This window comes from Arachis hypogaea, chromosome 12 (genome assembly GCF_003086295.3).
Source record: "Arachis hypogaea cultivar Tifrunner chromosome 12, arahy.Tifrunner.gnm2.J5K5, whole genome shotgun sequence".
NCBI classification, from domain to species: domain Eukaryota; kingdom Viridiplantae; phylum Streptophyta; class Magnoliopsida; order Fabales; family Fabaceae; genus Arachis; species Arachis hypogaea.
The window spans coordinates 76085883-76157971 of record NC_092047.1 but is presented as its reverse complement, the minus strand read 5'-3'; the positions used below and the strand labels follow the sequence as shown (position 1 = coordinate 76157971).

General features: G+C 36.8%; 2 protein-coding genes and 1 non-coding gene across 6 annotated transcripts; 1 reads left to right on the top strand and 2 right to left on the bottom strand.

Moving 5' to 3' along the window:
• Positions 1-1238: 1238 nt before the first annotated feature.
• On the bottom strand, positions 1239-1346 carry LOC112731233 (small nucleolar RNA R71). The gene has a single exon (XR_003167022.1). It is a non-coding gene; the product is annotated as a small nucleolar RNA R71 (small nucleolar RNA).
• A 55076-nt stretch (positions 1347-56422) lies between these two features.
• Positions 56423-69952, bottom strand: LOC112727546 (calcium-transporting ATPase 4, plasma membrane-type). 4 transcript variants are annotated; one of them, XM_025777340.3, is made up of 7 exons: positions 69480-69952; positions 60763-60826; positions 58732-60674; positions 58503-58661; positions 58155-58326; positions 57751-58049; positions 56423-56916 (listed from the first exon to the last, which is right to left on the bottom strand). In XM_025777340.3, the coding sequence occupies exons 1-7, from the start codon at positions 69654-69656 to the stop codon at positions 56611-56613; spliced, it is 3120 nt and encodes a 1039-aa protein (XP_025633125.1). In that variant the 5' UTR covers positions 69657-69952; the 3' UTR covers positions 56423-56610. The 4 variants fall into 4 exon arrangements, with proteins under 4 accessions (XP_025633125.1, XP_072065501.1, XP_072065500.1 ...); XM_072209400.1 differs by lacking the exon at positions 69480-69952 and adding an exon at positions 61375-61658; XM_072209399.1 differs by lacking the exon at positions 69480-69952 and adding an exon at positions 61200-61606.
• A 1070-nt stretch (positions 69953-71022) lies between these two features.
• On the top strand, positions 71023-71565 carry LOC112730140 (uncharacterized). The gene has a single exon (XM_025780244.1). It carries the CDS (start codon positions 71023-71025, stop codon positions 71563-71565), a length of 543 nt encoding a protein of 180 aa, XP_025636029.1.
• Positions 71566-72089: the final 524 nt, after the last annotated feature.

The window sequence follows — 72089 nt, the reverse complement described above, 5'->3', positions numbered from 1 at the left end:
CACATGATTTTCGAAAATAACATCATCAATTAATGTTTTGATTTAAAAATTTCAAGTTTGTTACTTACTTGTTAAGAAAGATTCAAACTTTAAGTTCTAGAATCATATCTTGTGATTTCTTGTGAATCAAGTCATTAATTGAGATTTTAAAAATCAAATCTTTTTCAAAACCAATTTCAATCATATCTTTTCAAAAATATCTTCTTATCTTATCTTTTTCAAAAATATGATTTCAAAATATCTTTTCTAACTTCCTAACTTCTTATCTTTTCAAAATTGAGTTTCAAAATTTGTTTCAACTAACTAACTAACTTTTTGTTTGTTTTCTATCTTTTTCAAAACCACCTAACTAACTCTCCCTCTAATTTTCGAAAATATCTTTCCTCTTTTTCAAAAATTCTTTTTAACTAACTAATTATTTTAATTTTTGATTTTCGAAAATTACTAACTTTTTTCAAAAACTATTTTCAAAAATCACTAACTCTTTTTCAAAAATTATTTTCGAAAATCCTCTCCCTCTCTCATCTTATTCTAATTATATATTCATCTACTAACATCTCTCCCTCACCCACCAAAAATCCGAACCATCTCTCTCTGAGTTCAGATTTTCTTCTTCTTTTCTTCTACTAACACAAGGACTTCTATACTGTGGTATAAAGGATCCATATTATTATTATTATTTTCTGTGCCCTCTTCTTTTTCATATGAGCAGGAGCAAGGACAAGAACATTCTTGTTGAAGCAGATCCAGAACCTGAAAGGACTCTGAAGAGAAAATTAAGAGAAGCTAAATTACAACAATCCAGAGATAACCTTTCAGAAATTTTCGAACAGGAAGAGGAGATGGCAGCCGAAAATAATAATAGTGCAAGGAGAATGCTTGGTGACTTTACTGCACCTAATTCCAATTTACATGGAAGAAGCATCTCCATTCCTGCCATTGGAGCAAATAACTTTGAGCTGAAACCTCAGCTAGTTTCTCTGATGCAGCAGAACTGCAAATTTCATGGACTTCCATCTGAAGATCCTTTTCAGTTCTTAACTGAATTCTTGCAGATCTGTGATACTGTTAAGACTAATGGAGTAGATCCTGAAGTCTACAGGCTCATGCTTTTCCCTTTTGCTGTAAGAGACAGAGCTAGAATATGGTTGGACTCTCAACCCAAAGACATCCTGAACTCTTGGGATAAGCTGGTCACGGCTTTCTTAGCCAAGTTCTTTCCTCCTCAAAAGCTGAGCAAGCTTAGAGTGGATGTTCAAACCTTCAAACAAAAAGATGGTGAATCCCTCTATGAAGCTTGGGAAAGATACAAATAGCTGACCAAAAAGTGTCCTTCTGACATGCTTTCAGAATGGACCATCCTGGATATATTCTATGATGGTTTATCTGAGGTATCAAAGATGTCATTGGATACTTCTGCAGGTGGATCCATTCACCTAAAGAAAACGCCTGCAGAAGCTCAAGAACTCATTGACATGGTTGCTAATAACCAGTTCATGTACACTTCTGAGAGGAATCCTGTAAGTAATGGGACGCCTATGAAGAAGGGAGTTCTTGAAGTTGATACTCTGAATGCCATATTGGCTCAGAACAAAATATTGACTCAGCAAGTCAATATGATTTCTCAGAGTCTGAATGGAGTGCAAGTTGCATCCAACAGTACTCAAGAGGCTTCTTATGAAGAAGAAGCTTATGATCCTGAGAACCCTACAATAGCAGAGGTAAATTATATGGGTAAACCTTATGGAAACACATATAATCCATCATGAAGAAATCACCCAAATCTCTCATGGAAGGATAAAAGCCTCAACAAGGCTTTAATAATGGTGGAAGAAACAGGTTTAGCAATAGCAAGCCTTTTTCATCATCCACTCAGTAACAGACAGAGAACTCTGAACAAAATACTTTTAATTTAGCAAACTTAGTCTCTGATTTATCCAAGGCCACTGCAAGTTTCATGAATGAAACAAGGTCTTCCATTAGAAATTTGGAAGCACAAGTGGGCCAGCTGAGTAAAAGGATCACTGAAATCCCTCCTAGTACTCTCCCAAGCAATACAGAAGAGAATCCAAAAGGAGAGTGCAAGGCCATTGACATAAGCACCATGGCCGAACCTGTAAGGGAAGGAGAGGACGTGAATCCCAAGGAGGAAGACTTCCTGGGACGTCCAGTGATCAATAAGGAGCTTCCCTCTGAGGAACCAAAGGACTCTGAGGCTCATCCAGAGACCATAGAGATTCCATTGAACCTCCTTATGCCATTCATGAGCTCTGATGAGTATTCCTCTTCTGAAGAGAATGAGGATGTTACTGAAGAGCAAGCTGCCAAGTTTCTTGGTGCAATCATGAAGCTGAATGCCAAATTATTTGGTATTGAGACTTGGAAAGATGAACCTCCCTTATTCACCAATGAACTAAGTGATCTGGATCAACTGACATTGCCTCAGAAGAGACAGGATCCTGGAAAGTTCATAATACCTTGTACCATAGGCACCATGATCTTTAAGGCTCTGTATGACCTTGGTTCAGGAATAAACCTCATGCCCCTCTCTGTAATAGAGAAACTGGGAATCTATGGGGTGCAGGCTGCTAAAATCTCATTAGAGATGGCAGACAATTCAAGAAAACAGGCTTATGGACAAGTAGAGGACGTGTTAGTAAAGGTTAAAGGCCTTTACATCCCTGCTGATTTCATAGTCCTGGATACTGGAAAGGAAGAGGATGAATCCATCATCCTAGGAAGACCTTTCCTAGCCACAGCAAGAGCTGTGATTGATGTGGACAGAGGAGAATTAATCCTTCAATTGAATGAGGACAACCTTGTGTTTACAACTCAAGGATCTCTCTCTGCATCCATGGAGAGGAAGCATAAAAAGCTTCTCTCAAAGCAGAGTCAAACAAAGCCCCCACAGTCAAACTCTAAGTTTGGTGTTGAACTCCCATATCCAAACTCTAAGTTTGGTGTTGGAGAGTCTCAACAATGCTCTGAACATCTGTGAGGCTCCATGAGAGCCCACTGTCAAGCTATTGACATTAAAGAAGCGCTTGTTGGGAGGCAACCCAATTTTTATTTATCTAACTATATTTTTCTTAGTTATATGTCTTTATAGGTTCATGATCATATGGAGCCAAAAAATAAATATAAAAATTGAAAACGGAATCAAAAACAGCAGAAGAAAAATCACACCCTGGAGGAAGCATCTGCCTGGCGTTCAACGCCAGAACAGAGCATGGTTCTGGCGCTGAACGCCCAAAATGGGTAGTATCTGGGCGCTCAACGCCCAAAATGGGCATCATCTGGGCGCTGAACGCCAGAATTGCACCCTGGAGAGGAGCTGGCACTGAACGCCCAGAACAAGCATGGTTCTGGCGTTCAACGCCAGAAATGGGCAACAAATGGGCGTTGAACGCCCAAAATGGGCACCAACCTGGCGCTGAACGCCCAGAGTTGTGTGCAAGGGCATTTTTCATGCCTAAATTTGGTGCGAGGTTGTAAATCCTTGAACACCTCAGGATCTGTGGACCCCACAGGATCATCTCAGGATCTGTGGACCTCACAGGATCCCTACCCACCTCACCCTTTCTTTATCCATTCATGATCATCCCTTCTGTTTTCCATCCACCACTCACATCCATACACACATCCCTCCATCTCCTCCATATTTTCTTCTTCTTCTTCTTCATCTAATTCTTTCTTTTCTTGCTTGAGGGCGAGCAACATTCTAAGTTTGGTGTGGTAAAAGCATAGCTTTTTTGTTTTTCCATAACCATTAATGGCACCTAAGGCCAGAGAAAACCTCAAGAAAGAGGAAAAGGAAGGCAATTGCTTCCACCTTTGAGCCATGGGAGATGGAAAGATTCATCTCAAAGGTCTATAGCTCAGTAGTAGAACATGTGGCTGCAAATCAAGAGATCCCTGAGATACCTCAGGGGATGCATCTTCCTCCACAAAACTATTGGGAGCAAATCAACACCTCCCTAGGAGAATTGAGTTCCAACATGGGACAACTAAGGGTGGAACACTAAGAGCACTCCATCATCCTTCATGAAATAAGAGAAGATCAAAAAGCAATGAGGGAGGAGCAACAAAGACAAGGAAGAGACATTGAAGAGCTCAAGGACATCATTGGTTTCTCAAGAAGGAAACACCACCATCACTAAGGTGGATTCCTTCCTTGTTCTTATTTCTTCTGTTTTTCGTTTTCTATGTTATGTGCTTATCTATGTTTGTGTCTTCATTACATGATCATTAGTAGTTAGTAACTTTGTCTTAAAGTTATGAATGTCCTATGAATCCATCACCTCTCTTAAATAAAAAATGTTTTAATTCAAAAGAACAAGAAGTACATGAGTTTCAAATTTATTCTTGAACTTAGTTTAATTATATTGATGTGGTGACCATGCTTCTTGTTTTCTGAATGTATGCTTGAACAGTGCATATGTCTTTTGAAGTTGTTGTTCATGAATGTTAAATATGTTGGCTCTTGAAAGAATGATGACTAGGAGACATGTTATTTGATAGTCTGAAAAATCATAAAAATGATTCTTGAAGCAAGAAAAAGCAGCAAAGAACAAAGCTTGCAGAAAAAAAAATATAGGCGAAAAAAAATAGAAAGAAAAAGAAAAAGCAAGCAGAAAAAGCCAAAAGCTCTTAAAACCAAGAGGCAAGAGCAAAAAGCCAATAACCCTTAAAACCAAAAGGCAAGGGCAAATAAAAAGGATCCCAAGGCTTTGAGCATCAGTGGATAGGAGGGCCTAAGGGAATAAAATCCTGGTCTAAGCGGCTAAACCAAGCTGTCCCTAACCATGTGCTTGTGGCGTGAAGGTGTCAAGTGAAAACTTGAGACTGAGCGGTTAAAGTCAAGGTCCAAAGCAAAAAAAAAAAAAGAGTGTACTTAAGAACCCTGGACACCTCTAATTGGGGACTTTAGCAAAGCTGAGTCACAATCTGAAAAGGTTCACCCAATTATGTGTCTGTGGCATTTATGTATCCGGTGGTAATACTGGAAAACAAAGTGCTTAGGGCCACGGCCAAGACTCATAAAATAGCTGTGTTCAAGAATCATCATACTGAACTAGGAGAATCAATAACACTATCTGAACTCTAAGTTCCTATAGATGCCAATCATTCTGAACCTCAATGGATAAAGTGAGATTCCAAAACTATTCAAGAGGCAAAAAGCTATAAGTCCCGCTCATTTGATTGGAGCTATGTTTCATTGATAGTTTTGAATTTATAGTATATTCTCTTCTTTTTACCCTATTTGATTTTCAGTTTCTTGGGGACAAGCAACAATTTAAGTTTGGTGTTGTGATGAGCGGATAATTTATACGCTTTTTGGCATTGTTTTTAGTATATTTTTAGTAGGATCTAGTTATTTTTAGGGACATTTTCATTAGTTTTTATGTTAAATTCACATTTCTGGACTTTACTATGAGTTTGTGTGTTTTTCTGTGATTTCAGGTATTTTCTGACTGAAATTGAGGGACTTGAGCAAAAATCAGATTCAGAGGTTGAAGAAGGACTGCTGATGCTGTTGGATTCTGACCTCCCTGCACTCAAAGTGGATTTTCTGGAGCTACAGAATTCGAAATGGCGCGCTTACAATTGCGTTGGAAAGTAGACATCCAGGGCTTTCCAGCAATATATAATAGTCCATAATTTGGCCAAGAATAGACGACGCAAACTGGCATTCAACGCCAGCTCTCTGCCCAATTCTGGCGTCCAGCACCAGAAAAGGATCCAAAACCAGAGTTGAACGCCCAAACTGGCACAAATGCTGGCGTTCAACTCCAAGAAGGACCTCTACACGTGCAAAACTCAAGCTCAGCCCAAGCACACACCAAGTGGGCCCCGGAAGTGGATTTATGCATCAATTACTTATTTCTGTAAACCCTAGTGACTAGTTTATTATAAATAGGACCTTTTACTATTGTATTAGACATCTTTGGACGCTTGGTTCTTAGATCAGAGGGGCTGGCCATTCGGCCATGCCTGGACTTTTCACTTATGTATTTTTAATGGTAGAGTTTCTACACTCCATAGATTAAGGTGTGGAGCTCTGCTGTTCCTCAAAGATTAATGCAAAGTACTACTGTTTTCTATTCAATTCATCTTATTTCGCTTCTAAGATATTCATTTGCACTTCAACCTGAATGTGATGAACGTGACAATCATCATCATTACCCATGAACGCGTGCCTGACAACCACTTCCGTTCTACTTTCGATTGAATGAGTGTCTCTTAGATCTCTTAACCAGAATCTTCGTGGTATAAGCTAGATTGATGGCGGCATTCAAGAGAATCCGGAAAGTCTAAACCTTGTCTGTGGTATTCCGAGTAGGATTCAATGATTGAATGACTGTGACGAGCTTCAAACTCGCGATTGCTGGGCGTAGTGACAGACGCAAAAGGATAGTAAATCCTATTCCAGCATGATCGAGAACTGACAGATGAATAGCCATGCCGTGACAGGGTGTGTTGACCATATTCACTGAGAGGATAGGATGTAACCATTGACAAGGGTGATGCCTCCAGACGATTAGCCGTGCCGTGACAGGGCATTTGGATCATTTTCCCGAGAGAAGACCGAAAGTAGCCATTGACAATGGGATGCATTACATAAAGCCAGCCATGGAAAGGAGTAAGACTGATTGGATGAAGATAGCAGGAAAGCAGAGGTTCAGAGGAACGAAAGCATCTCTATTCGCTTATCTGAAATTCTCACCAATGATTTACATAAGTAATTCTATCCTTATTTTATTAATTATTTTCGAAAACCCCATTACTATTTCATATCTGCCTGACTGAGATTTACAAGGTGACCATAGCTTGCTTCATACCAACAATCTCCGTGGGATTCGACCCTTACTCACGTAAGGTATTACTTGGACGACCCAGTGCACTTGCTGGTTAGTTGTGCGAAGTTGTGAACCATGGTATTGGCATCATGTTTTTGGCGCCATTACCAGGGAAAGAAAGAGCAATGAATTTTACATAATTAAAGTGTAATCACAATTTCTGCGCACCAAAGACCATTTCTGAAGACTTCAAAGTTCAAATTGGATGCTTTCTCAAGAACTTACTCCTTTGAGATAGATGGAAGAGCAGTAAGTTTCAACTTGGATGAAGCCATGAAGCATCCTCCGGAAGATCATTCTTTCTTCCAGTGCGACATCATTGATGAAATTATAGTTGCAGTTCACCATGAAGAAATAGAAGAGATACACATGGAGCAAGGTGCAAGTGTGGGGAAGCCCTCTGAACAAGATGAAAACACCTTGCCACCATCACTAGCTCCAGATGATCAAGTGCCTAGCCATGAGCAGAAAAAGGAGTTGAAGCCCCTTCTACCCCACCTCAAGTATGCTTACCTTGAGGATAATCAGAAGCTCCGAGTTATTATTGCAAGGGAACTCACTTCCCAACAGGAGGAGCAACTGCTTAGTGTGCTGAGAAGACACAAGAAAGTAATTGGGTGGAGCTTGGCAGATATAGTAGGCATCAGCCCTTAGGTTTGTGAGCACTGGATATTTTTAGAAGAGGGAGCAAGGCCTGTCCGTCAACCTCAAAGGCGGTTGAACCCCACCATCTTAGAAGTTATCAAGAAGGAAGTGACCAGATTGCTTGAAGCTGGTATCATCTATCCCATCTCAGATAGCAAATGGGTCAGCCCAGTACAAGTGGTGCCTAAGAAGTCTTGAATCACAACAGTGAAGAATGAGCATGGAGAGCTCCTGACAACTAGAGTGCAGAATTCCTGGAGGGTGTACATTGATTACAGGCGCCTCAACTAGGCTACTCGCAAGGAACACTATCCACTGCCATTCATTGATCAGATGCTTGATCACCTGTCAGGTAAATCACAATACTGCTTTTTAGATGGTTGCACAGGCTATTTTCAAATTCATATAGCTCCTGAAGATCAGGAGAAAAATACTTTTACATATGCCTTTGAAACGTATGGATACAAGAGGATGCCTTTTGGCTTATGTAATGCACCGGCTACTTTCCAAAGGTGCATGATGAGTATTTTCTCAGATCTTATTGAGAGTTGTATAGAAGTTTTCATGGATGAATTTAGTGTGTATGGTGATTCATTTAACCTTTCCTTGGATAGCTTAGCTAGAGTATTAGATATGTGTGTTAGTTCAAACCTTATATTAAATTTTTAAAAATGTCATTTTATGGTAAAACAAGGTATTGTGCTAGGACATGTTGTTTCTAATACTGGTATTTCTGTAGATCCAGCAAAGGTAGATGTGATTTCTAGTTTACCTTATCCCTCCTCCGTGAGGGAAGTCCGTTCGTTTCTTAGTCATGCAGGTTTCTACCAGAGATTTATCAAGGACTTCAGTAAGGTAGCATTGCCTTTATCCAGACTGTTGCAGAAGGATCTTGAGTTCAAGCTGAGTGAGGACTGCATGAAAGCATTTGATAAGTTGAAGATTGCCTTGACTCAAGCTCCGATTGTGAGAGGACCAGGCTGGAGCCAGCTATTTGAGATTATGTGTGATACTTTCAACCATACAGTGGGAGCGACGCTAGCTCAGCGCGAAGGTAAGGACCCTTTTATAATTGCTTACACTTCCAAGACCTTAGACACTGCTCAGTCTAATTATACTACCACTGAAAAAGAGCTTCTAGCTATTGTTTTTGCTCTGGACAAATTTCGAGCCTATTTACTTGGTACTAAAGTGATAGTATAATCATATCACATAGCTCTAAAATATTTATTAGCCAAAAAAGAGTCCGAACCAAGGTTAATACATTGGATATTGTTGCTGCAAGAATTTGATTTAGAAATCAAAGATATGAGTGGTTCTCAGAATTTAGTGGCGGACCATTTGAGTTGCCTAGAGCACATTAAGACTGATTCCACTCCTATCAATGATGCTTTTCCATTTGATAGCTTGCACGTAATATCTGAAGTAGTTCCTTGGTATGCACCTATAGCTAATTATCTAATTAGTCATACCTTCCCTCCCAATTTTACTAAGCACCAAAGGGACAAGTTGAAAAGCGAGTTCAAATATTATATATGGGATGACCCATATTTATGGAGGTATGGTGCTGACCAGATAATTAGAAAGTGTGTGCCTTAATCAAAATTCCAATCAATTTTAGAGGCTTGCCACTCCTCTGAAAGTGGTGGACATTTTGGCCCTCAAAGAACAGCTAGAAAAATTTTAGACTGTGGATTCTGGTGGCTTACTCTTTTTAAGGATGCTACTGCCTTTTGTAAATCTTGTTCCCATGCCAAAGGTTTAGAAATATATCCAAGAGGGATGAGATGCCCCAACAGCTTATGCTTTTCTGTGAAATTTTTTATGTTTGGGGCATTGACTACATGGGTCCATTTCTAAACTCTAGTGGTTTCTTATATATATTGTTAGCTGTAGATTATGTTTCTAAATGGGTGAAAGTAATTCCTACCCGTACTGATGATGCTAACGTTGTTGTCTCCTTTGTTAGAAATCATATCATCTGTCGCTTTGGATCACCACGAGCAATCGTGAGTAATCAACGCACTCATTTCTATAACAAGAGATTAACAGGTCTACTGAAGAAATATGGCATTGTGCACAAGGTAGCAACAGCTTACCATCCCCAGACCAATGGGCAAGCCGAGGTGTCTAACAGAGAGATAAAGCGCATATTGGAGAAGATAGTCAAGCCTCATAGGAAGGACTGGAGCACCAGACTTGTAGTTGCGCTTTGGGCTTATCGAACAGCGTACAAGACACCCATAGGAATGAGCCCCTTCCGCCTAGTCCATGGCAAGGCTTGTCACCTCCCAGTGGAGGTGGAACACAAGGCTTTCTGGGCTGTAAGGGAATGCAACATGAGATTTGAGAAGGCTGGTGCAGAAAGGAAGCTGCAACTAGCAGAACTGGAAACCCTTCGACTCGAAGCATATGACAACTCCAGGCTATACAAAGAGAAGGTGAAGGGCGTTGACGTAAGGATTTTTGCCAGTAAAGAATGTCATAAAAATAGTCGCGTTGTAGATATAGTTTCTAAACCGACAGAAATCCCTTCGTACAAACGTTTTGGTTGTCACAAGTAACAAACCCCTTTTAAAATTGATAACCGAGTATTTAAACCTCGGGTCGTCTTCTCAAAGAATTGCAGGGAAGTATGTTCTTATTATTGGTTATGAAGATTGTAAATTGGGGGTTTTGGAAGTTTGGGCAATGCGCACAGGTATATTTTCGAGCAATAAAAATAAATAAATAACTGTAAAATAAACTCTTGGCAAGGTATGAGAACCGGAAATCCTGTCCTTGTTATCCTTATCAGATGTGATGAGAATTGGATTTTAATCCCACTTAGTTAAGTCAAGTGGACTAATTAGCTTGATTCTCAAGTCCTAGTCAACTCCTGTGGAGAGACTAGTGTTAGAGCAATCCTAGCTAAAGCAAAATCTGCCAATTTCAACCACTCCTGAGTTTGACAACTCAAGTGTTACCAATTACCTAACCAAAGCCAAAAGGAAGAAAATATCTAAATTAAATTGAAAGCAATCTCAAACAGAGCAAGACAATCTTAAATCTGAAATACCTCAAATAACATTAATTAAGAAAATTATATGTAACATGGAAGAGTTCATAAATTAAATTAGGAAAATAAATAAAAATAAAGAACCTGAGATTGAGAGTCACTCCTAAAACTAAGAGAAATCCTAAATCCTAATCCTAAGAGAGAGGAGAGAACCTCTCTCTCTAAAAACTACATCTACTCCTAAAATTGTAAATATGAGAGCCTCCCTATGAATGGATACATTCCCCCACTTTATAGCCTCTAATCTGTGTTTTCTGGGCCGCAAACTGGGTCAGAAATAGCCCAGAATTCGCTGGTTGCGAATTCAAATGCGCTGATTTCCGTCACTACAACGCGGCCGCATGGATCACGCGGTTGCGTCGCCTAGCGTCAGGGGAACTATAGCATATTATATATCAAATCGAAGCCCCGGACGTTAGCTTTCCAACACAACTAGAACCGCGTCGTTTGGACCTCTGTAGCTAAAGTTATAGCCGTTTGAGTGCAGAGAGGTCAGGCTGGACAGCTTAGCAATTTCTCCAACTTCTTGCATTCCTTCCACTTTTGCATGCTTTCTTCCCATCCTCCAAGCCATTCCTGCCTTATAATATCTGAAAACACTTAACACACATATCAAGGCATCTAATGGTAATAAGAGAGGATTAATAATAAGCAAATATAAGATCAAAGAAGCATGTTTTCAATCAAAGCACATAATTAGGAAGGCAAATGTAAAACCATGCAAATGATATGAATAAGTGGGTAAAGAGTTGATGAAATCCACTCAATTGAGCACAAGATAAACCATAAAATAGTTGAAGAGGAATGGTATGAAATGCAACCTATGAATGCAATTATATTCTAAATGCTATTACTTACTTGGTTAAGAGTAAATAAGTTCTCCAAGACAAATACAAACCAATTTCCACTAATTCAAATCAGTCAATAAAAAGCAAGTGAACTTGTAAGAAGACAGCTCATGAAAGTAGGGAATATAGAATTTAAGCGTTGAACCCTCACTGGAAGTGTATATCACTCTAATCTCTCAAGTGTATAGGGTAATTCACTCTAGTCTTCTCTAATCATGCTTTCTAAAACTTTGTTCTTCATCTAACCAATCAACAAAATTTAGTATACCAATGCAAACATCATGAGGTCTTTTCAAGGTTGTAATGGGGCTAAGGTAAGGGTGAGGATATATATATGGTTAAGTGAGGTATGAATTGAATCTTTAATTAACCTAAACTTTCACCTAACATACATATACTCTATATAATTCTAATTCATGCCTAGCTACCCAAAATTTCTACTTTTACATCACATACTCATGTATCAACTTTTTCTTTTTAATTTATCACATGTGCATTGATTTTTCATTAACTTAACATTGGGGTAATTTTGTCCCTTTTATTTATTTATTTATATTATATAATTTTTTTTCTTTTTCTCTTTTTCTCTTTTTTTCTTTTTTTCTTTTTTTTTGTAGAGAAATAAACATAACTTATCAATGCACATGGATTTTCTATTATTTTTCTATTTTGGTTTTTCATGAGTAGGTTCCCAAATTTCTAATATTCAAATAAATTAGAAACATGATACATTCCCTTATTAACCCATGTTCCCACAGTTTCCCCACACTTAATTAACACACTATCTTAAACTAACCAAAGATTCAATTGGGATAATTAATTTGTTTTCCGCTTAAGGCTAGTTATGTGATAAAATATAGAATAAATGGGGATTAAAAGGCTCAAAGTGGCTGACAAGGGTGATTTAAAGAGTAGGCTTATTTGGGATAAGTGAGCTAAAATCAAATAATGGCCTCAATCATATGCAAGCATGTAAATACACTAAATAATAGACATATAGGTTGGAACAAAATATAGATTACAATCATAGAGAAGGGAACACACAGGAATAAAATATTTATGGTTAAATAATGTAACCATGTAAATAAGCTCAAAGTCTCACAGGTTGTGTGTTCTTTGGCTCAAAAACCATGTTCCAAATACAACTTCAAACAAGTTAAACACAAAAATTTTTCATTTTAAATTAGTGAAAATTTTCAAAAATAGGGTCCTAAAAAGAATTTTATTACTTCAACCAAGTAGTAACTAAATGCACAAAATCAAATAAACATGCAATCAAATATGCAGATGCAAATTAACATTGGTGTTGAAAATGGGAAATAACTAACCCATGGAGATCGGTATCGACCTCCCCACACTTAAAGATTGCACCGTCCTCGGTGCATGCTAAGATGTGCAAGTGGATGGGGGTTGTGGTTCCTCAGCTGGGGCTCTTTTTGTTCCTTTCCTTGCTGGCGGTTTGGGAGTAGCTTTCTCCTTTCCTTCCTTGGTGGCCATCCTGAAGAAGGGAAGAGAAATTAAATTAAACTCAAATAGATATATGGCAAGGAAGAGAATGGAAGAGTGGTGATGGATGCACATTAGGATGTAATTGACATTAACACATGCTCTCGAGTACATGTGAAAAGCCAGCAATGAAAAATAGCCAGTGCATCGAAAGATAAGTGGATGCAGGGTGTTTATTGGCATGCCGGAAAAGGGCATGAGTAGCATAGACCAAGCATTACTTGTAATAAATTACCATGTTTGTATTGACAATTATATTCAATTAAAATAGTAAAGGGAGTTTATGAGAAGCAAGCGTTAAATAGTATAAAGTATAATAGAGAAGTACATAATGCCATATGAGCTTTTTCACAAACACATAGCATGTATGGTAAATAAGCTATTTGAAAGTATTAAATTGAACATGCAAGCATCCTTTAAAAAAAATAATATATAATTGTCAAATAATTATGCAATAATCCACAATGACCCAAATAAAATTCCAACACCAATGAAAATAATGCAATGAATGAAATATGCAAATAAATGAAGTAAAATAAAATGAAAGATAAGAAGAATGAGAAGGGAAAGAAAGAGAGGAGAAGTAAGTAAGAAATAAGGAGGGAAAAGAGAAAATAGGATTTGGGGAAGAGAAAGACAAGATATTTTGGCATATGAGGTTAAGGTGTGCGACGCTGGCGACGCGGTCGCGTGGGTGACACGGCCGCGTGGTGCGCAATAAGGTCGGGCGACGCGGACGCCTGAGGCACGCGATTGCGTCACTTGATTTGTGCTAGTGGCGCGAGTAGAGCCTCACGGTCGCACAACTCTCTGTTCAAAACTTAGTATTGCCAAAATCTTGGGTGACGCGGTCGCGTGGTTGACGCGATCGCGTGGATGGCCTTATCTTCAATATGACGCGGACGCGTGGAGCACGCGTTCGCATGGGAGGCTTGGTCTTCCAGCACGAGTCCAGCCCAACTCTAGCACAACTTTCGGCCAAGCACCCTTTTTACGTCGATTTTTAGGGCACGCGGCCGCGTGGGTGACGCGGTCGCGTGGGAGGCCATTATTCCCATATGACGCGGACGCGTCGGCGATGCAGTCGCATGGGTCAATTTGTGCTATTGGCACGCCTCCAACGCTGCTCCTGCGAAACTCTCTGTTCATATTAATATTGTCTCCCATCTCCTTGCGACGCGGACGCGTCGCTGATGCAGTCGCGTCGCGTGCTCATTTTTTTTTTTAAATCTGAAAAGATGCAGAATGCAGTGTTAATATGAATGTGATGCAAAACTCCAGGTTCAATATAATAAAATAAAACTTGAAAACAAATAAAACTAAATAAAAATGAAAAATGAACGATCATACCATGGTGGGTTGTCTCCCACCTAACACTTTTAGTTAAAGTCCTTAAGTTGGACATTTGATGAGCTTCCTGTTATGGTGGCTTTTGCTTGAACTCATCCAGGAATCTCCACCAGTGTTTGTGATTCCAGTAACCTCTGGGGTCCCAAACAAGGCACGTGAAGCCTTTGAGCAGCTTCAAACAGATTCTTAGGCTCCCGGGGTGTTGGATGTCAGAACAGATTCCAGGATCCCAAACCTTGCTTTTACACCCGACTTTCTGTTGATCATCATGATTCCATCCGGGTAGCAAGCAATCTGAATTCTTACTAAAGCGGCCAAACAACTTCCTAGACCCATTCAGTTGAGCTCTACACCAACCTTTGCGTTTAAACTTAAAGCTTCCAACCATAATGAACCTTGCAGGACAGTTCTTACCACTGACCATGTTCCTCTTACCCTTAATGCCACAAAGAGCTCTAAGTTGACCATCCGTCTCCAGTAGCCCATATTCAAGTGGGATTAGAAAGCTATGGGATATGAATTTTACCCACTTGAATGTTGTGAAGGATGATGGCAACTTAGGGGGAGGGGATTCCAACAACTTTGGCAAGGTAATTTCAAGCTCCACTCCCTTGTGCTCTTCTTTGAAATCTTCTACCTCTTGATCAACCTCTACAAAATCTTCAACTATGATTTGCCTTGGAAGTTGTACGCTCTTCTCAACATCAACATCAAACACCGTGGAAGGAGGTTCTGTGACTGGACTTTCCAATGGAGGTACAGCATCTCTTAAGTCCGCAACCACTTCTTCCTTTTTAATAATTGCTGCTTTGTCCAGTTGTTTAAGTATAAAATCGTACTCATCCTCGATGATTTTCTTTCTATGACAACTCCTTTCAACTATTCTTTCATCTTCAAGGGTCTCTTCTACCCTTACCCGTAGGGCATTCTCTAGCTCTTTATGAAGTATGGATTCGCGAAGATGATTCCTTCTTTCCTGTTCCATATCAATAGCATAATTGGGATCATCTTACTCTTGGATTTATGGATGTGGGTGCTCTTCCATGGATGGTGGTGACGAGATGGAGAGATTATTCAGTGGTTGACAAGGAAGTGCACTAGAGCTTGAGGGTTGATTGTTGAAGGTATTTGGTGGTCTGATTTGGGTGAAGAGAGCTTGTATAGTAGAGTTTAGATCGGCAAGTGCTTTCTCCATGGAGGTTTGAAGGTCGATAGGAGGGTTCATTTGGTTCATAAGGTGGTTGGTATGGTGGATGTGGGTTAGGGTCATATGGAGGTGAATGGTGGAAAGGGGCTTGTGAGTATGGTGGTCCAAAGTCATGTTTAGGAAAGGGTTTATAGGCATATGATGGTGGTTGTTGATAGTCCATTGGAGGTGGTTGTTGCCATGAGGGTTGATCAAATCCTTGTGGCTCCTCCCATCTTTGATTGTTCCAACTTTGATGCCTGTTCTCATTGTAATTTCTTCTTCCTGCAATATTATTGTAACGAGACTCATAGCCAAAGGGGTGAGAGTTCATAGTAGCAAATAAAAAATTAAAAACAAAAAATAAATTTAAATTTAAATTAAAAGGTTATTTAAATTTTGAATTTGAAATAAGATAAGGTAAAATAAAAATCTGAAATTTTTTTTATAACTAAATAAAAACCAATAACCTCTTAATTTATGAAAAAGCAAAAATAAAAACAAAAATAAAAACAAATAAACAAGCAAAAATCAAAAAATATTTACAATAACCAATAATAAGGCACACGTTTGCAATTCCCCGGCAACGGCGCCATTTTGACGTTAGAATTTTTGCCAGTAAAGAATGTCATAAAAACAGTCGCGTTGTAGATATAGTTTTTAAACCGACAGAAATCCCTTCGTACAAACGTTTTGGTTGTCACAAGTAACAAACCTCTTTTAAAATTGATAACCGAGTATTTAAACCTCGGGTCGTCTTCTCAAGGAATTGCAGGGAAGTATGTTCTTATTATTGGTTATGAAGATTGTAAATTGGGGGTTTTGGAAGTTTGGGCAATGCGCACAGGTATATTTTCGAGCAATAAAAATAAATAAATAACTGTAAAATAAACTCTTGGCAAGGTATGAGAACCGGAAATCCTGTCCTTGTTATCCTTATCAGATGTGATGAGAATTGGATTTTAATCCCACTTAGTTAAGTCAAGTGGACTAATTAGCTTGATTCTCAAGTCCTAGTCAACTCCTGTGGAGAGACTAGTGTTAGAGCAATTCTAGCTAAAGCAAAATCTGCCAATTTCAACCACTCCTGAGTTTGACAACTCAAGTGTTACCAATTACCTAACCAAAGCCAAAAGGAAGAAAATATCTAAATTAAATTGAAAGCAATCTCAAACAGAGCAAGACAATCTTAAATCTGAAATACCTCAAATAATATTAATTAAGAAAATTATATATAACATGGAAGATTTCATAAATTAAATTGGAAAAATAAATAAAAATAAAGAACCTGGGATTGAGAGTCACTCCTAAAACTAAGAGAAATCCTAAATCCTAATCCTAAGAGAGAGGAGAGAACCTCTCTCTCTAAAAACTACATCTACTCCTAAAATTATAAATATGAGAGCCTCCCTATGAATGGATGCATTCCCCCACTTTATAGCCTCTAATCTATGTTTTCTGGGCCGCAAACTGGGTCAGAAATAGCCCAGAATTCGCTGGTTGCGAATTCAAATGCGCTGATTTCCGTCACTGCGACGCGGCCGCATGGATCACGCGGTTGCGTCACCTAGCGTCAGAGGAACTATAGCATATTATATATCAAATCGAAGCCCCAGATGTTAGCTTTTCAACGCAACTAGAACCGCATCGTTTGGACCTCTGTAGCTAAACTTATAGCCGTTTGAGTGCAGAGAGGTCAGGCTGGACAGCTTAGCAATTTCTCCAACTTCTTGCATTCCTTCCACTTTTGCATGCTTTGTTCCTATCCTCCAAGCCATTTCTGCCTTATAATATCTGAAAACACTTAACACACATATCAAGGCATCTAATGGTAATAAGAGAGGATTAATAATAAGCAAATATAAGATCAAAGAAGTATGTTTTCAATCAAAGCACATAATTAGGAAGGCAAATGTAAAACCATGCAAATGATATGAATAAGTGGGTAAAGAGTTGATGAAATCCATTCAATTGAGCACAAGATAAACCATAAAATAGTGGTTTATCAGGCGTGCATGACAAGCATATCAAAAGAAGAGAGTTCAAACCTGGGGAGCTAGTTTTCCTTTACAACTCAAGGCTGAGGCTCATGCCAGGCAAGCTGCGTTCAAGATGGGAAGGCCCCTATAGAGTCGAGAAGGCAAAGCCATACGGAGTCTTCCACCTGAGTCATCCTTCAAGCTCCAAATTCATCATGGTCAATGGACATCGCCTAAAGCTGTATCATGGTGAGAAGATGAAGGACAATAAGGAGCTGGAGATCTTCCTCTTGGAGGATCCACCAACAGAAGCAAACTGAGCTGGCGGACCGTCCAACTTAAGGACGTAAAAGCAAAGTGCTAGGTGGGAGACAACCCACCATGGTATGATCGTCCCTTTTCATTCCTAGTTTTATATTATATTGTTTTTCACAGTATTCCTTCATAAGTCCTGCATAATCATCTGCATTCTACATTCTGTATAAAAAAAAGTGGGGTGTGCGACGCGCAAGCGTCCTGACGCGTGCGCGTCATGTGTGAGTTCGCACCACCAAGAAATCGACCTAAGAGTTGGGCCGGAGTGGTGCTGGAAGCGTGCCTTGCGTACAAGCAAGTCAACGTGTACGCGTACCTCACGCGTGCGCGTTGCTTGTGCTTTTACCAGTCCAAGCATAAGCGTCCCTGACGCGTACGCGTGACCCTGGAAATCGGCGTAAATGGGAGTTTGGCCAGAGAGTTGTATTGGTGTGGGGCTAGAACTGTGCTAGCAGCACAAACACCATCATGCATACGCGTCCCAGACGCATACGCGTCATTTTCGTTCCATGGCCACCCACGCGTGCGCGGGGTTGCCTTCGCGCGATTAGCACAACCCACTATCACGCGTACGCGTCCCGGACGCGTACACGTCGTTTAAAACTTATGCAACTCACGGGTACGCGTGCCGTACGTGTACGCGTCGCATGCGATGCACAATTAAACCAGTACGCCGCCTGATTTCCAATCTTCCCTCCCCCAATCCTAATTATCTTTCCATCATCATTCTTTCTTCTTTCTTCTTCCCTCTTTCTTCCTTATTCTTTCTTATTATCTACTACTTTCTTCCTTCCCTTTTCATCTTCTACATCAGGTTCTTTTCTTTTCTCCCTCTACTTTTTCATTCTTCTTTTCATTTATTGCTTTTAATTACTCTTCTTTCTTCTCAATTTTTCTTTTAGCTTCACTATTTTTGGTTTCTTTTTCTTTCTTTTTCATGTATTTTTATGTTGGTATTGGAGTTTTATTTGGGTAGTACCTTATTATCATTAAGCTTGTGGATATTATGAGGAGTGATTTGACAATTGACATTTAATTTTGGCTCTCATATACATTTGGATACATTATTTTCATTCCTATTTTAACTTGCATACCAAGTGTTTGTGAAAAAGCTCTTATGGCTTTTTGAATCATATTTTCTTTTACTCTTTTACTTGAATGTCTCTTTTTCACAACATTTGTAATCCACATGTAATTGGGATTATCATTCACAGTTGTCATCATTACAAGTGCTCTTTAATTTGACACATTTAATACTTGATGCTTGAGCTATGCTTCTCATGCCTGTTTCTGCATGCCATAAACACTCCTGCATCTAATTATTATGAATTGCCTTCTTGATCTTAATTGCTGTCTTCCCTACATGTTGTAGCTACCATGTATTTAAGCTCCTATATTTTCTTTGGCATTCATTATCACTTGGAATTTTCTCCCTCCTGTTTTTTAGTTATATATATATATAGAGAGTCTTCCTCTTTCTTTCTTCCTTAGGCATGGGTACCAAGAAAGGCAAAGAGAAAGTCACTGACAAGACACCAGCAAGGAGAAGAGCCAAGAGAGTTCCGGCTAAAGCGCTTCCATCTACAAGCGTAAAGCCGCCAACAAAGCGGGTGAAAAAGTTCATTAAAATTGATGAATCAGAGAAAGCCTTTCCCGCATGGGACTCCACATGGTTCACTAACCGTTACTGCGAACAGATGTTCCCCATCCTAGCCGAGAGGAACTACAACAATGAACATCTACTCATTGTTCCAACACACTTTGTTGATTTTGTGGAGCCCCTTATAGAGAGGAGACAGTTGGGATTTTTGAAGATGCAGCCGCGGGAGGCCAACTTATCTTGGGTAGTTGAGTTCTACTCCAACTTCTACTCGCCTACCCTGCAGACTGCCTATGTTCGTCAGCAGCAAGTCCCTATCTCCGAGAGTGCCATACAGAGCGTGCTGGATCTTCTACCTAGTCCAGAGGGATTAGAAGCATTTCAAGAAGCCTCTTTTAAGCGCCAAATGTATCAGTTCGACTGGGATAGCGTCCTTGGAGTTATAGCCTAACCTCGTAGCACCTGGATCTATGGGCCACATCGGTCAAAATTCAAGAGCATCTCAGCCCAGTCACTCACCATGGAGGCTCGCGTGTGGGCACAGATTATGTCCCACTACATCTTTCCAAGCACTCACGAGTCTACCTTCACAGCGGATATGGCTGTCCTCATCTGGTGCATCCTGACAGTGAAACCCCTCAACCTGCCCCGACACATCCGGCAAGCAATGGGACATGTACAGATTGCGGGTAACCTGCCTTTTCCCGCCTTGGTTTCAAAATTAGTCTCTGCAGTAGGTGTGTCCTATTGGGCAGGAGACACGAAGGTCATGATCCCTAGAGCCGACCAGTATGTTCCGAATGGGAAATACATCAGGCCACCAGTTCCCTCTGCGAGCCGGCCTAAAGGCCTATCTTTGGATACTCCTCCTTCTTTTACTCCACCATCATCCACACCACCAGCACCATCCATCCATAAGATGTTCCTTCAGATCCTTGAGAGGTTCGACCGGCAAGACCGGCGGATGGAGTAAATGGAGCGCCGTAACAAGCGCCGATACAACTATCTGAAGGAACTCATAATTGGTACTCACCCACCTCCGGAACAGAAGGACACCTCGGATTCCCCTTCACCCAGTAGCACAGGGAGCCATGGCAAACCAGACAGCGGAGACGATGCTTCCAGCCCTACCTTGCTCCTTACTGATGGCACGGAGGACTGTGCCAAGCCTTAAGTGTGGGGAGGTCAGTCCTTGGCTTCCGGAGGTAACTTTTCTCTCTTAACACCAACATTTTAGTTTTCTTTTGTTAGGTAGGATAGATTGCATGATAATAATTGTTTGCATATATATTTTGTTTGGTTAAAGTAATGAGTTTCTCTTCAAGATCCTATTTTATAGCATTTCACTAATTTAAATTGAAAATTTTTGTTAAACTTGTTTTGAAGATTGTAATTTGGAACATGGGTTATAGCTAAGAACACACAACCTGTGAGATTTAAGCTTGATTATATGGTTACATTATTTAACCATGATTTTTATTCTTGTGTGTTTTCCTATCTATGATTGCAATCTTTGCTTTGTTCCATTCTATATGTCCATTATTTAGTGTATTTGCATGCATACATATGATTGAAGCCATCATTTGTTATTAGCTCACTTATCCCAAATAGCCTACCATTTCAATTACCTTTGTTTGCCACTTTGAGCCTTTTAATCCCCCTTTATTCTATATTTTACCACGTCACTAGCCTTAAGCGGAAAAACAATTAATTACCCCAATTGAATCTTTAGTTAGCTTAAGATAGAGATTGTGTATCAATTAAGTGTGGGAAATTGTGGGAACTTGGGTTAAAAAGAATGTGTTATGTTTCTACTTTAGCTGAATATTGGGAATTTGGGTGCCTACTCATGTGAAACCAGAAAAACCATATGCATTGAAATGTTATGTTTGCTTTCATTTTCACAATATATATATATATATATATATATATATATATATATATATATATATATATATATATATATTAGCATAAATAAATAAATAAATAAATAGGGGACAAAATTACCCCAATGTTAAGTTTAATAAAAGATAAATGCATATGTGGTGAAATTAAAGAAAAATTTGATACATGAGTATGTGATGCAAAAGTGGAAATTCTGGGTAGCTAGGCATGATTTTAGAAGTACATAGAGTGTGTGTGTGTTAGGTGAGAGCTTAGGCTAGTCAAGGATTCATATTATAGCTCACTTGGCCATACATATATCCTCACCCTTACTTTAGCCCCATTACAACCTTGAAAAGACCTCATGATGTTTGCATTGGTATACTAAATATTTGTTGATTGGTTAGATGAAGAACAAAGTTTTAGAAAGCATGTGATCAACCCTAAACACTTGAGCGATTAGAGTGCATATACACTACCAGTGAGGGTTCAATGATTGATTCTATGTTCCCTGCTTTCATGAGCTATCTTCTTACAAGTTTACTTGTCTCTTATTGTGTGATTTGAATTAGTGGAATCTTATTTGTTTTTGTCTTGAAGAACTTGTTTACTTCAAACCAAGTGAATAGAAACATCTTAGCATATAGTTGCATTCACATACATAGGTTGCATCTCATGAGTCTTACTTTCCCCTATTCATTCTTTTTGTCTCCTTGAGCTTAGCATGAGGACATGATAATGTTTAAGTGTGGGGAGATTGATAAACCACTATTTTATAGTTTATCTTGTGCTCAATTGAGTGGTTTCTATCAAGTCTTTGCACACTTATTCATACAATTTGCATGATTTTACAATTCCTTCCCAATTTTGTCCTATGATTGAAAACATGCTTCCTAAGCCTTTAAAGTGTGTATTTTTTAATTCCTCTTTATTCCATTCGATGCCGTGATCTATGCGTTAAGTATTTTCAGGCTTTATAGGGCAGGAATGGCTTAGAGGATGAAGAGGAATCTTGCAAAAATGGAAGAAGCACAAGAAATAAAGGAGACAACTAGCGAGGAGCGACACGCACGCATGGCTCACGCGTGCGCGTGATTTAGAGATTTGCACAGCGACGCGCGCGTACCTGACGCGTACGCATGACACACGAATATGACCATCGACGCGTACGTATGACTGACGCGTACGCGTGATGTGCGCCACGTGCAGAAAACACAGAAGACGCTGGGGGCGATTTTGGGCTGAGTTTAGACCTAGTTTTCAGCCCAAAAACACAGACTAGAGCCAGGGGACAAGCAGAGACTCAACACACATTCTCATTCGCATAGTTTTTAGTTTTTAGTTTTAAATCTTAGAGAGAAATCACTACTTTCTCTAGGTTTTCTTCACACTCATAGTTTTAGAGTTTTTGCTTTGGATTTGGATATCGAGAAGAGTCACTACCTCCGTTGAAGTTGCCATTATTCTAGTTTGTTTCCTTATTCTCGTACTCTTTTAATCGCCCATTAACCTTGTTTAGATACGTATGTTTATGATTCTGGGATTTATTAATGCAAAGAACTATTTTACCTTTAATTGATTTTCAGTTATTATTTTATTTAGTTTATCATGTATTCTTTTCTTCCCCTTTTATCGTTTATGAAAATTGTATTCATGTCAATGGAGTAGACTCCCAACTTGACTTGGGAGTTGATTAAAAGGAGACCCTTGAGTTGGAATACTCAAGTGTCAATTGGGAATTGGAAGTTGTTGGCTGGCTCTCTAGTCTCTAACTCTAATCCTTCCTTAGGAGAGGATTAGGAATTAGGAATTTGAGCTGGTTAGTTGCTTGACTTTTCTTTATTCAGTAATGGATAACTAAGTAGAAACAACAATCTATTACTATAACACTTGGGAAAATTCAACAAGGATAGAGATTCCAATTAATCTTCTCCTAGTCAAGGCTTTTTATTTTGATTATATAAATTCTCTTGCTAATCTTCATTGCTTTAATTTACAATCATTTATTTTTCTGTTCTCCAACTCTTAAAATTTTTCAGAAAACTACTGACTAATAAAATAGCACTCTCTTGTAAACTCATTGGGAGATGACCTGTGATTTCTACTCCTAGTATTTTTATTCTAAAATTGTGACATCCCTTTTAAATTGATAAGCGGAGTTTTCGTCGGTTAAGAACTGTACTTGCAACGCTGTTCTTATTATAAATTCTTAATCGGCAATTTTCTGCCACGTCAATGGCAGACTCAGAAAATTTTTGAAATCTTAAAAAACTTGCTCACATGACGTGGCAGACTCAGAAAATTTTTGAAATCTTAAAAAACTTGCTCACATTCCTGAAAGTCCATTCGAATTGACATCCTTTCTTGAGTATTGAGAATAGGGATAGAGATTTCAAAGCTGATCTTGCCAAAAATCTGGATAAGGCTGCTAGCCTCCCATTAATTGTTGGACTTCTTTAAGATAAGTCAAGCTTTTCATCTCAAGTAATGCTTTATATTTGTCCGGGTTGGCTTCAATGCCCCTTTGGACGGGCATGAAGCCTAAAAACTTTCCGGCTTCCACTGTGAAAGTATACTTTGAGGGATTAAGTCGGACAATAGGTTGGTATCTTCTTTTATTTTGACAAGCATCGTCAACGTAGACTTCCATTAACTTACTGAGGTGGGATGCAAACACCTTATTCATTAGTCGCTGATAGGTAGCTCTAGCATTTTTTTATCTAAAAGGCATCACCACATAATAATAGTTAGCCTTTGGAATGATGAAAGAGGTCTTCTCTTGATCCGGCATGTACATCAGAATTTAGTTGTATCCTGAATATGCGTTCATAAAAGACAAATATCGATTGAAGCCGAATCTACCAAGGTATCAATGCTGAAAAGTGGATATGGGTCTTTATGACAAGCTTTATTGAGGTCAGTATAATCGACACACATTCTTCACTTTCCGTTTTGGTTTTTTCATGAGGACCACATTAGCTAGCCACAAAGGGTATTTTACCTCCCTTATAAACCCGGCTTCTAATAAAGCTTAGACTTGCTCTTCAACAACTTGTGCTCTTTTAGGATCGAGCTTTCACCGCTTTTGTTGGACAAGTTGTGAACCCAGATAGACAGCGAGCTTGTGACTCATAAGGTCAGGGTGTATTCCGGGCATGTTAAAAGCTTTCCAAGCAAAGAGATCGGAGTTCTTTTGTAAGAGCTTAACAAGATTTGCTTTCAATTCTTTATTCAAGTTAGCTTCTATGCTTGTCATTTTTTGCCTGATCTCCAATTTGAACCTCTTCAATCTTTCAATCAGGTTGTGGCCTTAGTTCTTCTCGTGCTCGGACACCCCTAAGCTCAATGGTGTTGACTTCTTTTTCCTTAATGCCTCCATGTAGATTCAAACTTTCATTATAATAGTTTCGTACCAATATCTAATCTCCTTTTATGGTAGCGATTCCCTCTGAAGTCAGAAATTTCATGCAGAAATGAGGAATGAAAACACAGCTAGTCGGTTCTCAAACCTATCAGTGCATTATAGGCTAAAGTTACATCAACCACAATGTAGTCTATATTTAAAGTTCAGGATTTCAAACCTTTACCAAAAGTGGTATGTAACGAGATAAAACCAAGAGGTCGGATGGGCGTGTCCCCTAACCTGAAAAGGGTGTCGGGATATGCTCTCAGCTCTTTCTCTTCTAACTCGAGCTTGTCGAAGATAGGTTTGAATAATATGTCGGCCGAGCTTCCTTGATCTACGAGAGTTCTATGCAGGTTTGCATTGGCGAGTATCATTGCAATCACAACAGGATCATCATGGCTAGTGGTTATTCTTTGAGCATCTTCTTTAGTGAACGAGATTATGGGTAAGTCGGGAACTTCAAATTCATCCCTAACTTGATATACTTTTTTGAAATGTCTTTTTTGAGAAGACTTAGTTACCCCGCCTCCTGGAAATCCTCCAGCTATTATGTGGATGTGTCTATCAGGGATTTGTGGTGGACGGCCTCGTTGATCCTTGTCTTCATCGCCTCTCTTCCTTTTTTCCAAATCGTCCAACTTTTCTGCAAGGTATCATTCTAACCGACCTTCTCTGGCTAGTTTTTCTATCACATTTTTCAAGTCAGAGCAATTGTTGGTGAAATGCCCATATTTCTTATGATACTCACAGTATTCCGTCTGACTTCTACCTTTCTTAGTCTTGATAGGATGAGGAGGTGGAAGTCTTTTGGTATGGCAGATTTTTCTACAGACGTCGATAAGAGAGCCTCGTAATGGGATTGAGAAAATGGCCCTTCTTTCGAGACAATTAACTAGTCCCATTATTACTGTCTTTGGAGGTAAATTTTGAATTTCCAAGCAAACTATGTTGAATCTTTATGTATAAGCTCAAAGAGTTTCCTCGACCTCTTGTTTGACCCCTAGGAGACTTGAAGCATTTTTGACCTTTTCATTATGAATGAAAAATCGAGTAAGAAACTTCCTCATAAGATCGTCGAAACAGGTCACCGACTTGAGTGGTAAGCTATCAAACTACTTCATCGCCGCTTTAGTTAATGTTGTCGGAAAAGCTTTGCGATGGGTCGCATCGGACGTGTCGGCTAAGTACATCCAACTTTTGAAGTGACTGAGGTGGTGTCTCAGGTCAGTCGTCCCTTCATAGAGGTCCATATCGGGGATTTTAAAATTCCTAGGAACCCTAGCCCACATGATCTCTTCTATGAATGGATCTCCTCCTCCAAAGGGTTGTCTTCCCAATCTGCATGATTGCTCCGATTTCTTAGGTCGGTGATGAATCCATATTTGATGATGATTTTTGGTTGAATTTGAATGGATTTTATCATATAAACTTGCACTTATTCCACTACGTAGCATGCATTTGAACTCTCCTCCTAATTTGTGCTTGATTATGAAAACATGCTCTTTTGTACCTAATTTGATTAATTTTATTCCAATTATCTTCCATTCGATTTGATACATTCAAAGTGGAGGAAGCATGAAGAATCAAAGGAGAAGAGCTCGGCCTGGTGTGCGTGCGCACAACCGCCAGTTTAGAGCCACGCGTGCGCATGAACCACACCGTGCGCGTCGCGCGTTCATTCGAGCATCGCCTAGTGTGCGTACCCACAGGTCGAGATTTTTAGCAGAGTGTGTGGACGCACACGTCTGTGCGTCCGCACAGTGGACGCACATGCCTTCATTAAAAACTCACGTGACTTACGATTTTAGAGGCTTGGAGGCCCATTTCTGAAGCTATTTAGCTCATAAGGAAGGGAAAATGAAGAACATAACATAGCATAACATTAGTGTAGCTTAGGAGTAGTGGTAGATAGCTTTTAGTATAGTTTTCTTTATGTTTTTCATTATCTTCTCTACTAAGGTTTATACTAGGGTTTTACATTCAAGTGCCATTTCCAATTTTGATCTTGGGTTTTGCTAAATTCCATTGTAAGTATCTCTTTGTTCTTACTCTTTATTGTTACATTGTTCTTACACTTTCTTATAATTCAAGTTATAGTTCAATTTCACTTCTCCTTTGCAATTTCTATTTCTTGTTGATGAATTTGATTTTTGATGATGTTTACATGCTTTCTTGAGTGTTTATTGTTGATTGAGATCATTTGTTGCTTTTGGTTCCAAGCTTTTTCTCATTTTTCCCATGTTTAAGTTTTTTTGCCCACCAAGTGTTTGACAAAATGTCAAGTATGATTTTGGGCTAGTTTTCTATCTATTGGCTTGGGGAAAGTGAGCGATTGGGTTTCTAGAGTTGGAATGTCCAACATTTAGTGTTAATTTTGGATTGTTAATTGTTCTTGTTCCCACTAACGCTATGTTGTTGCTAAGGCAATTAGCAAGCAATTTAGGATTTGTGGATTAAGAACATTTATGCTCATTTAACTTTCTCTTCTATGCGAGGTTAACCAAGTGAGATTGATCCATTCTAGTTGGCATAGTTGTGGTTTCAACAAGGAAAGGACCCTTAGCTCACTCCAAGCCAAGATACCTTTTATGCTTAAATTCCTTCATACACATTTATATTAGTTCCTTTTACACTTTACTTGCCTATATAGCATAGTTACTTCTTTGGTTCCTTTATTAGTTCATTTATTACAATTTTGCATGTTCTTTCATTGCTTTATATGTTTATCCCTTTATTGAAATTCCCATGATCCTCACAACCAAGATTGTACACTCATTGGTCTCAAGTGTCCTTGGGAGACGACCTGGGAATTAAAACTCCCGGAATTGAAACTCCCGGAATTGAATTAGTTTTGAATTATGACATATTCTTTAGATTGAACAATTTGATTTGGGGATTGATCGTTGGACTAGGCTATACTTTCAACGATAGGATTCTAATTTGTGAAAACCTAGATTGACGGTGAAATCGCCCACACATCAAATTTTGGCGCCGTTGCCGGGGAATCACTTTAAGTGCAATGAGTGCTATAATTTTGGTTGTTGTGAATATGTGAATAGTGTGAATATTTGACTTTTTGTTTCCTACTTGGTACTGATTTGTAGATATTGTTTCTATCTAGCCAGTCTTGGTAGTTGTTAATTGTTAGGTTGGTTTATGTTTAATTGTTTACTCTTGTTTTGCTTTTCATAATTGCATGCTTCTATTGTTTCCTCAGTTGAATGACACGGTCGCTTCCAGACCTGAGCTTGGCCCCTTTTGATCCGGAAATAGAAAGAACTTTAACTCATATTAGGCAAGTGATAAACCACTATTTTATGGTTTATCTTATGCTCAATTGAGTGGTTTTTATCAACTCTTTACCCACTTATTCATACTATTTGCATGGTTTTACTTTTTCCTTCTAGATTTCGTGCTATGATTGAAAATATGCTTCTTTGGGCTTTAAATTTGCTATGTTTAAACCTCTCTTATTACCATTCGATGCCGTGATATGTGTGTTAAGTGATTTCAGGGATTACAGGGCAGGAATGGCTTAGAGGATAGAAAGGAAGCATAAAAAATAGAAGGAATACAAGAAGTTGAAGAAATTGCTAAGCTGTCCAACCTGACATCTTCGCACTCAAACGGTCATAACTTGAGCTACAGAGGTCCAAATGATGCAGTTCCAGTTGCGTTGGAAAGCTAACGTCCGAGGCTTTGATTTGATATATAATTTGCAATAGTGGCCATACAGCTAGGTGACATGAACGCGTGCTCCACGCGGACGCGTCGCAGTGACGAAAATCAGCATGGCAGATTTCGCCCCCAGCGATTTCTGGGCTGTTTCTGGCCCAGTTTTCGGCCCAGAAAACACAGATTAGAGGCTATAAAGTGGGGGAATCCATTCATTCATCAATATAGCTTTAATAATATACAATTTTAGGATTAGATGTAGTTTTAGAGAGAGAATTTCTCTCCTCTCTCTTAGGATTTAGGATTAGGATTTCTCTTATTTTAGGATTTTTTCTACAATCACAGGTTCAATGTTCCTTTTATTTATTTTCCCAATTTAATTTATGAATTTCCATGTTAGATTTGATTTCTTTTATTAATGCAATTTGAGGTATTTCAGATTTATGATTTTTATTTAGCTTTTTATATTCTTGGTTTTAATTGATGAATTAATAAATTGGAGACACTTGAGTTATCAAACTCCTTGTTGATTGAAAATTGGAATTCTTTGCTGATTGATTTGAATTCCAATAACTCTAGTCTTTTCTTAGGAATTGACTAGGACCTGAGGAATCAAATTGATTCATCCACTTAACTTACCTTCATAGTTAGAGGTTAACAAAGTGGGAGGAGAATCCAATTCTCATCACACCTGATAAGGATAACTACGATAGGACTTCAATTTCTCATACCTTGCCAAGAGATTTTATTATTATTAATTTATTTTTCTTGCCATTTAAATTACTTGTTCCTTATTTTAAAAAACCCAAAAATATACAATTTCCATAACCAATAATAAATCATACCTCCTTGCAATTCCTTGAGAAGACGACCCGATGTTTAAATACTTCAGTTATAAATTTTATTGGGTTTTGTTACTTGTGACAACCAAACTTTTGTATGAAAGGATTCTCTGTTGGTTTAGAAGCTATATTTACAATGCGATTATTTTTATAAAATTTCGTTACTAAACAGAAATCAGTTCGTCAAAATGGCGCCGTTGCCGGGAAATTGCAAACGTGTGCCTTATTATTGGTTATTGTAAATATTTACTTTTAAATTGATTTTTTTTCGGAAAAAAAAATCAGATTTTTATTTTAAATTTTTTTATCTTATCTTATCTTAGTTTTAAATTTCAAAATTCAAATCTTTTTCAAAAATCATATCTTTTTCAAAATCTTATCTTATCTTATTTTAAAAATCAAATTTCAAATTTCAATATTTTAATTCCAAAATTCAAAATTCAAAATTTAAATTTAAAATTTTAAAAATCAAACCTTTTCAAAATTTAAATCTTTTTCAAATCTTTATCTTATATTGTTGACTTTTTCAAAAATTCAAATTTCAAAATTTAAAATTCAAATTTTAATTTTCAAATTCAAAAATTTAAATTTCAAAACCTTTTAAATTAAAAACTTATCTTCTCTTACCTAACTTATCTTATATTTTCTAATCTTAAAATTAAATCTTTTTAAAACCTTTTCTCTTATTTATTTTATTTTATTTTCCTTTGCTTGTTTATTTGTTTTTGTTTTTAATTTTTATTAGTTACTATGAGTTCTCACCCCTGTCGCTTTGAGTTTAGTTCTAATGTTGTTGAAAGGAATGGAAACTATAACAGGAACATGCATCAAGGTCAAAACAATCACAGATGGATGGAGCCACGAGGATCTGATAAACCCTTTAGGCAACAACACCTTCCAAGATACCATGGACAACGACCATTCTACAATGCATGCCAAGACAATTGTTACGGTGGACCTTCTCGTGACAACCAACCCCCACCAGTATACTACAGTCAAGAGCCATTCTGAGGTGCATACCAAGATGATAGATATGGTGGACCCCTTGTGGTTACCAACAAGCCCCATCATACGCCTATAACCCACCTCATCAACATAACTATAAACCACCACACTCATAAGCCCCCTACTACCATTCACCTCCATATGACCCTAACTCATATCCACCCCAATTCCAATTCAATTACTCCCAAGAACCACCACTTTCCTATGCACCATGTCCATATCCATCACCCCAAGAATCAAGGGAGCGTCTCAAGGAAACAATGGAAAAATTTCATGCAACTCTTTACCAATTGAATCAAGCGATTAATCAATTACCTTCCTAATGTTCGGATACTCAAGGAACCTCCATGACTTCATGTGGACAATCTAATGAAGAACGTAGCATGAAGGAGATACTAGAAACTCCAGTGGCCAGTACGAAGCATGAATTTGTACTGGAACAAGTGGAGGAAGCTGTAATTATTGAAGAGGAAGAAGTGGTTGAAGACTTAGGAGATGCTGAACCTCCATGGGAAAGTCAAGTTATAGAGCCTCCCTCAAAGACGTTTGAAATTGATGTTGAGGAGAGTGTACAACCTCCAATGTATATCATGGTTGAAGACTTTGAAGAGATTGATCAAGAGATGGATTCAATCATTGATGAATTCTTATCTACAATTGAATCCTCTCCCATTGGACTTGACATGGAAATTAAAGAAGAAAAAGCACAACCTCCCATGCCCTTGGTGAACAATGAAGAAGAGATCAAATTGGAAGAAAGCTACCAAGAGGAAGAGGTTGATATTGAAGAAGCTTGCAAGGAGGTGGAAGTTGTCAAAGAAGAGCCCAAGAGAATGGAGCTAGAAATCACCTTGCCAAAGTTGTTGGAGACCTCTCCCCCAAAACCATCACCATCCATTCCTTCATTCAAGTGGGTAAATCTTTCATCTCTAAGCTTAATTAGCTCACTTGAATATGCTTTGCTTGAGACAGATGGGCAACTCAGAGCTCTTTGTGGCTTTAAGAGTAAGAGGGAGATGGTTAGTGGTAGGAGTCATCATGCAAGATTCAATATGGTGGAAAGCTCAAAGTTTAAATGCAAAGGTTGGTGTAAAGCTCAACTGAATGGGTCTAGGAAGTTGATTGGCCGCTTTAGTGAGAATTCAGATTGCTTGCTACCCGGATGGAATCATGATGATCAACAAGAAGACGGGTGTAAAAGCAAAGTCTGGGACCCCGAAATTCATTCCAGCAATCAACACTCATGGGGCCTTGTCACTTGCTTTAACATGCTTGAAGGCTTTCTGCGCCTAGTTTGGGATCCCGGAGGCCATTGGAATCACAAATATTGGTGGAGATTCCTGGAAGAGTTCAAGCACAAGCCACCATAACACAGGACTCCCCAAATGTCCAACTTAAGGACTTTAACTAAAAGTGCTAGGTGGGAGACAATCCACCATGGTATGATCGTTCCTTTTCTTCAATTTTGATTTTATTTCGTTTTGTTTGTTTTTTAGTTTTATTTTATTCTATTTTCATTAAATCTGGAATTATTCATAGCATCCACACTATCATTGCATTTTGCATCCTGCATAAAAAAAAAAACACGCACATGACGCGTAAGCGTCGCTGACGCGGCTGCGTCACAGGTGCATTGGGAAGAAAATAAAATTGAACAAAAAGTCACGCAAAAGCATGGCTGGAGGCGTGCTGATGAGAAAAAATTTTGCGTGGTCTAGAAATTTGCGGATAAATCCTCGTTGCAAGTATAGTTTCTAAACCTTCAAAAGTCTTTTCATACAAACATTTTGGTTGTCACAAGTAACAAATCCCTTTAAAATTGATAACCGAGTATTTAAACCTCGGGTCGTCTTCTCAAGGAATTGCAGGGAGGTATGTTCTTATTATTGGTTATGAGTTTGTAAATTGGGGTTCTGGAGTTTGGGCAATGGGCACAGGTATATTTTCAAAGCAATAAAAATAAATAAATAACTGTAAAATAAACTCTTGGCAAGGTATGAGAACTGGAAGTCCTATCCTGGTTATCCTTATCAATTGTAATGAGAATTGGATTTTTCTCCCACTTTGTTAACCTCTAACTATGAAGGTAAGTTAAGTGGATGAATTAATTTTTATTCCTCAGGTCCTAGTTTTTCCTTGGGAAAGGCTAGAGTTATTGGAACTTGAATTAATGAAATGAAGAAATCCAATTTTCAATCAACAATGAGTTTGATAACTCAAGTGTCTCCAATGACTCAACCAAAGCCAAAAGGGGAAAAAGTCTACTTGAATGAAAATAATTTGGATAAACAAAGAGCATTAATAAATTAAAGAGAGCAATCATAAGTCTGAAATACCTCAAATTATATTAATAAAAGCAATCCAATCTAACATGAAAGATTTATGAATCAAATGGGCAACATAAGTAATTAACAAATAAAAGTATTAGAGTATCTAAAAGTAGAAGAGAAATATAAATTGATGAACATTGAACCTGGGATTGAGAGTCACTCTAAAACTAAGAGAAATCCTAAATCCTAATCCTAAGAGATAGGAGAGAACCTCTCTCTCTAAAAAATACATCTACTCCTAAAATTGTGAATGTGAAAGCTTATTTTTTATGAATGGATGCATTCTCCCACTTTAGAGCCTCTAATCTGTGTTTTCTGGGCCGCAAACTGGGTCAGAAATAGCCCAGAATTCGCTGGTTGCGAATTCAAATACGCTGATTTTTCGTCACTGCGATGCGGCCGTATGGAGCACACAGTCCCGTCGCCTAGCGTTAAGGCAACTATGGTACAATATATATCAAATCGAAGCCCCGGATGTTAGCTTTTCAACACAACTAAAATCGCGTCGTTTGGACCTCTGTAACTAAAGTTATAGTCGTTTGAGTGCGAAGAGGTCAGGCTGGACAGCTTAGCAATTTCTCCAACTTCTTGTATTCCTTCCACTTTTGCATGCTTCCTTTCTATCCTCTGAGTCATTCCTGCCCTGTAATCTCTGAAATCACTTAACACACATATCAAGGCATCTAATGGTAATTAGAGAGGATTAAACATAGGGAACTTAAGGCCAAAGAAGCATGTTTCCAATCAAAGCACATAATTAGGAAGGCAAATGTAAAACCATGCAAATAGTATGAATAAATGGGTAAAGAGTTGATAAAAACCACTCAATTGAGCACAAGATAAACCATAAAATAGTGGTTTATCAACCTCCCCACACTTAAACAATAGCATGTCCTCATGCTAAGCTCAAGAGAAGCTATAAAGGAGTGAAGAGGAATGATAGAATGTATGAAATGCAACCTATCTGTATGAATGCAACTACATACAAAATGTTTCTACCTACTTAGTTAAAAGCAAACAACTTATCCAAGACAAATACAAACCAATTTCCACTAATTTAAATTATACAATAAAAGACAAGTAAACTTGTAAGAAGATAGCTCATGAAAGCAGGGAACATAGAATCAAGCATTGAACCCTTACTGGTAATGTATATCGCTCTAATCTCTCAAGTGTCTAGGGTTAATCACTCTATTCTTCTCTAATCATGCCTTCTAAACCTTGTTCTTCATCTAACCAATCAACAAATATTTAGCATAATAATGCAAACATCATGAGGACTTTTCAAGGTTGTAATAGGGCTAAGGTAAGGGTGAGGATATATGTATGGCCAAGTGAGCTATAATATGAATCTTTAATTAGCCTAAGCTCTCACCTAATATACATATACTCTATATACTTTTAAATTCATGCCTAGCTACCCATAATTCCCACTTTTATATGATTCCCATACTCATGTACCAAAATTTTGATATTTCTTTACTTTTATCACATGTGCATTGATCTTTTTATTAACTTAGCATTGGGATAATTTTGTCCCCTTATTTATTTACTTTTTATATACTCATGTAAAAATTGATGCGGGGGGAAATTGGCGAGTTAAGAATGATTATAAAATATGCGTTGCAAGTATAGTTCTCAACCAACCAGAAATCCGCTTATCAATTTAGAAGGGTGTCACAGAAATTAAAATAAAAATACTGGGAGTATGAATCCCAGGTCGTCTCCCAACGAGTTGCAGAAAAGTGTGCTATTTATTAATCAGATGTTTTCAAAAAGGTTTGAGTTGAATGGCAGAAAATTAAATTAGAGAATTTATATAAATTTAAATAAAAGTCTTGACTGGGAGTTGATTAGTTGGAAGCCCTATTCTTGTTGCAGTACTCTCAAGACTAATTGATAATTGGGGATTATTCTGTTTAGTTGTCCCTCACTAAGTAAGGAAAAGTTAAACAAGTTGGAATGCTATCTCTATCCACAAGTTCCAATCCGCTCTTGGGAGGATTGGTGTTAGTGACTAGAGAGAAATCCAACAATAAACCCAACTACAATCTTTCTCTTGAGCATCCCAACTTCAAGGGTTTCTTTCAATCAACTCCCCATCAAGTTAGGAAACTACTCACTCATTGTAAATGAAGAATTCATAACATAAGAAAGGGAATTAAAGAAAGACATGATAAATAATGATCAAAAGATTAATTGAAAATAAAAAGTAATTCTTGTATTTAATAAATGCTAAAATAATCCAATAGTAAAATTAAGTAAATTAAGGAACATGGAAGAGTAAGAGACAAGTAAAGAGAACGAACTAGAATGTCGAAGTCTTGATGAGGCAATAACTCTTCTCAATATCCCAATGCAAAAACAATGAAAAATAACGAATCCTAAAAACCATGAATGTGTAGAGAGAAAACCTAAAGGAGAGGAAAACTAGATCTAAAAACTAAAACTATGCAGAATGAATGTTGTTGTTGGTTTCTACATGTTCTCTGGCTCTAGTCTGCTTTTTTGGGCCGAAAACTGGGTCAAAATAGGGCCCAAAATCACCCCCAGCGATTCTGCAAATTATGCAGATCGCGCATGTCACGTGGTCGCGTCATCCATACGGCCGTGTCATTCGGCTTTTTGCTTTGCCACGCGGTTGCGTCATCCATGCGGCTGTGTCACTCGTGCTATTCCATGCCGCGCGGTCGCGTCATCCATGTAGCCGCATCACTGCGATTTCCTTTCTTTCGCGCGGTCGCATGATCCATGCGGCCGCGTCACTTCTCGCTGGTCATCTCCTCAATTTCTTGTGTTCCTTCTATTTTTGCAAGCTTCCTCTCCAATCTCCAACTCATTCATTCCCTATAAAGCCTGAAACACTTAACACACAGATCACGGCATCGAATGGAATAAAGGAGGAATAAAATATATAATTAAAAGTCTCTAGGAAGCAGGTTTTCAATCATGCAGTAACTTTAGGAAGGAATTATAAATGCATGCTTATTTAATGAATAAGTGGGTAAAGATCATGATAAAACCACACAATTAAACACAATATAAACCATAAAATAGTGGTTTATCAACCTCCCCACACTTAAACATTAGCATGTCCTCATGCTTAGTTGAAGGAGATAAAATGAATGAGTAAGAACATGTAAAACCTATGAAATGCAATGCAACCTATATATATGAATGCAACTATATGATTTTTGTCCACTTGATCAAAAGTAAGTAAGCTCTTCAAAATAATTACAAATCAAATTCCACTAACTCAATTCTTATACAGTAAGAACAGATAAAAATGCAAGAAGATAGCTCATGAGAGTAGGGAATATAGAAATTCAAGCATGGAACCCTCACTGATGATGTATGTACACTCTAGTCTCTCTAGTGTATAGGGTCATCACTCTATCCTTCTCTAATCATGCTCTCTAATTTTTGTTCTTCTCCTAACCAATCAACAACATTTAATATACCAATGCAAACATCATGAGGTCTTTTCAAGGTTGTAATGGGGCCAAGGTGAGGGTAAGGATATATATATGGCTAAGTAAGCTTATAAATTGAATCTTTAATTAACCCAAGCTTTAACATAACCTATATATATTCTATATAACTTTAGAATTCATACCTAGCTACCCAGAAATTTCCTTTCACATTCCATACTCATGTATCAACCTTTTATTTTGATTTTATCATACATGCATTGATCTTTGAATGCTTGACTTAGCATTGGGGTAATTTTGTCCCCTTAATTATTTATTGAGTATTTTTGGATTTTTTTTCTTTTTTTTTAAATAGAAAAATAAACATAACTTATCAATGCACATGGATTTTTAATTTTTTTAGTCTCACATGAGTAGGTACCCAAATTCCAAATATTTTATCAAATTAAAAATATAACACATTCCCTTATTAACCCAAGTTCCCACAGTTTTCCCACACTTAATTGTTGCACAATCTCTATCTTAAGCTAACCAAAGATTCAATTGGGATATTTAATTGTTTTTCTGCTTAAGGCTAGTGATGTGGTAAAATAAAGAACAAATGGGGATTAAAAGGCTCAAAGTGACTGATAAGGGTGATTTAAAGGGTAGGCTTATTTGGGATAAGTGAGCTAAAATCAAACAATGGCCTCAATCATATGCAAGCATGTAAATAAACTAAATAATGGACATATAGATTGAAACAAAATATAGATTACAATCATAGAGAAGGGAATACATAGGAATAAAAATTTATGGTTAAATAATGTAACCATGTAAATAAGCTCAAAATCTCACAGGTTGTGTGTTCTTTGGCTCAAAAACCATGTTCCAAATACAACTTCAAACAAATTTAACACAAAAATTTTTCAATTTAAATTAGTGAAATTTTTCAAAAATAGGGTCTTAAAAAGAAATTTATTACTTTGACCAAGTAGTAACTAAATGCACAAAATCAAATAAATATGCAATCAAACATGCAAATGCAACAACTAACAAGGAAAATAAACCATTGGTGTTGAGATAAGAGTAACTAACCCATGGAGATCAATATCAACCTCCCCACACTTAAAGATTGCACCGTCCTCGGTGCATGCTGAGATGTGCAGGTGGACGGGTTGTTCCAACTGATGCTTTTCTCCAAAGATTGTGCAGATGGACTTGTCTTGTTTCCCCATGTAAACGTCTTCCGGTTCCCTTCCGGGCGGCCATCCTGAAAGACAAAGGGAAGAAAAGTAACCCAGAAATAGAGATAATAAAATAAATGAAGTATGGGTGGGTTAATGCCAAATGAAAAGGGTCTCATTTACATGGAAGCTTCAACATGTACGTGAGAAAACAATAGAAGCCATGGCATACCAGTGGTGCAGAATTTGCAACAAGGGAGAGGGGAATGTGGGTAATGCAAGATAGTATAAGTTCATATTAATGCAAGAGAAGTACAAGTATCATAAAAGATTAGCATTGATTTAAATAATGTTACCCAATCAGAATAAAACAAGTTACTAAGCACCCAAAATATTTCAAGAGAAGATGCAAAAGTGAAATAAGAAAATTCAACACCAAAGAAAAAATAATAAATTTAGAAAAGAAAATAAAAATATGCACTAAATTAAAATACAATAAATGAAATATGCAAATAAATTAAGTAAAATAAAATAAAAGATAAGAAGAATGAGAAGGGAAAGGAGGGAAGAAGAAGTAAGTAAGAAAGGAGGGAGGAAAAATTAGGATTGGGGAAGAAAAGATAAGATATTTGGCAAATTAGGATAAGTTGTGCGGCGCAAGCGACGCGGACACGTGGGGCACGCGGTCGCGTGGGGCACGCGGTCGCGTGACTTGCACTTATACAGATTGATGCGATCGCGTTGGTCACGCGGTCGCGTGACACAGTTTATGCTACTGGCGCGAGGGCAGCCTCGCGCTCGCACAACTCTCTGTTCGAAACTTAGTGTTGCCAAAATCCAGGGTGACGCAGTTGCGTGATCGACGTGATCGCGTGAGTGGCCATTATGGGGGTATGACGCGGACGCGTGAGCCATGCGTCCGCGTGGTAAGGCTGTGCGTGCAGCACCAATCCAGCACCACTCCAGCATAACTTTCGGCTATGCACCCGTTTGACGTCGATTTTCATGTCACGCGGCCGCGTGGGTGACGCGGTCGCGTGGGGTAATTAGTGCCATTGGCACGCCTCCAGCCACGCTCCTACGTGACTCTCTGTTCATTTATTTTTTTTTCTCCCATCTCCTTGCGACGCGGACGCGTCAATTATGTGGTCGCGTCGCGTGATATTTTTTTTTTTGATAATGCAGTATGCAGAATGCAATGCTAATATGAATGTTATGCAAAACTCTAGGTTCAATACAATAAAATAAAACTTAAAAACAAACAAAAAGAAATAAAATTAAAATTGAAAAAGGAACGATCATACCATGGTGGGTTGTCTCCCACCTAGCACTTTTAGTTAAAGTCCTTAAGTTTGACATTTGATGAGCTTTCTGTTATGGTGGCTTGCGCTTGAATTCATCCAGAAATCTCCACCAATGTTTGTATTTCCAGTAACCTCCGGGATCCCAAACTAGGCACAGAAAGCCTTCAAGTAAGTTAAAGCAAGTGACAAGGCCCCAAGAGTGTTGATTTCTGGGATGAATTCTGGGGTCCCAAACCTTGCTTTTGCACCCGTCTTCAAGTTGATTATCATGATTCCATCCGGGTGGTTCAGCTTTAGAATTCTCACTGAAGCGTCCAAACAACTTCCTAGACCCATTCAATTGAGCTTTACACCAATCTTTGCGTTTAAACTTAAAGCTTCCAACCATAATGAACCTTGCAGGACAATTCTTACCACTGGCCATCTTCCTCTTACTCTTAATGCCACAAAGATCTCTAAGTTGACCATCCGTGTCCAGTAACCCATATTCAAGTGGAATTAGAAATCTAAGGGATATGAATTTTACCCGCTTGAATGTTGTGAAGGATGATGGAAACTTAGGGGGAGGGGTCTCCAATAACTTTGGCAAGGTGATTTCAAGCTCCACTCCCTTGTGCTCTTTGACAACTTCCACCTCTTTGCAAACTTCTTCAATTTCAACCTCTTCCTCTTGGTAGCTTTCTTCCAATTCAATCTCTTCTTCATTACTTACCAAGGGTATGGGGGGCTGTGCTTCTTCTTCTTTAATCTCCATCTCTTGACCGACCTCTTCCAAGTCCTTAATCATGATATACCTTGGAGGTTGTACACCCTCCTCAGCATCAATTTCAATTGCCTTGGAAGGAGGTTCTATGTCTTGACTTTCCCATGGAGGTTCAGCATCTCCTAAGTCTTCAACCACTTCTTCCTCTGCAACTATTATGGCTTCCTCCACTTGTTCCAATACAAAGCCATGTTCCTCATTGTCCACCGAAGTTTCTAGTGTCTCCTTCATGCTTTGCTCTTCTTTTGATTCTCCACATGTAGCCGTGGGAATTCTTTGAGTGCTCAGATATTGGGAAGCTATTATATTTACGAACTCGCCTAAGGCGGCCGCAAAATTTAGCACACTCTTATTCATCCTTTCTTGCCTTTGAAGAATAACACGAAGTCTGTCATCCATTGGAGGTCAGGGTGGATATGAGGATTCATTGGTTGGGAGAGAGGGTTCATAATAGGAATGTGGTTCATCTTGATAATGATATGGAGATGGTAAATATTGAGGTGGTGGTTCATGAGAGTAGTTGTGTTGGAAATGTGGTGGTTCTGTGTATGGTTCATTTGGCTCATAAGGTGGTTGGTATGGTGGATACGGGTTAGGGTCATATGGAGGTGATTGGCGGAAAGGGGCTTGTGAGTATGGTGGTCCAAAGTCATGTTGAGGAAAGGGTTCATGGGCATATGGTGGTGGTTGTTGATAGTCCATTGGAGGTGGTTGTCGCCAAGAGGGTTAATCAAATCCTTGTGGCTCCTCCCATCTTTGATTGTTTCGACCTTGATGCCTGTTCTCATTGTAATTTCTTCTTCCTGCAACATAATTGTAACCAGACTCATAGCCAAAGGGGTGAGAGTTCATAGTAGTAGGAGAAAATAAAAACAAAAACTAATAAAAAGAAAATATTTTGAAAAGATATGATTTTTGAAAAAGGATAAGAAAAGATTTTGAAAAAGATATGATTTAAAAAAAATATTTGATTTTTAAAAAATAAGAATGATAAGAAAATTTTTTTTTTAAATATTTACAATAACCAATAATAAGGCACACGTTTGCAATTCCCCGGCAACGGCGCCATTTTGATGAGAAAAACTTTTGCGTGGTCTAGAAATTTGCGGATAAACCCTCGTTGCAAGTATAGTTTCTAAACCTTCAAAAGTCCTTTCATACAAACGTTTTGGTTGTCACAAGTAACAAACCCCTTTAAAATTGATAACCGAGTATTTAAACCTCGGGTCGTCTTCTCAAGGAATTACAGGGAGGTATGTTCTTATTATTGGTTATGAGTTTGTAAATTGGGGTTCTGGAGTTTGGGCAATGGGCACAGGTATATTTTCAAAGCAATAAAAATAAATAAATAACTGTAAAATAAACTCTTGGCAAGGTATGAGAACTGGAAGTCCTATCCTGGTTATCCTTATCAATTGTAATGAGAATTGGATTTTTCTCCCACTTTGTTAACCTCTAACTATGAAGGTAAGTTAAGTGGATGAATTAATTTTTATTCCTCAGGTCCTAGTTTTTCCTTGGGAAAGGCTAGAGTTATTGGAACTTGAATTAATGAAATGAAGAAATCCAATTTTCAATCAACAATGAGTTTGATAACTCAAGTGTCTCCAATGACTCAACCAAAGCCAAAAGGGGAAAAAGTCTACTTGAATGAAAATAATTTGGATAAACAAAGAGCATTAATAAATTAAAGAGAGTAATCATAAGTCTGAAATACCTCAAATTATATTAATAAAAGCAATCCAATCTAACATGAAAGATTTATGAATCAAATGGGCAACATAAGTAATTAACAAATAAAAGTATTAGAGTATCTAAAAGTAGAAGAGAAATATAAATTGAAGAACATTGAACCTGGGATTGAGAGTCACTCTAAAACTAAGAGAAATCCTAAATCCTAATCCTAAGAGAGAGGAGAGAACCTCTCTCAGTAAAAATTAAATCTACTCCTAAAATTGTGAATGTGAAAGCTTATTTTTTATGAATGGATGCATTCTCCCACTTTAGAGCCTCTAATCTGTGTTTTCTGGGCTGCAAACTGGGTCAGAAATAGCCCAGAATTCGCTGGTTGCGAATTCAAACACGCTGATTTTTTCGTCACTACGATGCGGCCGCATGGAGCATGCGGTCGTGTCACCTAGCGTCAGGGAAACTATGGCACAATATATATCAAATCGAAGCCCCGGATGTTAGCTTTTCAATACAACTGAAACCGCATCGTTTGGACCTCTGTAGCTAAAGTTATAGCCGTTTGAGTGTGAAGAGGTCAGGCTGGACAGCTTAGCAATTTCTCCAACTTCTTGTATTCCTTCCACTTTTGCATGCTTCCTTTCTATCCTCTAAGCCATTCCTGTCCTGTAATCTCTGAAATCACTTAACACACATATCGAGGCATCTAATGGTAATAAGAGAGGATTAAACATAGGGAACTTAAGGCCAAAGAAGCATGTTTCCAATCAAAGCACATAATTAGGAAGGCAAATGTAAAACCATGCAAATAGTATGAATAAATGGGTAAAGAGTTGATAAAAACCACTCAATTGAGCACAAGATAAACCATAAAATAGTGGTTTATCACGTGCCTTAGGCACAAATATGACCACGCGCCCGCGTTGCTGACGCGTTCGCGTCGTTTGCGAAATAGCCTCCCCACGCGTCCGCGTCACCCACGCGAATGCGTGGCACTGTGAAATCGACGTAAATGGGTGTACGGCAAAGAGTTATGATGGAGCTGGGCTGGAACCATGCTAGAAGCACAAGCCCTACCACGCGAACGCGTGCCCCACGCATTCGCGTCATTTTTAAAAGAAAGGTCATTCACGCGTGCGCGTCACCCAGATTTTTGGCAAAATGCATTTAAAACAGAGAGTTGCGCGAACGTGAGGCTGCACTCGTGCCAATAGCACAAATCAGATCACGCGACTGCGTGACCCACGCGTTCGCATCACCTGAAAAACATCACACACCACGCGACCGCATCACTCACGCGTCCGCGTCACATGCGCCGCACAGCTTATCCAGATCAGCCAACTATCTTATCTTTTCTTCCCCAATCCTAATTTTTCCCTCCCCCTTCTTATTTATTTCTTCTTCCTTCTCATTTTTTCTTTCCTCATTACATTTACATTCTTTCATCCATTGCATTTTAATTTTGTGCATATTTTTATTTTCTTTTCTAAATTTATTATTTTACCTTTGGTGTTAAATTTTCTTATTCAACTGTTACATCTTTTCTTGAATTATTTTGGTGCTTAGTGACTTGCTTTATACTGTTGGGTAATATTTTATACTGTCTTTCATTACCTACTCTTCCCCTTTGTTGCAAATTTTTTGCAATATTGATATGCCATTTGCTTTCACTGTTTTCTCAATTACATGTTATAGCTACCATGTAAGTGTGATCCTCATTATTTGGCATTAACCCAGCCATATTTTATTTATTTTTTATCTTTCTTTCTGGGTTACTCTTCTTCTTTTCCTCTACTTTCAGGCTGGCCACCGAGAAAGAGAAAGGGAAAGCTTCTAAATGGGGAGACAAACAAGTCCATCAGCACAATCTTTAGAGAAAAGCATTAGTTGAAGCAACCCTTCCACTTGCACATCTTAGCATGCACCGAGGACGGTGCAACCTTTAAGTGTGGGAAGGTCGATACCGATCTCCATGGGTTAGTTATTTTCTTCTCAACACCAATGTCTTATTTTCTTTATTAGTTCATTATTGCATCTGCATATTTGATTACATGTTTTCTTGATTTTACGCATTTAGTTACTACATGGTTGAAGTAATATTTTCTTTTTCAAGAAATTTTTATAGTATTTTACTAATTTAAATTGAAAAATTTTTTCTGTTAAAACTTGTTTGAAGTTGTATTTGGAACATAGTTTAAAAAGCTAAGAACACACAACCTGTGAGATTTTGATCTTATTTATATGGTTACATTATTTAACCATAAATTTTTATTCTTGTGTGTTTTCTTCCCTATGATTGCAATCTTTGCTTTGTTTCATTCTATATGTCCACTATTTAGTGTATTTACATGCTTGCATATGATTGAGGCCATTACTTGTTTTAGCTCACTTTTCCCAAATAAGCCTACCCTTTTATGTCACCCTTGTTAGCCACTTTGAGCCTTTTAATCCCATTTATTCTATATTTTACCACATTACTAGCCTTAAGCGGAAAAACAATTAAATATCCCAATTGAATCTTTGGTTAGCTTAAGATAGAAATTGTGTGTTAATTAAGTATGCGAGAATTGTGGAACAAGGGTTAATAAGGGAATGTGTCATGACAAGATAATGGGAATTTGGGTACCTACTCATGTGAAACTAGAAAAATTAAAAATCCATGTGCATTGATAAGCTATGTTTATTTCCTTAGTTTTAATATAAAAAAAATCCAAAAAAAATAGAAAAATCTAAAAATATTCAATAAATAAGTAAATAAATAAGGGGACAAAATTATCCCAATGCAAGGTTAAGTTAATAAAAAGATCAATGCATATGTGATAAAATTAAAATAAAGGTTGATGCATGAGTATGTAATGCAAAAGTGGAAATTCTGGGTAGCTAGGCATGATTTTATAATTACATAGAGAGTGTGTGTGTGTTAGGTGAAAGCTTAGGTTAGTCAAAGATTCATATTTTAGCTCACTTGGCTATACATATATCCTCACCCTCACCTTAGCCCCATTACAACATTGGAAAGACCTCATGATGTTTGCATTGGTATACTAAATATTTGTTGATTGGTTAGATGAAGAACAAAGTTTAGAAAGCATGATTAGAGAAGAGTAGAGTAAATTACCCTATACACTTGAGAGATTAGAGTGCACATACACTACCAATGAGGGTTCAATGCTTGATTCTATGTTCCCTGCTTTCATGAGCTATCTTCTTACAAGTTTACTTGTTTTTTATTGTATGATTTGAATTAGTGGAATTTGTTTTATGTTTGTCTTGAAAAACTTATTTACTTTTAACCAAGTAGGTAGAAACATCTTAGCATGTAGTTGCATTCATATATATAGGTTGCATTTTATACATTCTATCATTCCTCTTCACTTTTATAGCTCTCTTAAGCTTAGCATGAGGACATGCTAATGTTTAAGTGTGGGGAGATTGATAAACCACTATTTCATGGTTTATCTTATGCTCAATTGAGTGGTTTTTATCAACTCTTTATCCACTTATTCATACTATTTGCATGGTTTTACTTTTTCCTTCCGGATTTTGTGCTATGATTGAAAATATGATTCTTTGGGCTTTAAATTTGCTATGTTTAAACCTCTCTTATTACCATTCGATGTCGTGATATGTGCGTTAAGTGATTTCAGGGATTACAGGGCAGGAATGGCTTAGAGGATGGAAAGGAAGCATACAAAAATGGAAGGAATACAAGAAGTTGAAGAAATTGCTAAGCTGTCCAGCCTGACCTCTTCGCACTCAAATGGTCATAACTTGAGCTACAGAGGTTCAAATGATGCGGTTCCAGTTGCGTTGGAAAGCAAACGTCCGGGACTTCGATTTGATATATAATTTGTCATAGTGTCTGTACAGCTAGGCGACACGAACGCATGCTCCATGCGGACGCATCATAGTGACGAAAATCAGCGTGGCAGATTTCGCCCCCAGCGATTTCTGGGCTGTTTCTGGCCCAGTTTTTGGCCCAAAAAACACAGATTAGAGGCTATAAAGTGGGGGAATCCATTCATTCATCAATACAGCTTTAATAATACACAATTTTAGGATTAGATGTAGTTTTAGAGAGAGAGGTTCTCTCCTCTCTCTTAGGATTTAGGATTAGGATTTCTCTTATTTTAGGATTGCTTCTACAATCACAGGTTCAATGTTCCTTTTATTTATTTTTTCAATTTAATTTATGAATTTTCATGTTAGATTTGATTTCTTTTATTAATGCAATTTGAGGTATTTCAGATTTATGATTTTTATTTAGCTTTTTATATTCTTGGTTTTAATTGATGAATTGATAAATTGGAGACACTTGAGTTATCAAACTCCTTGTTGATTGAAAATTGGAATTCTTTGCTAATTGATTTGAATTCCAATAACTCTAGTCTTTTCTTAGGAATTGACTAGGACATGAGGAATCAAATTGATTCATCCACTTAACTTACCTTCATAGTTAGAGGTTAACAAAGTGGGAGCAGAATCCAATTCTCATCACACATGATAAGGATAACTAGAATAGGACTTCAATTTCTCATACCTTGCCAAGAGATTTTATTATTATTAATTTATTTTTCTTTCCATTTAAATTACTTGTTCCTTATTTCAAAAAATCCAAAAATATACAATTTCCATAACCAATAATAAATCATACCTCCCTGCAATTCCTTGAGAAGATGACCCGAGGTTTAAATACTTCGGTTATAAAATTTATTGGGTTTTGTTACTTGTGACAACCAAACTTTTGTACGAAAGGATTCTCTGTTGGTTTAGAAGCTATACTTACAATGGGATTATTTTTATAAAATTTCTTTACTAAACAGAAATCAGTTCGTCAGCAAGCTCGGCGCCGGCTAGCATTTGTGAATAGTAAATCGGGCTTGCTTAAAGAGCACTCCAATTCACTATCACCATCAATCTGTGACCATCATTCTTCTGTTAATGAGGAAACTTTATATTCATCTGTGGGAAGTGCTGAATTCTCTGTGAGTGACTCAGGTGACGACACCATGGCGGATCCACCTCGTAGAATCACCTTAAGAGAAGCCGGAGCTCCTGATATTAACTTGCAACCAATACAAATTCGGTATCCGGCTTTGGATCCAAATTTTGAGCTTAAGATCGGCACAATCAACTTGCTCCCCAAGTACAATGGACTACCCGGAGAGGATCCTTTTAAGCCTCTTAAGGATTTTTAAGTTGTATGCTCCACTGCGAGACGACATAGTGCAGATGAAGTAGCAGTTTTGGTGTTCGCTTTCCCTTTCTCTTTGGAGGGAAAAGTGAAAGAATGGTTTTATACTCAACCGGGAGATGTGATTTCCGATTGGGACTTGTTGCGTAAGGAATTTCTGGAAAAGTTCTACCCGCCACAAAAGACAGACAACCTGCGAAAGGAGATCTTTTGCATTGTGCAACGAGACGGGGAGACTCTTTATGAGTACTGGGAGAGATTTAAGAAGTTGTTGGAAGCTTTGCCCCACCATCGTATTGACGAGTTGGTCCTTATTAGCTATTTCTGTCAAGGGATGAACCCCCAAGATAAGCTTCTCCTAGATGCCTCTAGTGGAGGATCCCTTACTAAGAACAAGACCGCCGAGGAAGCTTGGGAGATCATAGCAGATTTGGCAGATTCCACTCAACACTCAAGGGTAAGAAACCCACAACCAAAAGCTTTAAGTGAAGTTTCTCCCTCCGGAGATGCCATTTTGACAAAAACCCTCGGTGAGATGACAATTTTGTTGAGACAAATCACCTAAGGGCAACAAATCCCTCAAGCCTTGATAGCTCCTCCACCTCAAGCCTTGCTAGCTCCTCCATCTCAACCTCCAAGAATTGAGGGACCACCAAGATCATGTGGTATTTGTGCTTGTGACAACCATTACACTGATGAGTGCCCTCAACTCCAAGAGGACACTACATTAGTGGTAGCCAATTCATATCCACAAAGACCCAACTATAATCAACATGGAGGAAATCAAAACCAAGGGTGGAGGGATAATTCTAATCAAATGTGGAACCAAGCCCCGCAAGCTCAACCTTACCCAAGCCAAGCCTACTATCATCAAGCTCTTCAAGGTCAACCACAATACCAACAATCCTACCAACACCCTTCACAATCTCAACCTCAAGGGAGGTATCAACATCCAAATAGCAATAGTAGATCCAACCTTCCTCAAGGCAATCAAGGTCCTCCTCCTAATCAACCCTACATGAATGACACACTCCAAACCTTTATGCAAGAGCAACAGGAATTTCACAAGAAACAAGAAGTGTATATGTCTACAATTGCCGAAGCACTCACCCGTTTGACTCTTTCTCCTCCGACTATACAAAATGCCTAACAAGCCTCAACTTTTAGTAGTTTTCCCTCACAACCTCAAACGAATCTTAAGGGGAGCATCAATGCTATCACCCTTAGGAGCGGCACCAAGTTGGATGAGATTGGTGTTGTGCCTACAAGTTCTAGTGAGGAAACCCGCAAGGAAGAGGTAGGAGAGGATATGGGAGTGATGAATGATGAAGAGGAAGATGTTGAGAAGGATGGGGAGGAGCCACTCAAGACCAAGGGTTCAAAGAGGAAAAATCCGATTGAAGAGCCTATGCCCATTCTATTTCCAACTTTGGCCAAGAAAGCCAAGAAGCAAGAACAACTTGACCCCAACATGGTGGAAATTTTTAAGAATGTTGAAGTCACCATCCCTCTATTTCAAGCCATTCAACAAGTGCCCAAATATGCCAAGTTCCTCAAAGATGTTTGTACCCACAAAGAGAAAATTGGCGAACTCAACAAAAGGCCGGTAGATGATTATATCTCTTCTTTAAGTCCTGAAAATGCAATGATCCCGGCCCATGTTTGGTTACTTGCTTGATTGGTGGGATAAAGTTCACGGACTGTATGTGCGATTTGGGGGCGTGCGTAAGCATTATGCCACTCCCCATTTATGAGAGATTGAACTTGTCACGCTTAAAGAGGTTCGGGGCGAGATTTGTGTTGGCCGAAAAGAGCATTATATCAGTTGTGGGGATTGCAAAAAATGTTCTGGTTGACATCCAAGGTTTACTCTTTCTGGTGGATTTCCACATTTTGGAGACTCCTCCCATTGACTCAGACAAGCCATAATCCATTCTACTTGGAAGGCCGTTTCTAAAGACATCCCATTTCAAGCTTGATGCACATTCCGGAGTCTATTCTTTTGAGGCCGATGGCAAGGTAGCAAGATTCACATTGGAAGAATCAAGAAAACCCATCCTCGAAGCCTATTCTATCTTTGGGTGCGATATAATTGAAGATGAGATGATTGAGGTTGGCAAGGAACAAGAAGAAGAGAAGGATGCCAAGAAGTCTGATTCAAGACATGAAACTCAACCCAAAAATGCCAAGGAGTTGGAGATTTTCCTCCTTGATGAAGTTCAAAGTGACCACTGAAGCCATGCAAAGTCCAACTTAGGACTCTAAACCAAAGTGTTTGGTGGGAGACACCCCACCATGGTAACATTATTCCAACTTTATCTTTTGTTTATAGCCTTTTGAATTAGTTGTTTTCTTGTGAGATGATGATTAGCTTAGTTTTGATTTGGTACTTTTGAATTGAATAAGTTGAATTGCTTGTGGATCATGAATTTATGCTTATTTGAATGATTTGGGGTTGGTATGTTGCTATGCTATAGGAAGGAACCTTTGTTTTGAAAAGAAAAAAATTTTCTAAAACAGAGCACCTGTGCGTGCGCATCACCCCGTGCGCGTGCACAAAACTGCATTTTCCATCATCTGTGCAAGCGCACGCCTCTGTGCACCCGCACACCATTTGCAACACCCTCTGGTGGCAGCGCCAGCACTGCTTGTGCGTGGGCGCTGCCCTGTTTTCTGAGCCTGCGCATTGCCTCATGCGTACGCACGCAGTACCCCTCTCGAGCTTTTTGTGGGGCCGCACAGACGTGTGCGTCCGCACACCAATTCAGAGTTGTGCGAGTGAACAACTCCCCCTATCATTGCCTTTGTGCGTGCGCATTGACTTGTGTGTGCACGCACACATGACTCTATGCCTCAAGCGTTCTTTAAAAGAGAGAGAGAGAGAGAGAGAGAGAGAGAGAGAGAGAGAGAGAGAGAGAGAGAAGCTTTCTGTGCGAGCGCACGCCTTTGTGCGCCCACACACGTTGTTGCAACCTCTTTGGTGGGAGCAATCGCACGCTCTGTGCGCTTGCATCCCTCTCATTTTTGTGTCTTGTGTGTATGCACCAGCTTATGCGTACGCACACATCCTCTATTCTGCGACCTCTGTGCGCGCGCTCCCTGCTGTGCATCCGCACACGCTTATACACCCCATCTGGTCACGGCGATCGCATGCTGTGTGCGCTTGCAAACCTTCCAATTTATGCATTCTGTGCGTTCGCACAGGCCTCTGTGCGCCCGCATGTGACTCGTTTTGGGCGTTAACAGTGCAACCTACCCTGTTGAGCAGCAGTTTTCTTTTCCTCTCTTTCCCACTGCTGTCGCTACCCTCAGCCCACCACCTCTCTCTCTCTCTCTCTCTCTCATACTCTCTCTCTTACTTCCCTTTTCTTTCCTTTCTTTCTTTCCTTTCTCTTTTCTTTTCTTCACCACCGGTGAGCTTTTCTTTCTTTCCAGCATTTTTTCTGGCGAACCCAACCACCGTAAATCGCAGTGGCTATAAGAAGTGCCATTGTTTTCTTCCCCATCCTTTCTTGTTTCAATCTTCAATTTTCAGGTTCTTATTTTCCTTTTTGTTGATTTTTTGCAATTGTTTTGATTTTGTTTTCACGTTGCTTAATCTCAGTGCTTTTCCTTGTCTCTTTGTATTGCAAGTGTTGACATTTGATTATGGGTTGATTATGATTGAATTTGAGCATCAATTATGATAAGCTTGCACATTGCATACCACATGTTTGATGAAATGCCTCTGTGAATATTTTGTTTGATTCATATGACATGGCCATCATATGTATTCAATTTATCTTTTGTTAGGCATATTGTATGAATTGTTCAACTCCAATTATGACTTTTGATGGTACTTAAGTGAATTCACCAATGCATTTCCTTGTTGGTTGATGTGCGATTTTGGTTAGAAATGCATTGTGTTGTGTGGAAATCAATTCTCATTGTTCATCTCGGAATTTGAATTTGGTAATCACTTTACAATTGTTCAACTTTAGATGATGTCTTGATCAAACATCTTTTGGCCTTAACTTAGAGCATTGCACATGTGGTTACCACTTATTCAGGATGAGCAAGTGACACTTCACTTTGAGTGAATGGTTATTGTTGTTGTACACTCTTTCGCTAATGAAATTTCTTTCCAACAACCATAATGACCATTATATTCAAAGTGTCTTAATGAATTAATTGGTGTGAGCTTGAAGTTGCTTTTATGTCCATGTTTTAGCCTTGCAACTTAAGCACTTATTTGTGAAGCAGTGAGCTTTGTCCCGTAAACAGTGTGATTGCCGTGGTATCCAGCCGGTGTGTGTGTTCCAACCGCGCGCATCATTGGAATATACACACTGTACTTTTGTAAATCACACTATTTTTAGAGCTTCTTTTAACCTTGTTAGTGCTTCCTCAGTAATTTTGTTTTATTGTTGCCCTATGATCTCGAAAATCTTTTATTTAATTTTCAGGATACGAAAGAAGGGTAAGACACCGGTTACTTCGCCGGTTGAGCAAACTACCACTCGCTCTCCTGATATTTGGTGGCATCGCCAAGGGGCTAAACCGAATACCCTGGTTAACCGAAGAGCCGACTCTCAATACGAGGCTATTGAGAAGTGCACAATCCATTGGGAGCGGCCATTGAAGGTTCCAAGCCAGTACAAGGTGACCATTTATCAAGGGATTGCCTCGCTTTATTGGGAATTTCGCAAGCGAGAACCCATTGAAGTCAATGAAACTATGGTGCAGGAATTCTATGCAAACTACCAAGCTTGGGAAGCAAAGTCAGTATTCCTCTAGGGAAAGATGTTGAACACGTCCAATCAAGCTCTAGAAGCTATTCTGAGCATCCCTCACATCCCGCTTGAGAAGGATGATTATTCCAAGATAAAAGTGGATGTATTCAAAGGAAGAATATCTCTAACTCCCATTCTTGCGAGAATAGGCTGTCCTGGTGCATCTTGGAAGTATAGCAAAGGGAGAAATTCTGTTCCCACTAGTATTGCGTACTCTGATTTGAATGCCGAAGCTCATATATGGCATCAGATTGTGGCGGACTACATCATCCCGAGCACCCACACTACCCATGTGAGATTTAGAACCGCTTTGCTACTTTGGGCTATTATGCAAGGGAAGCATATAGCCATTGTCCCCTTGTTGCGCAAATTGATTTGGAAATAGGTTGAGAAGAAGAATATCAACATTCCATTTCCATCGATGGTGATGCACTTAGCAAACGCAGCGGGAGTAGAGAGGCAACCAATGGACATCATGTTCGAGTTCCCAAGAGGTAACAAGTTCATTCCGAGGGGAGAATTGGATGTATCATTGGCAAAGATACCCTCGAAGAGGAAGGCAACCGTAGCACCACCATCAAGTCTACCAACCTCATCGACTCCTTTACCAGTTCTCCAGTCTCTTCCGGATTTATTCCGAGACATCTTGCACGATATCCACCGCATGGAGCATTTGGAGCACAAGCGTTTTGAGTGGATCGCGGCAAAGCTAGAAGGAAGAGACCTCGGCCTAGCTCCTGATGCTTCATTCGAACTAGTTGGGGTGGAGTATGATGATGGTGACCAAACCATTCCCGATACCACCAGCTAAAGGTGGCCCGAAGTTCTCATTCTCTTGGATCCGAAGCAAGCACGGAGGACCGTGCAAGAACTAAGTGTGGGGGAGGATCGACTTCGTGGGGGTAAAAATTTCTTTTCCCAAACCACTTTGCAATACTCTTTTAGTTCTTTTTATTGAGTTTTATTAGCTTTATCTTGATTGCACCCTAGTTAGTTTGTCTGTATATATCCCTTTAGTGTCCATAGTTATATGGTCGTTAATGTTTGCATGATTGCATGATAGAATGAATAAGTTTGGTGAAACACCAAGGAATTTTCATGAAATCTTTCCTAGGGCATACCATCGGTTGAATTGAAGAAAATTTGTATTTTTCAACTTTCTTGAAGTATTCTGTTTGTGAAAAATAGAAAAGAGCTAGAACAACATACCTTGTAAAATTTGAGCCTTGATAGATGGTTGCACTTTTCAACCATAATGTTTGTTCTGGTGTGAGTTTAGTCCTTGTTGATTGTGATCACTGATTTGCATGATTATTTATATCATGTATTTGTTGTTTGGATGCATTTAGCATGATTGAGGCCATCTTTGATGTTAAACTCACCAACCTATATTGGCCAACCCTTGTACTCACCATTGTGAACCCCTGTTGAGCCTGTAATTCCCTTTTGTTCTGATTTTAGCACATTATTTTCCCTTAAGCGAAAAACCATTGATGTCCTTGAATTACTCTTTGATTAGCTTGGGTGGATTAGTGTGTATATTCTAAGTGTAGGGGGAATTGTTGGGAAGCTTTGGTGATAGAAGCATGGAACTCATTGTGAAAAATTGGCAATTGGAAAATGCTCATGTGCTCTCTGTTTTAGGCATATGCATCTCTTGTGTAATTGCAAAAAAAAAAAAAAAACTATGCATAATAGAAAGTGAAATAATTGAATAAAGGATGTATATGTTCATGTTTTGAAAAGAAAGTGCATGAGTAAGGTGAGATAGGAGAAAAATTGGGTTGCTAGGATGCATTGTTAATGAGTATATAGGTGATATAAGATTAGGTGGACACTTAAGCTAATCAAAGAACTAATTCTTTAAAACCACTTAACTATATTTATCCTACCTGAACCCTGGCCAATTACAACCCTCAAAAGACCTCATGATAATTGTCTTTCATGCATCAAATACTAGTTGATTATTAGATGAAGTGTAAATCTTTGAAAAGCTTGATAAAAGGAGAATTGAGTGATTAAGCCCTAAACATTGAGCGAATTAAGTGAATACACATCCGGTGAGGGGTTCGATCGCTCAATTCTATGTTCTTGCATCTCATGATTGTATCTTCTTGCAAGTTGATGGTTGATTAGTTTTGAAAAGTTCAATTCAATTCTTTGGATATTGGTTTTTAATGCATAAACTCTTTGCAATTGCCCCAAAACCTTCTTGTGATGGATTGAAATTTCATGGTTTGTTTACCAACTCTTTGCATAGTACATGGTAGTAGTAACCCTTAGGATAGTTCATGCATTTAGGTAGTACATAGAATAAATCGTTTTCCTTTCATTTATCTCCTTTGAGTGTGTTTAGCATGAGGACATGATAGTGTTTAAGTGTGAGAGAATTGATGAATCCATATTTGATGATGATTTTTGGTTGAATTTGAATGGATTTCATCATATAAACTTGCACTTATTCCACAAAGTAGCATGCATTTGAACTCTCCTCCTAATTTGTGCTTGATTATGAAAACATGCTCTTTTGTACCTAATTTGATTAATTTTATTCCAATTACCTTCCATTCGATGTCTTGATGTTATTTGTGAGTGATTTCAGAGGTATAAGGCAGGAATGGCTTGGAGAAAATGGAAGAAGAGCATTCAAAGTGGAGGAAGCATGAAGAATCAAAGGAGAAGAGCTCAGCCTGGTGTGCGTGCGCGTGAACCACACCATGCGCGTCGCGCGTTCAATCGAGCATCGCCTAGTGTGCGTGCGCACGACTTCCTGTGCGTACGCACAGGTCGAGATTTTTAGCAGAGCACAGGTCGAGATTTTTAGCAGAGTGTGCGAACGCATACGTCTGTGCGTCCGCACAGGTGGACGCACATGCCTTCATTAAAAACTCATGTGACTCGCGATTTTAGAGGCTTGGAGGCCCATTTCTGAAGCCATTTAGCTCATAAGGAAGGGAAAATGAAGAACATAACATAGCATAACATTAGTGTAGCTTAGGAGTAGTGGTAGATAGCTTTTTAGTATAGTTTTCTTTAAGTTTTTCATTATTTTCTCTACTAGGGTTTTACATTCAAGTGCCATTTTCAATTTTGATCTTGGGTTTTGCTAAATTCCATTGTAAGTATCTCTGTTCTTACTCTTTATTGTTACATTGTTCTTACACTTTTTTATAATTCAAGTTATAGTTCAATTTCACTTCTCCTTTGCAATTTCTATTTCTTGTTGATGAATTTGATGTTTGATGATGTTTACATGCTTTCTTGAGGGTTTATTGTTGATTGAGATCATTTGTTGCTTTTGGTTCCAAGCTTTTTCTCATTTTTCCCATGTTTAAGTTTTTTTGCCCACCAAGTGTTTGACAAAATGTCAAGTATGATTTTGGGCTAGTTTTCTATCTCTTGGCCTAGGGAAAGTGAGCAATTGGGTTTCTAGAGTTGGAATGTCCAACATTTAGTGTTAATTTTGGATTGTTAATTGTTCTTATTCCCACTAACGCTATGTTGTTGCTAAGGCAATTGGCAAGCAATTTAGGATTTGTGGGTTAAGAAGATTTATGCTCATTTAACTTTCTCTCCGATGTGAGGTTAACCAAGTGAGATTGATCCATTCTAGTTGGCATAGTTGTGGTTCCAACAAAGAAAGGACCCTTAGCTCACTCCAAGCCAAGATACCTTTTATTTTAAATTCCTTCATACACATTTACATTAGTTCCTTTTATACTTTACTTGCCTATATAGCATAGTTACTTCTTTGGTTCCTTTATTAGTTCATTTATTACAATTTTGCATGTTCTTTCATTGCTTTATATGTTTATAGCTTTATTGAAAATCCCATGATCCTCACAACCAAGATTGTACACTCATTGGTCTCAAGTGTCCTTGGGAGGCGACCCGAGAATTGAAACTCCCGAAATTGAATTGGTTTTGAATTATGACATATTCTTTAGATTGAACAATTTGATTTGGGGATTGATTGTTGGTCTAGGCTATACTTTCAACGATAGAATTCTAATTTGCGAAAACCTAGATCGACGGTGAAATCACCCACACATCAGTCGGCATCTAATTTCAAAAGCTTTTCTTCTAATTCTGTATGTCGTTGCACCTCCCTTCGCAATTCCCTTTCATCTTCTCTTTGTCGCTCTATCTCCTGCTCGAGTTGTTCTAATCGGGTGTGATGCCCGTATACGAGTCCCATGATTTCTATTGGGTGTAGAGGTTCCTCATTCTCTGGTAGATGTATTTCTGAGTTGATTCTCCTGGGTTGAGGATCTCCTGATGTTCCCTCTCCATTAGAGCCAGCTGCTCTGTTCGGTCGTGGAGGTATCATAAGCGCACGGTCATCATTATGATGCTCTGGTTCAGATTCGGATGCTATGTTCGTTTTCGAGATGGTCGTCTACCATGATAAGGTGTAGACTTCTAGGTCCCCAACAATGATGCCAATGTTCCAAGGGTTACTTGAAACTGGTTGCTTTTAGGCTTGAATGTGAGATCCAAACAACTTTAAGGGGTCTGTCTGACATCTTCTCCAACGAGGATGAATCCATTCGAGTTGTTTATGAAGAGGTAGGGGTGGTACTTGTAAGGGACTCCGATACTTAAGTTAGCAAGGGTTTAAGCAGGTTTTCTTAGGTTGGGTTTTGAATATACCTGAGGGTGTCAGTGTATTTATAGTAGAATTGATAACCACCTGAGTTCCATCTTTGTTGGTAGATGACCGTTTCCTTTTTCTAGGGAAGTCATTGAAATCTCCCTTCTAAATAAATGAGAGATATCTTAGAAGTCGGTTACTTATTTGGATAAGCAGAGCTGGTCTCTTTATCACTGTGTCCGACCTCATCAAGGTCAGATAGATGTGGATTATGTTGGATCTGTTAATTAGGTTTTATTCATTTTGGGCCTGACTAGCATTTCTGGGTCAGGGTATAAAATTGATGTTCATTTATAGTAGATTTGTCAATAAAAATAATAGGTTATATATATAATATATAGGGTAAAGTATATTTTTTGTCCCTGAAGTTTGGTAAAAGTTTTAAAAATACCCTTAAGTTTTATTTTGTATCAATTTTGTCCCAAAAGTTTTCGATTTGCATCAAATATACCCCCGACGGCTAAATTTTCAAAAAATTTAAGACCAATCTAACAATAATGCATGAAAATGATGCTTGATTTGCTTGTATTGAAGGTTGTTCTTATGAAATTGTTGTTGAATTGGTCTTAAATTTTTTGAAAAATTAGCCGCCAAGGGTATATTTGATGCAAATCGAAAACTTTTGGGACAAAATTGAAACAAAATAAAACTTAGGGGTATTTTTGAAACTTTTGTCAAACTTCAGGGACAAAAAGTATACTTTACCCTAATATATATTGGTTTTATGCTTCTATAATACTTAAAAAATACAAAGGTATAGATCAGTTCTCTCAAACTTCTCTCTAGAATGTATAGTTGCCTCATAAAATTTCAATGTGAAATGTCCAATAATTTAAATAATTGATATATCAAATGTGTCCGAAATCAACTAGCCCTCCTTTTGCACATTGGACGAACCCTTTTTTCTTTCTATCTTTTTTTACTAAGCTTTGAGCATCCAAAGCAGAAAGATAGCAACCATTGGATGAACTATTGCATACCGCTTTATTGTTTTCCATTCAAAATTGTTTTCATTTCCCCCCAATAACACACACCCTTTTTTGTTTTTTTCCTTGAGAGATTTGTTTGCGTAGAGTGCAATTGTATGTCATAATAGGCTCAAAATTTAATCCATGTTTGCCAAAAGAAATAAAGAAAGAGGAAAAAAATTAAGCAAGCTCCGGACCAGAAGGAAGTGCTTCATAACCATCATGGTGCTTTGTAGTTGTGTCTCTTTCAACTGGAATGCACTTGAGAATAGCAGATATGGGCATGCTGACTGCTCCAATTAACACACTGAGCAACCAGTGCTGCCAGTTCAGAGGTACCGTGCTCGCAAAGGTTCCCAGGAACTCGACTATGATTGCTTGAAATGCCACTGTCGAGAAAATGACAGCAAAGAATATCTTGCTGTCGAACATGCCTCTGAATATGTTTATCTTTTCAATTTCTCTGCTGTTTATCTCATTGAATACCTTGCAAAAGAAAGAGATAATGGCAAAATGAATTAACAAGTTATATTCAATTCTTAAATATATCAAGTATTTCAGGCTAAATGGTGAAGTTATGAAACATGCTAAGGGTATGTATGATTGGAAGATAAAAGCAAGGTAAATTTTATACATTAAAGTCATTTAAATACAAATTTATCCACACTTTTACACTTTTACCCCCCCCCCCCCGCCCCCCAAGCCAAACATATACCCCAAGTATTTTAGTACAAAAATACATTATGAACCGAAATTTGGGTAATCTATTGTTAATAATGTCATAGTTTTCCAAAGTGGTTAGTTATTTGTAAACACAAAAGAAGGGTGTTCATTGATACATAATTTAAGATTGAAATGAAAGTTTAAGCATTGGAATTAGGAACAACAAAACCCAAAGGTGATAGAGTATAAAAGAACTTGGAGTATTCAAAAGTCAATTTTCTTTTTGAAAACTTATCAGCTATAATTTGGATCAAGACTTCACCACATCTACCTTGCAATCTAAATATTCAGTGATACAAGTATATTTGGTTGGGATTAAAAAAGTTTTCATTAAAACTCCATCAAAACTTTCATTCAAACTCATCCATAAAACTTTTGACCACTTTTTTACCCCAATCCAATCATTTACTTCCCTCTAACAAAAAACCCCTCTAGTATCTTACAGTGCATCCGATATGGGTGGATATTGATTCTTTATTAAGAAAAAACCCACCAAAAAAAAAATTATATTGCACATGTTCTTTATAAATCTAGTAAAATCCTTCACTCCTCACCTAATTTTACTTTTCACCAAAGAAATTCCTATCTGATATATACCTGGCAAAATACAAAGGAGTTGAAGATCAAAGTGTTGAGCACTTGAGTTGCATCTGAACCAGTAAGTCCCAGTAGCCTCTTCCCATCAAAATTGAGAAGTGCAAGGACAATCAATTGATACAAACTCTGACCAAAGATGTTCCTCCACATTGGTTTGGTGATAAAACTTGCTTTTCTTCCAACCGGGGGTCTTTCCATTAGTCCATCATTGGGAGGCTCAGTAGCCAGAGCCAATGCACCCAATGTGTCCATAATCAAATTTACCCAAAGCAACTGAACAGCTGTGAGTGGTGCAGATCCTGAAAATAAAGAGCAAAAAATAATAATAGTAATAATTTATGTTCCTTGAAGGAGATACAATAAAATTTGAACGGAAAATAAAAACTTCCGTAAGTCCAACAAACCAGTGATGCATGCAGAAACAAAGTTGATAACCAGAGCAACAATATTTACAGTTAGCTGAAACTGCACAAATTTTTGTATGTTTATGTATATGGCACGTCCCCATTTGGCCACGTTAACGATAGTAGTGAAGTTATCATCCATTATAATCACATCAGCATTTTCTTTGGCAACCTGCATGAGGTATGATTTGAAACAGACAGAATGAAATAGCATTAGAATTTGGTAACGTATAACAGACAATAATATAAAATGACAGAAAATTCAAGTCAAGGATAATTCAATATTTGTGAGTGAGAATTTCATTTAGAAGAGTTTATCATGTCTTTTTCAAAAAAATAGAAACAAACCTCAGTTCCAGCGATCCCCATGGCAAGTCCAATGTCTGCCTCATGCAGTGCAGGAGCATCATTGGTTCCATCACCAGTTACAGCTACAACCTCACCAAACATATTCCTCAAATTGGATACTAAGGTGTGCTTGTCAAGCGGTAGGGAACGTGCCATTACCTGAAGGAAACCATGTTAAGAACATAAAATAAGAATCGAAAGTTGCAGTATCTTTGAACAAGAGCACAACCTGAATATTTGGTATGATATCTCTCATTTGCTCTGGCGACAAGTTTCGAAACTCTGGTCCTTCTACAGCTACACCACCCTCGATGAGTATACCACATTCTTTAGCTATGGCTCTAGCTGTATTTATGTTATCACCGGTCACCATACGGACGGTTATTCCAGCTGCTAAACAAGTTTGAACAGCTTCCCTGACCCCAGGCCGCACAGGATCCTTGATTCCTACAATTGCTATCAGAGTATAGCCATGATCAGGGATACTGTTTTCCCCTTCTGTTGCGTCTATATCTTTAACAGCCAAACAAAGAGTTCTCAGAGCTTCAGAGGCAAAATCGTTTATGACATCGTTAACTTTATTCGCCTGTTCTTCAGGAAGATCAGCAGCATTTCCATTAGAATCAATGATTTTGTCACACATTCTTAGTATTATTTCTGATGCTCCTTTGCAGAAAGCTCTGACCCCTCCATTAGGAAGACTCACAAGCACAGACATCTTCTTCCGAACTGAATTGAAAGGCTCAACCTTAATTATCTTATAGGTACTGCGCTGTGCATCAAAATCACCACCTGTGAGCAAACCAAATTCCAACAATGCTGATTCTGTTGGTGTTCCCAATATTGTGTTATTTCCGGTTTCATCCTTAACTACTTCAGAAGATGTATTTTGAAATATAGCCTGCAAAAGGATGCTCATTACTTCCTCAGGTATCTCTGTTTTCAGCTTCTCTGCACTCTCACTACCTTTGATCTCGGCCACTTTTTCGCATACCCAAATCTTGTTCACAACCATATGGTTAGTGGTCAATGTTCCTGTCTTATCTGTGCAAATGCAACTTGCAGAACCCATAGTCTCACATGCCGAAAGATGTCTCACAAGTGCCTTGTCATTCATTAATTTTTTCATTGCAAAAGCAAGACTAAGTGTCACAGCTAATGGTAATCCTTCCGGAATTGCGACAACTATTATGGTCACTGCAATAGCAAAGTAGTCCAGCAGTTTCATTGCATCATTCATAGACCAACTACCAAAGTCACCAGAGACTGCTTTCTCAACAAGAAACCTTATTGTCAACACGATAAATGTCAACACGGCAAAAGCCAACCCGATTTTACCAATAATTGTTGCAACTCCATGCAATTTCACTTGCAATGGAGTCTCCTCCTCACCTCCCTCGCTTAAAGTTTCCATCAACTTCCCCCATTCAGTCCTCATGCCAACTGTTGTAACTATCATCTTTCCCTGACCATCCTGCACTTTGGTTCCCGCAAGAAGAAAAGGTTTTTGTTCATCTATATTTACTGGTTCACTCTCACCTGACAAACTTGATTCATCAATTAGTAATGAGTATCCAGTTACAAAAACTCCATCAGCTGGAACTTGATCACCAGTTGACAAATGGACAATATCTCCGACTACCAAATCGTAGATAGAAACCTTCTGTCTCTTCCCATCCCTGGTCACCTGGACAAAGAGCTTTTTCTTCTCTTTGTCCAAATCCCTGAATTGCAAGGATTGCTGGTAGTCACTAATAGCAGTAACAGTAACAACCAAAAACACACTAAGTATGATACCAAGACCATCATAAACACCCTTTGGCCATCCTTCAGTGGGAAGCCCTATAGCTATAGAAACTAGAGCACAAACTATGAGAATGATTAGTGTTAAGTCATGCAATGCCTCCCAAACAAACATCAAGAAAGATTTTGAAGGTCTCTCCGTGTAGTGGTTAAGTCCATAAATTTGTTGCCTGTTATGTATACTATCTTGGCTAACGCCATCGTTCACGGAGACTGAGAGTTTCCTCGCAATCCCTTCAGCTCCGCCAATTTTTTTAAAATTCTTTAGATCATGGGCAGAAACAAGCGTTGCTATATCATCTGGTTCAATTCTGAAACCAGATTCTCTTGTCTTTTCCGATAGCTCGTATTCAACTGCTGAACTAATAGCTGTATGTTTAAGAGAACTGAAAAAATTTAGAAAATGTGCAAGCAGTATGTAAACCATTCTAAAACAATGATTATGTTAGAAGCACACCATTCTTTAAAAGATCTTTTGCCCGATGAACATGGACAGCAACCCGAATGCTCCTTAGTTTATGCTGTAAATAAAGATAATATGGTCAGCATTTACTACGAATCTATGGGGTTCCAGCTTCATCAAATGAGAAAAAATTGAGAGGATAATGCATTTGAAGCTGAAGGATTAAAGTAGGGGGTAAAAATTCAACACACGAAAATCTTTTTAAGTTCAATATTCAAAGCAATCTCTCTATCAATAGAGGTCATTTTGCAAGGAAGTACATCATTGAAGCAAGAGCATGCTCTAGAGAAAGAGGCACAGAGGAGAGCTACCATACAAGGATGAATGCAAGGTATGAGCAAATACAAATAGAAAATTTTGCATATATACTTTGTATGGAAATTGCAAAAATTACACTATTCGAATGTGTTGTTTTGGCAACACCATTTTACCTCTTATCAAGAGACTAGATTTTTCTTTTGGTAAAATGTCAATAAAAAAAAAAAAAAAAGGTTACGGGAGAATGTTACTCCCATATCCTCCATTCTTGGAGCAGCTTCCACAAAAGAAATCATCCGACTCTAAGTTTAAGCTGATCAAGATAAGCATGTCAACACACTGATTTACCTCTCAGAGAACATGAGATATGCTAATGATCAAATTCCTTGAAGTAAACCTAGTTAGGTTGATTTAGTAGTTAGCTCACTAGTTAACTTAAACAAGTGTTGGGATTCGAATCCTGCCTTGTACATGCAGCAATTCTTTGACTAAAGACAAACTCTTAAATGGACCTCCGATATGCAATGGATTAGTGCTTGTCTTGTGGGGTTAGGGAATATTATGGAAACCAGAATTTCTTGAAGTAAGAGACTCCCATAATGGTAGATTAAAAGAGAAGACCTTTCTCCAATGCTCCTCCCAAAAGTTTAATGTTTTATAACCTTGAGGTAGGGGTGTGCATGGCCCGGCCCGGCCCGAAGACCCGATCCGGCCCTGAACACTTTAGGGGCTATTTTGGTGTGATTTCACCGGGTAGGGGTCTCAAAAATAGATCCGGTCATTATTTCGGGTCGGGTCTGGGTCATGATTCGGGTTACCCGAAGTCGGCCCAGTGGCCCGGTCATCATACATAATTAATATTTTGTGTTATTAGTGATAGATGATAGCTATTCTTATGTGGAATTTAAGTATTGTAAATCTTAATATTTTGTATTATTAGTTATTATAAGACTATAAGTTAATGTATTATGTTTAAAATGCATAAGATTTTAGACTAATGCATAATATTGTGTTATTTATATTGATTTAAATATTTGTTGCTATTAGACAATATTAGTATTGATTATGATTATGGTTTAATTTTAGAGAAAAGTTGGTTCTTGTTATATTTTTCTAAGTGAATTTTACCATGTCAAATAATAATTGGAGTATTGGAAATTTGGATATTTTCACATGCTAGCTTATAAGAAGGTATCAAGGTAATGTAATGTTAACGGCCCAGTTTTCACCCGATTTTTACCCAGTATAATCGTGGCCCGAAAGTGTATAGGTTTCATCGGGTTTAAGGCCGGGTTCGGGTCTAATAAATAGGCCCGATATATATTTCAGGTCGAATTTAGGTCATATCAAATCCGGTTTTCACCCGACCCATGCACACTCCTACCTTAAAGAATAAGTATCCAAGGGCTAGTGGAAGTAAGTATTTAACACCTCAACCGTTCCTATCCTTGGCATACTTATATGAAAACTAGAAGAATGTCTTTGGTTTTAGTATTGTTGTATATAGTTATTGGTATTTTCCTCTTTTAGTTTTGAATTAATAGTCAAATTAGTCCTTAAAATATTTTTTCAATCAAATTGGTCTTTTAAAAATTACGAATTAATCATATCTGTCCTTCAGTTATAACACTCATAATTTTTGTCAATAATTGATAATGTGAAATGTTAACTGATAGTATACATGATACATAACATGTTCAATTAGATGTTGACTAAATATATTTACGAAAATCTATCAATTTAGTCACTAGATCATATTAGGAATAAGTATTTTGTAATTGAAGAAAATGACTAAATTAATAAACTTTCATAAACATATTTGGTCAATATCTAATTAGATATATCAAGTATTATATATGTTATTAATTAACGTTTTACAATATTAATCTTTGAAGAAAATTGTTAATGGAATGACTAGAGGACGAATATGATTAATTCGTAATTTTTTAAGGACCAATGTGATTAAAAAAAATTTTAATGATGAATTTAAAAATATCTTATTTTTTCAAGAACTAATTTAACTATTAACCCTAGTAACTTTTTAAAGATAGAAATTCAGGGACAACGATGAACAAAGTGCTTTTATTTTAGAGTAAAAATTGGTCAATTTTCGGCCTAGTGGACAAATTTCAGTATATGTTCGATTGAAGTCATCTAAAAAGTCACAGGGATATTACTATAATTACTTTAATTTGGCAATCCCAGAGACCACAATACAATTGTGAATACCAGGAAATAAAATGACTCATGTAGTCATGTATGCTTCTTTGGATTTGAGCACTTATTCTTACTGGTCTTTTGTCTTCTAAATTCAAATTCAGATTGTTGTCATTTTTTCTTTTTTTTATCTAATCAACAGTAAGTCTGCAACCAGTTATGCGCAATGATAAAAATTAAATTGTAAAGTTTGTCAATTATCTGTAACTGTTTCCAAAATTTTGTAGTTTGATAATTTTTTTTTTTTTTAAGAGGAAAAACATAAACTCAAGAGACAGCTTAAATACAACTTTCAATACTTCGTCTCTCTCATTACGGTTGTAGACCTATGGTATTTTCACAAATTTTGTTTCAGAGAGTTTTGGAGGATAGGAGTTTTAGAGGATTCAAACTCAATCATAAATCTTAACGTTCTTATTTTTCAAGTTTCACCAAATTGGGAGAATTTTTTTATCAATTTTAATTTAATTTATATCTTTATTTCTAATAAATTATTGCAATAATGTAAAATATACTAATTACAAAATAAATTATTTTAATAGAAAATAGAAAAGAAAAACATAAAAAACCTTTCATTGTTTTTTTCCTTATTTATTTTAAATCTAAGAATAAGAGGCAATATGGGTACATAAAAAATTAATCGATATATCAGTTTATATATATTATTTAATTTATTTTTAATATATATTTTTTTGTTTTAATATAAATTATTAATTTGATAGTTAACTTTTTTTTTTATGCATACCTACGAGCATTGTAAATAAGTATTGGACAGCGCCAGCTGAAGGCTTGGCGGTGGCGATGGAGTCTGGAGAGCTAGAAAGTGAAGCGGCAACTGAGTTATTCTGATCGAAGTTCGTGATTGGAGAAGGGAGGTTAGGGTGATATTGGATGCAAACAGTGATTTGGTTTAATTTAAAATTTTTATTTTTTAAATTTTAAAATTTAAAATTATTAATAATTAATTAATTATTTAATTTATAATTTTAATTTTTATTTATTATTCTATTGTTAACATTGTTTATTATTATCGTTATCTTTCTATATTTTTTCTATTAAAAGAGAGTGTTTCAGCATTCAGGTCTCAAATCTCAATTGCTGGTAAAGAGAAAGTCAGCGTTATGATAATAGTGAGCATGGTAGAATAATATTATAATAGATTGCAGATAATATACTAATGCCACTAGTCCCCTGTCGTTCATTTTTCTATGACTAACTGGCATAGGTGTTCTATTATCACTTATCAAGAATCTATCTTAGATTTCAATATAATCGACCAGGTGCACTGATCGCATCCCTCTTTTAACTGCCGACTAGCCGGCCATTGAATATAAAATACATTCCGTCACCATATTCGTTTCCTTCTGTATATAATTGGTCCATCTCATCTGACTTTTGTGTATTTTATACTTTGAGATCTATGACCAAACGTGACATAGAGCGTGACTATGCAATTATCTCACTCATTCATCGAGAGATGCCTGAATTATATTAAGCATTTAGAAAGCAAGGTAAAATAATACTACACCCGAGGAAAAAGAGTTAAATAATAGAATACAGACACCGATTAGTCTAAAAATAAAATGGTTTGAACAGTATGTATGAGATTCTCAGTTCTAATCTAGTTACGAAAAATTAATACGCAGTTATTTTCGTATAAAATTAATAATTGAGAGAATAATTAAATAATAATTTAATTAAATCTGTTAAATTATTTAATAATTTTTTATTATTAATTTTATATAAAAATAAATACATATAAGTATTTACTAATAAAAAATAGGTTAACATATTAAAAGATGGTTTTCCTCAAATTATGTACAGAGAATCTTAGTATGTTTGGTTTGTTAAAATATTCATTTTTTTTTTTTTTGGTCAAGGTTAAAATATTCATTTTAAATACTTTTGAAAAGAGTAAGTATTGGATAAAAATATGACATTGGCCTGCTAAATTAAAGTTGTTGGGTTACTGACTCAAAAAGTTAGTTTATAAACTAAAATCGATGGTTCTCTAACTCTTTTTCTTTTAAAAATAGGGTTGAACACAGATCAGATCGGACCGGATATAGTCTAAAATTCTATCCGATTCGCATTGTATTCATCGGATTGGATCAGATATGATATCCGTATCTTTTTAGGCCAAATCTAATCCGATCCGCATAATTAAAAAAAAACTATTTTAAGATTCTATTTAATTATTTTTACAAAAAAATACCCATAAAATTTATTTTTCACCTATTTAAGTTTATTTACTCCTAAAATATTATCAATAAAAATTTTTTTGAATAACAAAAAAAAAATAATAACACAAGATTTAAGTTTAATTATTCTAAGTTGAAGTACAACATAAAAAATTAAAAACAAGATATCATAAAATTCATAAAATAACACATTAAAATTCATATCACATTAGGGTTTACTTTCTTAAACTATGCTATTTATATGAGACGTGTGGATATGCGGATTTATGGATCGGATCTGCAGATATCACTGCTAAATCCACAATCCGATCCTACTATAGTGCGGATCAAATCTGATCCGATCCGATGGCTCTGCGGATCAGATAATATCCACAAGATTCGGATCGGATGCGGATAATTACCGCAGATATTATCCAATCCATGTGCAGTCCTATTTAAAAATAAGACATTAAATCAGGAGATGAAGACATTATTATTTTATCATTTTAATAATTTTATTTTTTATAATTTTTTAAAGTTAAATACTTATATTATATTTTGAGTAATTTTTTTATGTTTCTAAAACAACAGAAGTAAAAAATAAACAGTAATTCTGCATTTTATGAGAAAAGCAAAAACAATTGAAGAGAGAAAAAATTTAAAAAATAAGATTACAAATTTATTTCTACATGTTTTTGAAACAAAAAATTTAATTCATTTAGAAAATAGAAACTTCCAATTATTGTACGAATTTTTATGAGACTTTTTTTTTTTTATTGTACTACACTAAATATAAGATTAAATTATATTGTGATTATCATTTGTTGGATCTAAACATTTAATTTAATTTTGAAATAAAAAAGTGTACTGGATGTAAAATACTACATATGTAATCTAAAATAATATGTTATGCATATTATTTGTTATTATTACAATAAAAATTTTTTAATTAAAATACTTACATTTTTATATGTTTTAGATAAATATACATTATAAATGTATCACATTTCTTGTGTACAAAAATGATAACAAAAAAAAAAAACAAGTTTCTATAACGTATTTTATTTGGAAACGAGACAATGACAAAAACAAACTTCTGCATATCAAACTAAATAAGAGAGAATTTTTCGTTATTTATCAAGTTTACAAATATGTGATACATCACATACATGTAAAAATTTTTTATATATCTAAATATGATATTATTTTAATTATTTTAAAATTATAAAAATCCCCAAAAATGTTCATATTTTTAAAGAGCAAAATGTGAACTCAAAATTAAGAACATAAAATAAAATAAAAATCAATGAGATAGAATCGCTACGTGTATCTGTTACAAATTTATGTGGCTTAGGGAACTAGGGAAGTCACATTTTAATTATAAATCAAGTCATGCTAGAAAATGAAAATAATTTATTTGTCTATAACACATACAAAATGGCAAGATGCATTCATATTTATCAAGCATATAAATGACGAAGATGAAAGAACACCTTTAAATAAATATTTAAAATAACATTATTGAAAATAATACTATGTAGACAATTTTATTAAGTTATAATGACTAGTTATTACATTATATATATATTGGCTTACTCACCAGTCACCACTGCAAAAGCAACAGCAATGACCCCCAACAGATATATAAATCCGCAAAGTGGGTCAGTGACTTGGTACTTAGTAGTGGATACTGGATTTTGACGTCAACATCGAAGATTTTCCTGTTCTCTATTTATTTATTGCATTTTGGCAAAGACTTAATTTTCTTTTACTCTGAAAATTTTTTCTAACCAAATCACTAAAGATATTCTTTTAATATCTCGTGTAGTTTTGACATGTAAAAAAAAATTGACAAAACATCTAGTAAAAAAAATAGATAAAATAGAAGATAGATAATGGATAAAAAGTCAATGGAGACTTAAAAAAATTATTTATGAAGTGGTCAAATAAAATTTATATATAAACTGTCTTTTTATAGACATTATATATATAGATTTTAATGGTGTTGTTTAATTCATGTAGCTCATCCCATTTAATAAGACAAAGTTTTGTTATTTGTTGTTGTTATATTATTTTGCTATATACTTTAACGATGATTTTGCAACTATTATAATAATAATAATAATAATAATAATAATAATAATAATAATAATATTATTATTATTATTATTATTATTATTATTATTATTATTATGTTTTGAGTACCCTAATAACCTTTGAGAATGGTGAAGTCTAATGCATCATTAGGTGTTCGACTTGTATTTGTATTTTCTTATTGTCTTTTAAAAATTAAAAAATAAAAATTCCTAAGAACCTTATCTTTTTCATGAAAATATGGACGAGGTTCAGCTAGGTTTGTCTTTTCACAAATAAACTTTTCTTTTAAACTTTAGCATTCCGCATAGAAGGATATGGGTATCATGTAGCAGAACCGTTTCTAAAAATAACGTAACAGGCCAGGGGACCGAGTATGGAGTATGGACCATCAATATTAATGCCAATGAATATTGATCAGAGCCTCCGCAACTTGGATATTTAGTCAAACAGAAATAAACCTCACGTTATCCTCCCACTCCTGCTCACAAATAAAAAGCTAATATCTAAAATTCTCTCTAGCAATCGATTCTCTAATACCCTGTGGTTCAACCACTATGACAACTTTTTTTTGTTTAAAGGTGCAACCCTGAACTAGTGGATCCACTGTTAGAAGGAGACTAATTTCCTTCTTAAAAAATAATAATAATGAAAAACCTAATTTCCTTCTCTTTGTAGCAGTATCTTTAGGAGTAAGAGTGATAAAATGTCGAAGTCATCGATGAATAGTGTTAATTAATTTAAAAATAATTTGTATTATTAATTATTAATATAAAAAATTATTTAAAATATTTTATATAATAAAAAATATTTAAAATATTTGATTAAAATTAATAAAAAATTAATTTATATTTTAATAAAAATAAAATATTAAAACATAATTGCAATTCATTTATATGATTTGTAGTTTGTATCTAAAGGCACTTACATCTAGAGAACCAGAACTATGAAATATCTCCTATAAACAAAAAATAAAAATAAACATAAAAAAAGGTAAAATAGATGGATTTTCCAACATTTACTAGTATTGGTAATTTTATAAGTTTTTTTTAAATAAATAATTTAATTATTTTATTTACAAAATTATGTAATTAATATCGTATTTATTAATTTACATTACATGATTTATCTAGTTTATAGTGTATCTCATTTACACTATAAACTAAATAAGCCAAGTTTTGTTGTATGCTAATTTGTAAATGAGATATTTAGAATTAAAAAAAAATACATATTTCATTTATAGTATAAACGAAATACATTTATAATTATCTTGCTGTGTAAACAACGATATATATGTATTATTATAAAAAAATTATAATTAAAATAATATAAATAATTCAAATTTTTAATGCGTAATTAATACTAAAAAATTTGGTAAAAGAGATTAAAACAAAGAATATGTTTAAATTTAGTACTCAAAAAGAGTACATAAAAAATTTTAGATTAAATTATAGATCGAATTCAATCCAAATCGATATATAATTTAATCTAAAATTTTTTATGTATTTTTTTAGTATTAATTGTTTAAATATATCTTTTATTTTAATCTCTTTCACTAACCTTTTAAATATTAATTCATCCTAAAAATTCATAATTAGCTTGTTTAATATGTATCAGTGTAAATGAAATAAACCATGTGATAAATTATATATTTAAAAAATAATTAAATTATTTATTTGAAAAACAAATCCAGCTTTATAAAGAAAGGAAAAAATGGTTTATACTTAAACGTTGGATCACAACATAGCGTTTTCCACCAGCTTCTTTTCAACGTTCCTAATAAATCATAACTAACTATCTATCCTACTTTACTAGTGTTTGATTCGTTTTCTAATTGAAATAAGATTTCAACTAGCTATAAAAAATAAAAATAAAAATAAAAAAACTAATGTTTAGTTCTCGTAAATCGCACACAATAACACAAACTGAAAGTGCATTAAGAGAGAGAAAGAGAGATGGAACCTGTATTTTCTTCTTCTTCTCCTCGGCGAGTGTTAGTTTAACGAGATCTACAACATTGCGGAACCTCCTGCGGCGATTCTTGATGACCCAGGCTGAGACCGCAGATCTCCATCTACTTAGTGCTTCGATGGAACGATCCTTCGGTTCCAATTCGAACTCCTTCAAATAGTTATCCATTGGTGTGAAATCCAAATCACGCAGTTTGAATAACCAACCTCGCAGAATAACGCGATGTTTTAGGGTGGTTTTCAGTAGTACGGTGAGTGAGTGGGGTGGTTTTTCTGCTTGACTTGTTAGGAATATAGTTAAAGGAAAAGGAAAGAAAAGGTAACCTTGCGGAGGGAGGTCGAAGGAAATAATGTTAAATAAAGGACAAAATCAAAGTTAATTAATTAATTGGACATTACGAGGGGAGATAGAGGTAGTAACGAAATATTGCGTTATTGGTCTTAGGTGTCGCTTATCTTCAAAATGTTTGAAAAAGAAAATTAAAGTTTTTTATATTCCAGTAATTTGAGTCCAGCTAGGATAAAACACTCAAATATAAAAAATATTATGTGGATGTCTCCATGTATGTAATTATATAAATCGAACTAAGCAAATTCGATTTTCAAGTTATGGTAGTAAATCAAATTGGGTGTATCGATTTATATTGTAATGTTGTGTTAATTATAAATCGAATTGAGTGTACTCAATTAGATAAATTAGACCTATTCAATTTACATGATGCAATAATAAGACGAAATAAACCAATTCAATTCTAGTAAATCGAATGAGTTTGTATCCATTTACTCCTTGTTATTAGTCACCTAATAAATCGAATGGGATTGTTTTGATTGGGTTAATCAATAAATGGAATGCACATAGTTTGATTTACAAGTATTTACAACCTACATAAATGCATTTATGTTAATTTGATTTACTAGGGTGCAAATGTATATAAAAAGGAATTGAAATTAATTTATTTTTGGTAATTCTATACTAAAATTAATTTTAATAATATGAATATTGTTTGGATAATATTAATTAAAATCACTTTTAGAGAGATAATTACTAAAAAAATATAATATTAAATTATTATCTTTTTAAATATATTTAATTTTTTATATATTTTTTTAGTATATTTTTTATATTATATAATATTTTTTTAGTACTCTATTTTAGTATGTTATAATTTTTTACTATTATAATAAAATTAATATTTATTTATTGACTTAAAAATAACATATAAAAATTGATAACTTTTAAGTACTCTTTTTTATAATAAAAATTCGAATATTAATACACACTTGTATTATATATTAATACACAAGTATAACAAGTGTGTATATAAACACATATATTATATATTAATACATAATTGTTTTGATTTACATACAACAAGCCCCTAAGTAGGAATTGCGCATAATAATTGCCAGTGTTAGGATTTTTTAGTGCTCTGTTAGAGTTTTTCAGTGCTAGGGTTTTTTAACGGAGTTTCTACTGCCATCAAAGTTACATTGTCAAAGTCAATTAAATCTCAATACATGTCTATGTAATCTGCATGGCTGAGACAACAAGGGATGAAGATCGGACCGAGGAACACAACCGGAAAGGAGGTAGGAATGTGATTCTACTAGAAGAGGCAGACATATCAGAAGGTATTAACGCTTGCTCCAATAGCCTCTATGGCAGACTCTTTGCTTCCAAAACCTTCTCAATTGGAACCATGGGGAATGCTTTAAAGGCTATATGGGGAAACGCGGAAGGATTTAGCGTGAGTGACAAAAGGGATAATTTCTTCCAATTCTTTTTTAATAAAGAAGTGGATGTCTTGCGTGTTGAACGTGGTTCTCCATGGCTATTCAAAGATTATGTGCTCCATGTCAAGAGATGGAAGGAAGATCAGAACTGTGATGAAGATATTATTTCCAATTTTTCAGTTTGGGTTCAATTTTGGGGTTTGCCAGAATCGTTTAAAACCCTCGAAGTTGGACGTAAATTGGGAGAGAAACTGGGCACAGTGTTGGAGGTAGGTAAATTTCAGATGCGAGGCAGAGAAACTAGAATTGTGAAGACCAAAATCAATATTGATGTTGCCAGGTAAGTGAGAGATCAGTTAATAGTGGCAGGACCTAATAAAAAGGAGGTAGAAGTGGCACTGCGCTATGAGAGACTTGGAAAGTTCTGTACCTATTGCGTAAAATTGGGGCACGAGGTGAAAAACTGCCATGATCTGCTGAAGGACACAGAGAGTGATATGGTAAAAGAGGATGACATTGGCGAATGGGTTAAAGCCAGCCAAGTGGGAACGCGAATCTACTCTGAAGGAGAAAAAACATTCAACAATTCAACCCAAAACCAGAATAAGGCCACTCAACGTAAGAAAAAATCGGTCTTAAACTACTTATTGGAAGAATTTACAGGGATGTCAATGCAAGAAGAGAAACAAAGTTTGAAACCACAAGACACTGGTAACAGGGCAGCACCTGAGTCACCTCAATCAGCCAATTCTAGAACAGAATGCATGGAGGTTATCATAACTGGTCAGTCCAATACCAAGGAGGATGAAGGGCAGCTTATGCAATTCGCTATTGGGCAGTGTCTCACCACAGAGAAAGGTAGGAAGTG

Excerpts from the sequence above, each read along its gene's own strand:
- LOC112727546 (XM_025777340.3), bottom strand. The coding sequence starts at position 69,656 with ATGGATAACTATTTGAAGGAGTTCGAATTGGAACCGAAGGATCGTTCC. Across the intron at positions 60,827-69,479 it reads AGAAGAAGAAGAAAATACAG|CATAAACTAAGGAGCATTCG; the intron begins GTTCCATCTCTC and ends CTTTATTTACAG. Across the intron at positions 60,675-60,762 it reads AAAAGATCTTTTAAAGAATG|CTATTAGTTCAGCAGTTGAA; the intron begins GTGTGCTTCTAA and ends TTAAACATACAG.
- LOC112730140 (XM_025780244.1), top strand. The coding sequence starts at position 71,023 with ATGGCTGAGACAACAAGGGATGAAGATCGGACCGAGGAACACAACCGG.